Source organism: Ailuropoda melanoleuca, chromosome 9 (assembly GCF_002007445.2).
Source record: "Ailuropoda melanoleuca isolate Jingjing chromosome 9, ASM200744v2, whole genome shotgun sequence".
Taxonomy (NCBI): Eukaryota; Metazoa; Chordata; class Mammalia; order Carnivora; family Ursidae; genus Ailuropoda; species Ailuropoda melanoleuca.
In genome coordinates, this window is record NC_048226.1 from 5,967,615 (window position 1) to 6,028,562 (window position 60,948).

General features: G+C 49.1%; 1 protein-coding gene and 1 non-coding gene across 4 annotated transcripts; both read left to right on the forward strand.

Annotated features, from left to right (window-relative positions):
* Nucleotides 1–95: 95 nt before the first annotated feature.
* Nucleotides 96–201, forward strand: LOC117803944. The gene has a single exon (XR_004628057.1). It is a non-coding gene; the product is annotated as a U6 spliceosomal RNA (small nuclear RNA).
* A 37,203-nt stretch (nucleotides 202–37,404) lies between these two features.
* RHCG (Rh family C glycoprotein) lies at nucleotides 37,405–59,871 on the forward strand. 3 transcript variants are annotated; one of them, XR_002142755.2, is made up of 12 exons: nucleotides 37,405–37,655; nucleotides 46,114–46,300; nucleotides 48,526–48,676; nucleotides 52,096–52,243; nucleotides 53,107–53,273; nucleotides 54,723–54,860; nucleotides 55,059–55,195; nucleotides 55,499–55,623; nucleotides 55,844–55,917; nucleotides 58,432–58,524; nucleotides 58,873–58,952; nucleotides 59,296–59,871. XR_002142755.2 is itself a non-coding variant. In XM_011225409.3 (11 exons), exons 1-10 carry the CDS (start codon nucleotides 37,469–37,471, stop codon nucleotides 58,498–58,500), a joined length of 1,383 nt encoding a protein of 460 aa, XP_011223711.2. In that variant the 5' UTR covers nucleotides 37,405–37,468; the 3' UTR covers nucleotides 58,501–58,524; nucleotides 59,296–59,870. The 3 variants fall into 3 exon arrangements, 2 of the variants coding, with proteins under 2 accessions (XP_011223711.2, XP_019655567.2); XM_011225409.3 differs by lacking the exon at nucleotides 58,873–58,952 and having other exon boundaries at nucleotides 59,296–59,870; XM_019800008.2 differs by lacking the exon at nucleotides 58,873–58,952 and having other exon boundaries at nucleotides 58,432–58,513; nucleotides 59,296–59,870.
* The last annotated feature ends 1,077 nt before the right edge of the window (nucleotides 59,872–60,948 follow it).

The following is a 60,948-nucleotide window of genomic DNA, read 5'->3' on the forward strand; positions in this document are numbered from 1 at the left end:
GTGGCCCTATACGAGGAGAACAAGGAGCCCCAGGAAAGAAGGTATTTCCTTGCCTGGAGTGTATCTTAAAAACTCACAAGAGAGGATCATATTATGTTTTTATACTTTGGCAACCCATATACTGAAACGAGAATAATAAAGAAGATTAACTTGGTCCCTGCACAAGGATGAAATCAAATTTGTGAAGCATTCCATATTTTTTAGTAGTAGATAGTTGAAAAGTAAAATTTAAAAAACAATCCAATCTGGGGGTGCCTGGGTAGTTCAGTCAGTTAAGCGTTCAATTCTTGATTTCAGCCCAGGTCATGATTTCAGGGTTGTGAGATCAAGCTCCGCCTCAAGCTCCACACTGGGCGTGGAGCCTGCTTAAGATTCTCTCTCTCCCTCTACACCTGCCCTTCCTTGAAAAATATATAATTCAATTTATAATAAAAACAAAAAACAGAAAATACTTAAGAATAAATTTAACAAAAGATGTGCAAAATTTACACACTGAAAACTAGAAAACATTCCTGAGGGAAATTTTTAAAGGATCTAAACACATGGACAGACATACCATGTTCATGGATTAGAAGACTCAGTACTGTTAATTCTCATTTGATTTACAGATTCAATTAATAAATCGTAATTTCCATAGGCCTATAGAATTGTAGAAATTGACATGCTGATTCTAAAACTTATGCAGAATTGCAAAGGACCTAGAATATCCAAAGCAATCTTGAAAAGAAGTTAGAAGACTTACACTACCTTCCTTCAAGACTAAATATAAAACTATACTAATCAACATAACCTGGTACCATTATAAGGATCAACCAATAAATCAGGGGGCAGAACAGAGAGCTGAAAAGAGACTCACACTTGTTTAGTCATTTGGTATTTGACAATGGTGTCAAAGCAATCCAAGGGGAAGAGAAAACTCTTCAATAAATGGGGCTGGAATAACTGGATATCCAAATAGGAAAAAAAAAAAATGAGCCTTAACTCCTACTTCACACCATACAAAAAAAGTAACTCAAGACAAATCATAGATGCAAACATAAAAACTAAAACCATAAAGCTCTTAAAAGAAAACAGAGAATAGCTTTGTGGCTTGAGAGTAACAAATGTTTCTCAGGAAAGCAAGCCTGGTCTGCAGGGAGGCTTCTTCTCCCGCCCGCTCTGCCTGCTCCTCCCTGTTTGTGTGCTCGCACTCTCTCTCTCTCTGTCAAAATAAACAAACTCTTTAAAAAAAAAAAAAGATTCTAACAGATCCTGCACAAAATATGATATATGAATGGATAATAGGCACACGAAAAAGACAGTATTATTAATAATCAGGGCAATGCAAATTAAAATGGTAAGATACTACTACATGCGCAACAGAACGGCTAAAATTTAAACGACTGACCCCCACCAAAGGCTAATGAGGATAAGAAGCAACCAGAACTCTCATATGTTGTTAGTGGGAGTGTAAAATAATACAACCACATTGGAAAGAGCCAGTTCTTTTAAAACTGATTATACACCAACGCTATGACCCAGCAATTCCACTTCTAGCTATTGACCTGAAAGAACTGAAATTATGTCCACAAAAAGACTTGTATAGGAATGTTCATAGCAACTTCTTCATAATAGCCAAAAAGCTGGAAACAACCCAGATATCCATCAATAGGAAAATGGGTAACAGTTCTATATTCACAAAATGGAATATTACTCCAAATAAAAAAAAGAGTGAACTACTGGTACATGCAACAACATAGGTGACTCAAAACCATTATGTTGAGTGAAATAAGCCTTACACAAAAGAGTATATTCTGATGGTTCAATATATATAAAGTTCTAGAACAGGTAAAACTAACCTATGGTGGAAACAATCCAAACAGGGGTGTCCTCTGAGAGGTTGGGGGCAGCTATTGACTGGAAGGGGTGTGAGGAAATGTTCTGGGGTGATGGTAGGGTTCTAGATCTTGACAGAGGTTGGGGTGTATAGGTTTATGTATTTGTGAAAATCGGGCAAATGCACACTTAAGATTCTATGTTTCATTGCTTATAGATTTCATTTCAAAAAACTATAAACTGGGGCACCTGGTTGGCTCTGTTGGTAGAGCATGCAACTTTTGATCTCAGGGTCATGAGTTCAAGCCCTACACTGGGTATAGAACCTACTTAAAAATTTTTTTTTTAAACTATGAACAAATAATACTGAGCTCTAGTTAAAGGTAAACATATTGAAGTAACGAGGGGGAAGTTACTGATGTCTGCAATTTACTTTGAGGTGCTTAAAAAAATAAAATGTATTGATGGATGGGGGCACCTGGGTGGCTCAGTCCATTAAGCACCTGCCTTCAGCTCAGGTGATGATTCTGGAGTCCCATGATCGAGGCCCACATCGGGCTCCTTGCTCAGCGGGGAGTCTGTTTCTCCCTCTGCCCCTCACCCTGCTTGTGCTCTCTCTCGCTCGCTCTCTCTCTCAAATAAATAAATAAAATTTTTAAAAATAAAATAAAATAGAATGTATTGGTGGATGGAGAGGTGGAGAGATATATGATAAAGCAGATAGAATAAAATACTGATAGTAGAAATTGGGTGATGGGTACAGGGATATTTTCACGGTGAAAATCATTATGTTGGAATATTTTCATTAAAAATGTTGAAAAAAGACATAACTAGATCCTGGAGAACATATAAAAATTATGTGAACTTTATATGATAGAACAAGAGTGTTCCAGACAATTCTTGAATATATTCCCTTTATTGGCTTGAAGTGTCCTTTCCTCCCAACACTTAACCATAGTGATTTTTTCCCCCTTCTTTTCTCTTGGGAAACAAAAATTCTAGCAAATTGTGCCTGATGGCTCTTGTTCTCTCTGTAATTAGAGAGTCAGCTTCTGGCAGTTTCAATTTGCTACTAGAAACTCAAGAGGACTGCCCACTGTGCTTGTCTAAAAGAGGTAATCAAGTTATAGTTGACTATTTAGATGATATCAAGGCCTCTAGAGGACAAATCATTCAGCATTCGCCAAGTGGAGACACAGAGGTGACCCAAAGCAGAAGCCGCAGCACCCCGCAAGAGGCACTGTGCAGGGACTGACTTTGGTTTGGAGCTGGAGGTCATTGGAAGGAGGAAGCCTTTTATCCCAGCCCCTCGGGGAGTAAAAGGAAGAGTTGGTGGGGGGAGTCCACTGAGCCAGTGCTGGGGAGCTGAGCGTCAGGGCCTCAGGCCAATGGGACCCTCCCAGGTCACTATGGCCCCTCCCTGCCTCCTGGCCTGCTGGCTTTTACTCCTAGGTTGGTGATTGCTCAGTTAACCTGAGAGCCCAGGGACCAGGCTGAGCTGCTCTTTCCAGATCTGGAAGGGCCTGGAGTGGGGATAGGGCTGGCTGGGAAAAAGTGGTCTTCACAGGCAGGGCCAGAGGAGAGAAAAGACAAGGACGACTTGACTTCTTTCAGCTGAGGGCCAGTGGCGGCCTGCCTGGTCAGCCCGTCCTGCCCACCCCACCCCTGCGATGAGTGTGGTAACTGTGAGTCATGAAAATGACAGGGAAGGAGAGTGGATGAATAGGGGTGCAATGTCCCTACAGGCGCCTACAGACCTGGAATCCTTGCATCCGAGCATCTCCGACCTTGTGGGCATGGTCGTGGGTCATCCCCATTTTTGTGTCCTTACTTGTTATATGTCTATTCTTTGAGTGTCTTTGTGTGTTTATCCTGATTTCTTTTCTTAAAAAAAAATATATATATATATCTTATTAAAAAGTAATATGTACTTATCATAGAAAATTCAGAGAAACAAATTAAATAAATTGATATAATCACCCAAAGGTTATCTCTATTAAGCCTGCGATGTGTTTCCTGACAATGTTTATTTCCCAATGGGTATATACCCAATTTTAAAAATGAGATTATAATATGTGTGCTGCTTTTTAGCCTGCCTTTTCCACTTAACAGCGCATCATGGAAGTCTTTCCTGGTCACGAAATATAAGGAAATGGTGATCGTTTTCACCAGTCGCTTAGCATCCCAATAACACGGATGTGCACTAAGTTGTTTAATCTCCTCTTAGTGGACATTTAGATTCTTAAAGTATTTTGCTATTATAAACAGTACTGTGATTATAAACATCCTTGGACTCAAATCTGCCCTTGTCTGTGATTTTTTTTTTCAAGAATTCTTTGGTGTGGAATTATCCTCTTAGATGGAAGGTAGGCTGCTTTAAAGTCTTTGTTGACTCTTTTTTGCCAAATGTAAGGGACATCTGCTTCCCTGCTCAGAATTCTTTTTTTCCCCCTTCTTCTAATAACAGCCTTTTGTTTTTCCTTTAAAGAGCCACACCGCCCCCACTCTCTCTGGCCCTTGTAGGCTGTCAGTCACTGTGAGCCTCTCCTCCACAGGGCGGAACATGTCACTTGAGGCAGCCAGAGTACTCTCTTCCCCTGGCTGCATGTTCAGTTCAGAGATGGGCATAAGATCCAGAGAGAGTTAATCAGAGTATTCCCTGAGACTTTATAGGAAGCTTCTGTGACAGGGGGGTCTTTCTCTCCCTTTTCGAACAGAAGCCACAAAGATATAGGCTTGAGGCTCTAGGAGGCCGTCTTCCCTGCCATGTAGATCAAGTCTCATGAGAATAAAGCCAACACAGCCAGGGAAACAGTCCAGAAATAGGGAGTCATATGACCTTGCCAAGCGCCTGGATCCAGCTATGCCTGAAGCCATCCCTCCCTAGGTCTTCCCAGTTAACTGAATCAATGAATATCCTTTGTTTGACTCTATGCTGTCCTCCTGAAAAGTGATACAAATGTCTACTCCCAATAGCATTGGGATGAGAATGCCAATTGCCAAGGCCCGGCTGCTTGCCACCCACTTAACAGTATATCATGGAGATCTCACCTTGTCACAATCAGGGGCTTGAGGCAGCCAGCTATTCCAAAATGCTGTGGGTCATTAAGGTGTGAGAGGGGCACAGCATAATCCTAAGTAAGTGGGACCAAACTTGGGAGCTGACAAGGGAAACCTGGATTATTAGAAAATTATTCCGTAGAATTCTGCATGAAATGAGAATATTCGCAGGCTACAGTACGTGTAGTAATTAACGGATAGGCAGGTCCTATCCATGATGTTTAAGAACAGTAACCAAAAAATAAGAACAACAAAATCACAACAAAAAAATGCAAAGACATTCGATTGCCTGTGTCTTGTAGCATAAAACCACAGAAACTTAAACGCCAAGGTGGCAAAGTAGCACGCTATAGGCTGTATCCAGCCGAGGAACATGATTTATTTAACTTGTCCACTACCTTTAAAATATTTGAAAAAGGAACCTGAAACTCTTGCAGACATGGCTAATGTCAGGGCTGGAGCAGGAACCGTTCCCTTGGGAAAGTGAGCCCTCCAATTGCACCTGAAAGGGGAAAAGTGACCAAAGGCAGCAGAGAGATGTCAAAAAAAAAACCCCACAAAACCCATCTTGAAGGGCTCTGCTGGCCAAAGACAGTACAATTTGAGCATCAGAAAGGAATAAAGGCTGTAATTAATTATACAACATTGAATACATAAAAATCCAGCAGTCCATAATGACACTTAAAAAGGAGAACACTTTGTCATTACAGTCATCCCCCTTATCTGTGGTTTCAGTTAACTGCAGTCTAGAAGCAGATGATCCTCCTTCTGATGGGCCAATAGTAGCCAATCGCTAAGTCACTGAGCCTACGTCACCCACTTCACTTCATCTCATCACGCAGGCGTTTATCATCTCACATCATCACAAGAAGAATGAGTACAGAACAACAAGATACTTTGAGACAGAGAGACTGCATTCACTTAAGTCTTAGTATAGTATATTACTTAGATACAGTATATTAAATACGTATATTACTATTACATTTGTTCTATTTAATTGTCATTAATCTCTTACTGTGCCTAACTTACAAATTAAACTTTATTGTAGGTATGTACGTATAGGAAAAAACATAACATATATGGGGTTCAGCACTATCCACGGTCTTAGAACATACCCCCCCAGGGAGAAGGGGGACTACGGTATTGGCCAACGTTGTTACACCAACTCTTAACTCTGAAAATTTTAAAGCCAAAATATGATGCATTCTTTTTCTGCCTTCCAGGAAGAACCAGTAGTTCCAGTTTCAGGATAACCACGTAGCCCCAGCTGATGACACAAGAAGCTCTTCCGTACTGAACGATGACAGCTAATAAATCTCGAAGGCATAGTATTTGAAAACACCCTCTTGCAATCCCTAATGAAGTAATTGATTCAGGAAAGGAGTATCAATGGATGCTAAACCCATCAGGTAAAATGTTTCTGGGAGCAATGATGGAACTAAGGAAGAAAATACAAAGTTCCAAGGTAAGGAATGATCTCAACCCAGTCTTTCATCTGACATCTGTACTAATAGGACGGTGTCCTGTGCCTTCTGAGGTCATGGATTAGGCAGTCAGCATCACCCACGATACCTTCTTGCCAAAATGTTAACGTAAATTTAATCAACCCTTTAGATCTAACTTCCAGTTTGCAGGAAATATAGAGGATAAAGGCACAAAGTAAGTGAAATCACAAGGAAACAATCAGACCTATCTAGATAAACAGGACAGTCAACAAGACACTGGTCTGAGTTCTTCAAATCAGTGTCAGTAAAAACACAAACAAAAATAATAGCAAAACAAAACAGTGGGGTCTCTTCTAGATTAAAAATACTTAAGACACATGACAATCAAATCCAATTCTTGGTCCTTGATTTGATTCTGGTTTGAACAATCCATCTAAGGCATTATCTTTGGGGTAGCGAAAGAAATCTGAGTAAAGACAAGGTATTTGTTAATTTTAAGTATTATTAAGTAGATACTACTTAGGAAAATATCTACATTTTAAAGAGATACCTATTGAAGTATTTAAGGATAAAATATTTTATTAGGTTCTCTGATTTTGTTACGTTAAAATACTTCAGCAGAATGGCCCCCCTGGCTGGCTCAGTTGGTAGAGCATATGGCTCTTGATCCCGGGGTTGTGAGTTCAAGCCCCATATCACATATAGAGATTACTCAAAATAAGAAAAAAACTTATAAAATCCTTAAGCAGGAAAAAAGTAGATGAAACTTGGCAAAATGTTCAAAGTGTTAAATCTGAGTGATCAGTATATTTGGGTGTGGGTGTTCATTATACTATCACTCTATTTTTCTGTACATTTGGAGTTTTTATAATAAATTTTTTAACAGATCAAGACTGACCAATTATTGTTAAATCTGGATATTTCTTTTTTTTTTTAAAAGATTTTATTTATTTATTCGACAGAGACAGGGACAGCCAGCGAGAGAGGGAACACAAGCAGGGGGAGTGGGAGAGGAAGAAGCAGGCTCATAGCGGAGGAGCCATGTGGGGCTCGATCCCACAACGCTGGGATCATGCCCTGAGCCGAAGGCAGACGCTTAACCGCTGTGCCACCCAGGCACCCCTAAATCTGGATATTTCATGTAGAGAAGTCCACAGAGTATCTGGTCACTGGATCCATATTTCCAAATGGAAACATCTGGGGCATGGCCTCCCCTTCAGTCCCTCTAACCCCAGCATATCCTTCTTCTGTCCGCATCCTTCACTCATCTACCTGCCTGACCCTTGAAAGTATTAGCATTTGCTTACAAAGACCCAATCAAACATACAAGCAATAATTAAACCATTACTTCTGGGACACACGGAGGATGAAGGCTCCTGGTAAGGAGGCAGGACCAGCTTTAGCAGCAGCAGAGTGAGAACCTCAGGACCCAGGCAGCGGGGTCAGGGCCCAGGGGCCTTTCTCAAGGCAGTGTCGTTGGCTCCGGGGAGTCTGAGTCATGGGATTTTAGGTCACTGATTATGGGCGAATATTTATCCTTCCTCTTGGCTGCCCACAGACACTTTTCTGAAGTTTAGGATGGCCTCCACCTTTGGAGTCTGTGTCTCCCTAAAGTAGAAACCAGAAACGTACCTTCCCATCTTCCTTTGCAGTTAGGGCATAGATGTGAGACCTCAGTCCACTGATCAGACAAAACCTCAGAGGCTACCAGTTGGAAAGTGAGTGCCAGTTGGGGGTGGGGGGGTGGCAGAAGCACCCAGCTGCCCGAGGGAGTAGTGGCAGAGCTGTGCGCCCAGCATCAACCCTGGGAGGGACCACATTCCAGCCACACTCCACTGGGGCGGCCATGATACTTCCTGACAGCAGCTCTGCCTAGTCCCAGCTCTCAAACACAGCCTCATGTCCTCACAGTGCTTCTTAGAGGCACCCGACTCGAAAGCCTTTTCTGCTTACACTCGCCCCAGTGGGTTCTGTCTGCAGCCAAGAACTCTGAATATTTGCCACCTAATCTCTCCAGGCCTGCGACTGAAGAGTGAAGGAGAAAACATTGGTGGGATGCCACCAGAGCCCTTTTTACCCACATCCTCCACTTCCCCAAACTTCAGTTGTTTGGGGAGCGAGCCCTCACTGAGATATGAAGCCCCAGGATGCAGGGGCGGCCTCAGCAAGACAGGTGCTAAGTGAGGGAATCACTGTTCCACTGGTGAAGTCTGCCAAAAGAGCAGTCTTGTCTACCTTGGCAATTAACTGCATGTTTCTTGGCAAGGAAGTGTTAGTCTCCTGAATCAGATCATGCAAAGGAGAGCTGAACACCTTCCAAGCCGCCCGGCAGATTTTCCCTGGGGCCTGCTTGAAACTTAAGAATCTCCTGTGATGAATACTTCCTTCCAGATGTTCCCAGAGCTCAATGGGTAGTATTGCCTTGGTCCTAGGACCCCATGAGCCTTTGATCCCCAAGATTCCCAGAGATCAAGTACAGTAGATATGGTGGGGTGGGGGGTGGAGAAGAAAAAGAAAACCACGCCCATAAATTCAGAATATTGAGAGCTATCCAAGTCAATTAGCCAAATGATATATAGCAGCCATGTCTAAACGCTGTGCTCTGACTCAACTCTATTGATGCCATTGTAGGGGTGAAATCCATGCATGTCCTGGGCCCCAGCCATTCACCCACAGGCCCCTCACAGCACACGGTGGGCGGGAGGGGAAGACTTTCACTGCCTGTGAACCACGGCATTATCCGCTCACCCAGCCCAAGCTCCTCCCTAACCACCTGGGTCTGCCCACCTTCCTGGCTTTCTCTGGGACTTGAACCAGGAACGTAACTCTGCAGGCACACGGGGAGACAATCCAGCAGCCAGCCATACTCAAACTCAGGAGTCGTCCCTGGGTGACTTGGACCGCAGATAATAATAAATAACAGCCAGCATTTTGATAGTGCTTCCCATGTGCCACGCACGGTTCTAAGAACCACAAATCAAGCCTCGGTTTAATGTTTTATTGATTGTCTAGACTTAAGAAAGTGATGGGGAAATGTTAATAACTCAGATTAAACTTAAAAGGGTGTTATGTCTGTGGCCATTACACTGTGAATAACACACACGCGCGCGTGTGCACACACACACACACACACACACGCCTGGAGAAATATTCTCCCACCATTGGAAAATAGTTCCAACGTGTCTTGGCTGTTTATTTCCTCTTCCTCGTTCATATCAACCAGAAAATTGTTTGCCAACATTCACATTAGGACCACAGCAAACAGCAATCGTGGGTTGGCTAGGGATGCAAGAGTTTGGCAAAAATCAACAAAAGCATTTGTGTGAATCAATTGTGTAGAATTGCTCTTATCACTTAGAGGTCTACAGGGTTTTCAGGACCCCCAGGTTGGGGACTGGGGACAGAGACATATATATATTTCATTACGTCACATCTTTACCTTGCTTTCACTCCCAGGAGTAGACGACTGAAGGGTTCACTGCCCAGACCCATGGATCAGGTGCTGGCTGACCTCTTCCTTAGATGCTGACTTCTGCTGCTGCTGCTTTTTTTTTTTTTTTTTTAAGAGAGAGAGCATGCAGGGGAAGTGGGGGGTGAAACAGAGGGAAAGGGAGAGAGAAAATCTTAAGCAGGCTCCACGCTCTGCATGGGGCTCCATCTCAAGACCCTGAGATCACAACCCGAGCTGAAATCACGTGGGACACTCCTGGACTCTGGCTTCTAATCTCAAGCCAAACAAGGCCCCAAGTCAGATCCAGCCCAGAGGACTGGCCCAGAGGCCCCTTGGCATCTTCCCTAGAGGCATGAAGGCTTTCTCCAGATTTTTTTTTTTTAAAGATTTATTTATTTATTTGACAGAGATAGAGACAGCCAGCGAGAGAGGGAACACAAGCTGGGGGGAGTGGGAGAGGAAGAAGCAGGCTCATAGCGGAGGAGCCTGATGTGGGGCTCGATCCCATAACGCCGGGATCACGCCCTGAGCCGAAGGCAGACGCTTAACCGCTGTGCCACCCAGGCGCCAAGATTTTTTTTTTTTTTAAGTAGCACAGGGCTTAAGTTCACGACCCTGAGATCAAGACCTGAGCTGAGATCAAGAGTCCGACGCTCAACCAACTGAGCCCTCCAGGCACCCCCCAGATTCTTATTTAGGACCTTTCCCCTTTCTGGGGAACCCCAATGAGCCAGGGCCCTGAGTGGGGCCCAGTGATGGTCTGGGGAGTCCGGCATCCTCATACTGCCAGTAATAAACAAGCCCCTTTCTCCCTGTCTTTCATCTCTGAGACTCTTCCCCACCCCCCCCCAACAACACACTGTTCCCCTCTCTGCCTCCCAGCCCAGCAAGGCCCCCCCTTGAAACGTCATGGCTCACTCTTACCCATGTGCCTTATCAGCATCCCTTTATAACTGGCAGGACTCAGGCAGCCACTGTGGTCCCCAGAGGTGAAGGAGGCACCTTCAGGCCCTTAAGCTGAGCTAGCACCTCGTCACACACAGCGGGACCTCCTCTAGCCCTGGTTTGGGGATGACTGCCAAGTCTGCTCAGACCTCCAGTTCTACTCCACTCCTACTTTTCCAGAACTGTCTAGCTTTCTCACAGCTCCACGTACCTACACCACGTAGCTACACCTCCTACTTAGGACATAGGGAGAGACAGACATATCCACTCTGGGACAGACGCGTGCTTCATAAAAAAACAAACACCCACAGGGTTCCAAGGTCCATGGTGAGCAGCCGACCCTGCAACCCAGGTAAGGGGTCTGGGGCCTGGAGGAGCCCTGGCAGGGTCAGGGCCTTGCCCACTTGTACTTTTGGAAGCCCTGCCTTACATTATATAAAACATTTTAAAGGACCCCCCTGCCCCCACATTTCACGTTAAATACACACTTGCCGTAAAATTGTTTGAAATGATGTGGGGACATTTCTTTCTTTTTTTGCTACCGAAACATTTTTTAAACTTTAATTGCATTTTTCATATGTAAAAAAAGGAGATAAAGAATAATCTTTATTATTATAGTGATACTCACCCCACTTAGAAATAAAAAGTTACCAAGATAGTTGAAACATTCTGTATACCCCTCACCCCTCCCTGCAGAGGAAACTGCCATCCTGAATTTGGAGTGTACTATCTCCATTTGTTTCTTTAAACTTTTTCTATATACATATCTATATATTTTTAACAGATTTAAATTTTTTGCATTTTTAACTCTATCCCAGTGATCTACTAAAACGATTTTTTACAATTTTTGCCTTTCAGGTATTTGGCTACAAATTACTTAGATTATGATTGGTTCTGATTTCTTACCATCCCTGCAATTCTTGCAAGATGAGAAAACCTAGCCTATAAACGAATTTCAAATGTTATTAAATGTTTAGGAACACAGTTCATAATGTTAAGATAATAGTGCATTTAACAAAGCATTCACTAATTTTGACTATACAGTTTTCCTTTCATATATTGAAGCCAATCATTTTTTTCTAGGTCTTACGAAAGTTTCTGTCCATAGGAAAACCTCTCAGGCCCTGCCCTGCGTCTAGAGTTTCTGGGGCACCACAGAGAAGGAGCAACAAAATAAGGCTACCACTTTGGGGCACCCACTGAGCCTGGCCCCATCAGAAGCCTTCTGCATCTATGAGCTCACTTACTCCAAACAGGGGGGTGCTACTGCTCCCCGCTCCCCACCCCCACCCCCACTTAGGCACACCTGTGTGAGGTAGAACAGAGCCGGGATTCGAACCTAGGCAGTCTGAACCCTTCTTCAAGCGGCCTTCCATATTCTGAGCCACCCATGTACATACATGGATGTGAATTTTCTCAAAATTCTCACAGGGGCCAGGGATCCCCAGACCCATTTCGCAGGAAAGCAAACTGGCTCAGAGAGACCCAGGTCACCCGGCTGAAAGGGCTGGCAGATGTGGGATTTGAATCGGCATCAGTGTGATTCCAAACACCGCCTGTGCTTTTAAAGACACCAAGCCACCTCTGCCCCTCCTGAACCTGCCACTTTGCAGCCTGGCTGAGTCCCCTCCCTGCCCTTTGTAGGGGGAACGTCCTGCAGGTGTTGAAAGGAGAGTTAAAGGGGCACCGGAGGCCAAACCTACTGACCCTCACCGTGATGCCCTGCCCCGTTAGCCAAGGCCACGGGCTGGAGAGGTGGGGTGGGGGGTGCTATTTATTTGCTGGTCCTTGCCCCACGCTCCCTCCTCCCCTCTGCCCTCTCCTCTTCCCCCATCCCCCCAACCCAGGGCCCCGTGTAGGTGGCTGGGAACAGGCTAGCCTTTCCGCTGGCAGGCGATAGTCTCAGCTGGCTGCCTCTCCTCCCCTGCAACTCTCGCTTATCTTGGGCCATCAGAATCTCTCCTGCCTTGCCACCCCCCAACCCAAGGTCACCTCCAGAGGGTTTGGCGCTTGCTCACTGCACAGGCCCCCTTCTGCCTGGACATGGGGGATGGTTTTAAAGAGCCAGCTCCCTTCTCAGAGCCCTCTGCTTTCCATGCCAGGGAACCCGGTCAGAGTGACCTGTGGAGGGGAAAGGACAGTGGGCTACAAACTAGGATTTTTTCCCAGGCTCTGAGCCTAGCTCGTTGTATAACCTTGGACTAGTCACGTCCTCTCTCTGGGCCCCCATTTTCTCAACTGGGAAGAATGTGGCTGGACCAGACGCTTCTCCAAGATCTTTTCCTTCTAGGAGTACCTGTGACTAAATCTATACTCGCCACTGCTTGCTCAGTTTGTGACAGGTATAGGTATATATATATCTATACACACACACTTTTTTTTCTTTGCTTAGGAATACTGGCAAGCCCTGTCCCCTACCACCCCAGGATGAAGTCTCACTGACTATTCAGCCCAGAGCGGGGAAGAGAAGACCAAGAGGAAACCCATACCCAGGGAAGAGGGGAGAACAGAGGCTGAAGCAGGAAGGGGAAGAGAATCCCAGGGTTCAACTTTGGCAGGGCACCAGAATCAGAGATGGAGCTTTTGAAAGGGGGGGGTGCCTGAGCCCGCCTCCAGACCGATTAATTCAGACCTTAGGGGGTAGGGGGCTTGGGTGTTCATGTTTTTTAGAAACTCCCCCTCTGAGTCTGCTGCACAGTGCAAGTCAAGCACACTGCTGGGGAGCACTGGTTCTCAAAGTTGAGCTCACCTCTGCATCCCTGGAAGGGCTTGGAACACACAGGGAAGGTGCCAGCCCCATCGCCCCACGGGGTTTCTGACTCAGCAGGTCTGGGATGGAGCGGTGTTAGTTTCCTACTGCTGCATTTTTTTTAATTGAAGTATAGTTGACGCACAGTGTTACATTAGTTTCAGGTGTACAACAGAGCGATTCACTCTATACGTGATGTTGTGCTCACGGCAAGAACAGCTACCGTCTGTCACCACGAAACGCTATTACAGCCTCATTGACTATATTCCCTACACTGTGCCTTTTATTTCCGTGGCTTATTCATCCCATTACTGGAAGCCTCCATCTCCCACTCCCCTTCACCCATCCCTCCTCCCCACCCTCCCCTCTGGCAACCATCAGTTCCGTTCTCTGTATTTATGGGTCTGTTTCTGATTTTTTGTTTGTTTTGCTCTGTTTTTTAGATTCCACCTATAAGCAAAATCATAGGGTATTTGTCATTCTCTGTGTGACCTCTTTCTCTCAGCATAATACCCTCCAGGTCTGTCCTATGGCTGCTTTAGCAAATCACCACATACTTGATGGCTTAAACAACACAAATCTATTATCTTACAGTACAAATCTATTATCTTACAGGGCTGGAGGTCAGAAGTCTGAAGTGAGTCTCAGTGGGCTGAAATCAAGGAGCTGCAGGGTCTGTGTTCCCTCTGGAGGCTCTGAAGGAAGCCGGTTCCTGAGCCTGTCCCAGCTTCTGGAGCCCCTCTGCCTTGCTGGGTTTGTGGCCCCTCCCTCCATTTGCAAAGCCAACAATGGCATCCTCCTGCCTCTCCTTGTCCACATCTCTTTCTCTGCCCCAACACACCTGCCTCCCTCTTTCACTTACAAGGAACCTCTTGATTACACTGGGCCCACTCAGATAATCTGGGATAATCTCCCCAAGTCAAGATCTTTAATCAATCTGAGAGTCCTTTTGCCAAGTAAATAACATTTTCACAGGTTTTGGGAATTAAAACTGGGGGCCAGTATTCCGCATACCACAGGTCCCAAGAATTTACATTTCTTTTTTTTTTTTAAGATTTTATTTATTTATTTATTTGACAGAGAGAAAGCCAGCGAGAAAGGGAACACAAGCAGGCAGAGTGGGGGAACACAAGCAGGCGGAGTGGGGGAGGAAGAAGCAGGCAGAGTGTGGGGGGAAGAAGCAGGCGGAGTGGGGGAGGAAGAAGCAGGCTCATGGCAGAGGAGCCTGATGTGGGGCTCGATCCCACAACGCTGGGATCACGCCCTGAGCCGAAGGCAGACGCTTAACCGCTTAAGGCTGTGCCACCCAGGCGCCCCACCAAGAATTTACATTTCTAACAAGCTTCTAGGTGAGGCTGCTGCGGCTGGTCTGGGGACCATGCTTTGAGAATCACTACTTTAGAGTTTACAGAGAATGGGATCCAAATGAGTCAAAACCGTGCTGAGAAGTGGGTGTCTCGGGGTGGAGATGGGTAAAGAGGATTTGGGCTGACATTGGGGGAGATGATTTCTTTTTTCTGCCCTGACCCCAAGTCCAGGAAAGCCTCCAGGAAATGCATAAACAAGACATTCGAAGTAAAATTGGTGTTTCCTTAGGATGTGACCACAGGGAGACCCACCCCAGAATGGGAGCAAGTAGGCTCAGCCAATTTAAGACCCAGGCGGGAGAGAGGATTATGAAATCTTCCTATGCCTGGGAGCTGCAGATGGGCCCCAACAGGACGGAGCCACGTAAGATGAAATTCCAGACGTCCAAGTGGCACTGAGAAGGTTCATCTCCCTGTGGACTGATACCTTTTGGACCTACTGCCTGGAGCGTTCCCATCCCCTCTCCTGACTTTATGGCACTGTAACCTCCTCCTCCCTAAAGCTCTTCCTCTTTCTCTCCCGTCCCCTTCCTACCAGGTCCTGTCCAACCTCCAGGACAGGCTTCCTTCTGGAGCCCTTCACAGATTTCCCTTCAGTGTCTCACTGTGTCCCCCAGTTGCTCAACGTTTTCCCTGACAACCGAGAAGAGTGCTCATTTCATTATTGTCTGTTTCGTACTTATTTGTATTAGGTCTGTGTTCAGAAAGGTCTTAAAACAGAAGCCCCCATGACTCACATCTCACATTAACTCCCCAGCTAGAAGGGCCTGTCTAATCCAACCTCTTTGATTCAGCCAGAGAAAATGTGCCAAGGTCCCCTGTTTGTCAGCAGCGGAGCAAGACAAGCATTTGTACTCCTCACTCCTGGACCAGTGCTCCTTTAGAATTATCTTCTTGGGACACCCAGCTGGCTCAGTTGGTTAAGTGTCTGACTCTTGATTTTGGCTCAGGTCATGATCTCAGGGTGGTGAGATCGAGGCCCACGTTGGTCTCCACGCTAGGCATGGAGCCTGCTTAAGATTCTCCCTCTCTCTTCTTCTCCTACTGCCTGTCCCCCAGCTCCCTCTCTTAAAAAAGAATCCTCTTCCTTTGGTTCTGGAGATCAACCTGGACCATAACTAGGGTGACCCTAGTTATCACCAAAACCAGAGTGAGAGGGGGCATTATTAATAATTACACCAGGACAGCAGGTGTAAACAGGCCTGCCCTGGGCAAATGGGACACATGATCACTCTAGCATGATAGCTCAATGCCACACACTTGCCCACCAGGAAAGCTTCTTCATAGTCTTATGACTAAAGGGACCTGAGAACTTGTTATCACTCTCTGCACCCAGTGAGGGGCTGGAGGACCAAGCAGCCTTGAGGGTCTGGCCTTCCCAGAGATTTTCAGGGTGCCCCCGAACTGGCTGCTCTGTAGGTGGCCTCCCTACCCACCAGAACTGTGTACGCATAAACAGAGGCCCCATTTTACTGCCCCTGCCTAGGAGAGGGCAAGTGCCCTGCCATGCAGAGCAGAGCTCCGGTTTCGGGTGCTTCCCTCTGGGTGATACCCACTGAACCAAAGGTCTATGTTGTGGAGTTTGAATCTGCTAGAGCCGCCCCCCACCCTTTATTTTTACTTGCACAGCTAGTGCGGTTTGGAAATACAGAGGTCTGAGATTTTTCTAACAGAAGGACCTCTAGGCAGGCTAGCCTGGGCTTCTTCACTTGACAGCAGTGTCCAAGAGGACAAGCCCCGTGCACACGTGCATTTCATGTCCATGCCTGCATCATCTTGCTAGCATGCCATTGGCACATGCCGATTACATGGTCGGACCCCGGTCACTACGAGGAGAGGTTTCACAAGAGTGCGTGTCTGGAGAGACACAATGAATTGGGGGCAGACTGTAACAATCTCCCACAATCAGTAACAAACACAAAGACCAATGCCAAGTTATGACGACGGCTCTGAAGGAAGTGAGCAGGTGCTGAGAGAGGGTCAGGGGAGGGATTTCCATAGGTCCATGGGGACATTGCCCCTTCTTTAGTGTTGTTGACTCCATGGCCTGCTAGGGACCCCACATTCTGCTAGTACTTCTTCCAGGTCCTGCTCTCTGTGCCCACAGCTCATGTGGGCCCAAGGCTCATGTCTCTGCCCAGGGCCTCCCTGGCCATCAGCTGCCTTCTACGTCCCTACACTCCACCCCAGTGGGACCCTTCTCTGGCCTGCACTTCCCCATTATGTGATGCTGGGGACAAATTATTTAATCAGTTGTAACTGTGTCTCCCTCCACAGGGAATAATGATGTCAATATGGAGGCATTAGGGATGGGATAATTTTCACGAGGTGCCCTCCTCATGGTAGGAACTCACCCAGGGATTACCAAGCCTCCTATTTCCCATCTTAATGTTAATACATTCTATTTCTTCATCTTCAAGTTAACTACCTGCTGGGGGGCTCAGCCCAGGTCTTAATGGAGTTGCCTGAGAACTAACGGAGGTAATTTACAAGCATGAAAGCACCAGAAGTTTCTGCAGAAGTTCTTACCACCCCCCACCAGGCTCACCCCATGGACAACATGTTCTGCCACTCATTTGACTAATGCGTGGGGCCAAGCAACACAGGCATGCTAATCCCTTTACAACGATTACATAGCTGTAGTTATCTTTATTCTTGCAACATCAGTGGTTAAATTAAACTTTCTTCTCTGACTTGCTACTTTACTCTTGCTTTTGGGTGCTTTGTTCCAGCAGGAAGAACACCAGCTCTGCCTCTGATACTTAACGAGCTGCAGCCTTGTCTCTTCCTCATTTCAACCAGGGAAGAATTATCTTCAGCTCACAGATTCGTGAGAGTTATATCAGGTAGTGTGTAGAAAGGATCTGCTCTGTGGCAGGACTCAGTAAATGTAGCTTTTATTGCTTTTATCCCATTATGTTTCTTTTCGCTGAGAATATACAATTTTTTGTGGGCCAAAGTAAGTAACCAAGTAAGCCAGAGTTTCTAGTTTCTATTGCTGCATAACAAATCATCCCCAAACACAGCATCTTTTTTTTTTTTTAAAGATTTTATTTATTTATTTGACAGAGATAGAGACAGCCAGCGAGAGAGAGAACACAAGCAGGGGGAGTGGGAGAGGAAGAAGCAGGCTCATATCGGAGGAGCCTGATGTGGGGCTCGATCCCATGATGCCGGGATCACGCCCTGAGCCGAAGGCAAACGCTTAACCGCTGTGCCACCCAGGCGCCCCCAAACACAGCATCTTAAAAAAGGTTTTTGGGGGGGGCACCTGAGTGGCTCAGTGGATTAGGTGTCTGACTCTTGATCTCAGCTTAGGTCTTGATCTCAGGGTCGTGAGTTCAAAAACCCTGTGCTGGGCCCCATGCTGGGGGTGGAGCCTACTTTTTAAAAAATCTTTTTTTTTTTTTGCTTGTAATTTTATAGGTCAGAAATTTGGAAGACTCAGCTGGAAAGTTCTTGCTGAGGTTCCCCCAGGCAGTTGTTGAATGGGGCTGTCATCATCTGAAGGCTCAACTGGGCTGGATGTCCAAGATGACGCACTCCCTCGGCTGGCAGTTGATGATGGCTGTTGGTTGGGAGCTCCATCTGGGACTGTCCAGTATCTTGGTAGATGGATTTCTTTCTTTCTTTCTTTCTTTCTTTCTTTCTTTCTTTCTTTCTTTCTTTCTTTCAGATTTTATTTATTCATTTGAGAGAGGAAAGAGGGAGAGAGAGAGCACAAGCAGGGGGAGAGGGAGAAGCAGAATCCCCACTGAGCCAGGAGCTGATGTGGGACTCAATCCCAGGACTCTGGGTTCATGACCTGAGCTGAAGGCAGATGCTTAACTGACTGAGCCACCCAGGCATCCCTTGGTAGTTGGATTTCTTGTAGGGGGCTGACTTCCCCACTGAGCAAGGATCTCAAAGGGACCAGGAGAAGAAAGACATGTGTACAGTCTTCTTATGACCTAGTTTTAGAAGTCACAGAGCTTCTTATGACCTAGTTTTAGAAGTCACAGAGCATTCACTTCTGTCATACTTTACCTGTGGAAGCCTGCTCAGACTCGAGAGGTGGGGACATAGACTCCACCTCTCCGCGGAAGGAGTGGCAAGGTTATATTGTCAATCAGCATGTGGGATGGGAGAAATTGTTGAGGTCATCCTGGGAAAATGCAATCTGTCACATTCTCCAAATTCATATGTCAATCAGGGCTTTTTATCAGACAGGATTCTTGCTCATAAACCACAGAAGTTGGCTCTGGTTAACTTAAGCAAAAAATTTTTGTAAGGCCTTTAGGGCTCACAGCTGATGGAGGCTAGATGGCCAGGGTTGGCAAGTGGGCCAGAACCAAGGGGGTCTGGAGGCCTGGGCAGCAGGTACCCCCACAAAGGGGGAGCATAAGGACTGTCCAATCCAAAGAGTCTAGCACATCTCTACTAGAATACATACGACCTCTAGGTGCCCAGCTTCCTTGCAGCACTCTGAAGAGCAAAGCCCAGGAAAAGCGAGTTGATGGATTGAGTCACATCCTTTCCTTCTAATTGGGCCAGTGCAGACAGAGGGAGGGCCTACTGCAACATTTTGCTTTCATATTGGAAAATTGGGACATCCTCTTCAGAGACTGTACACAGTGGGAGATTCTCCAAAGGAGAGGCAGGGTGCTATCGGGCAGGGGAAGATGCTAGATATTCCCAAACCACAGGTGTCCACCAGAGAGTCCAAAGACTCAGACACCCCTCTGCAGTGATTGGTCCCCTGGTTCTGAGAAGGAGGAACAGAATGCTGAAGAAGATGCTCAGCTGACTATTGTCACAAGGACTTAAAGGGCTGTCACTTAGAGGAGGGATTTGTCTTGTTCAATGTGGTTGTAGGACAGATCTTTGGCTCAATATCAAAAAGAACTTTCTTTTTTAAAAAACAATTTACTATATGTTTAATGTTTGAACAGGCAGTACGTTCATGGGAAAAATATTAGAGGCACACAGTGAAAGTCTACCTCCCCTCTCCGCCTGCTTCTCACTCCAGTCCCCACTCCACTCCAGACACTAATCTTAGTACTGACTTGTATATATTCCCATGGGGCTTTGTTTCCTTTTGAGTTTTTATTTTTCATTTTTTCTAAAGTTTTTTTTTTATTTAAGTAATCTCTACATCCAGATCTTCATGGGTCATCCACGTTGTAGCATGTGTCAGAATTTTCTTCCTTTTAAAGGTTGATTAATATTCCATGATATGCATATACCACATTTTGTTTGTCTCTTCATCCTTCAATGAATACTTGGGTTGCTTCTACCTTTTGGCTATTGTGCACAAGGCTGCTATGAACACAGATATACAAATATCTTTGTATACCCTGCTGTCAATTCTTTTGGATGTATAGCCCAAAGTGGAATTACTGACTAATTTGGTCATTTTATTTTTAATTTTTTGAGGCATTGTATTGTTTTGAGGCTTCTTTGTATATTCTCAATGCAAGCCCATTATCGGCTTTGTAACTTGAAAATATTTTCTTCTAGTCTGTCATTTGTCTTTTCATTTTCCTAACAGCATTGTTCAAAGATGCTTAACTTTGATGAAGTACAATTTATTAAAAAAATTATGGATCACGCTTTTGGTGTCATATCTAAGAAATCCTTGTCTAGCCCAAGGCCACAAAGATTTTCTCCATATTTTTTGAGATGTTTTATAGTCTTAGGTTTTACATGTAACTCTAGTACCCATTTTGATTTAAATGTTGTTAAGTAGTATGAGGCATGGATTAAGGGTTTTTGTTTTTGTTTGTTTCTTTTTTTAAGTAGGCCAGCATGGAGCCCAATGTAGGGCTTGAACTCTTGAACTCACAGCCCCGAGATCAAAACCTGGGCCAAGATCTAGAGTTGGACACTTAACAGACTGAGCCACTCAGGCACCATTTTTAAAATATTTCTATATTGATAGCCAATTGTTCTGTTCAAAGTTTACCCTTTCCTCATTGAAATGCCTTTGCAGATTTGTCAAAATTCAATTGACCCTATATGTGTGGGTTTATTTATGGACTCCATTTTGTTCCATTGATCTACACTATCTTTTTGCCTATACTGTCTTGATTATTATAGCTTTAGAGTAAGTCATGAAATTAGTGTGAATTCTGCAATTTTGTTGTTCTTATTTGTAATTCTTTTGCTATTGAGGTTCCACTGCCTTTCCAAATAAACTTTAAAATCAGCTTGTCAGTTTCTACCAAAAAAAAAATCTGATGGAATTGTTGATACAACCGCATTGAATTTATAGATTGAAGTTGGGAGAACTTTATTAAGCCTGGAATCCAATTCATGAACATGGTATATCACTTCATGTTTTCCACTGTCTTTGATTTCTTTCACCAATGTGTTGCAGTTTTCAGCATACAGATCTTGCACACAAGTTGTTAGATTTCTACCTAAGTATTCCATGTTTTCGGGTGCTATTGTAAATGATGTTTTAAATTTTTTTTCAATTTCCACTTGTTTATTGCTAATACATAGAAATAAGTGTGATTTTTGTATATTGACCTTGTATCTCATGACCTTGCTAAACTTACTTATTAGTTAACACTTACTAGTTAGTATTAGTTAATACATAATAACACTAATATTTTTATAGTAAAATTGCAATCCAATTCTTCCATTCCTGATCCAGTCTATTCTCCTCCTCTTGTTTGCTATAGCATTTATTACTGCCTAGCATTTTATAATTTACCTATTTTGTTTAATGTTTGTTCTCCCCAACCCATGCCATTAGAAGCTAAGATTTGCAAGAGCCAAGATTTTTGTCTGTTTTATTCACTGATTTATTTCTAAGTGTAGACTAAGCACTCAGTACATAGCACTGAATACATACCATTTGATTGAATGGATCAATAAATAGTGGTGTCCAATAGAATAATTGGGCCTCGTTGAGAGATAAAATGCTTCTTGCCACCTAAGTTGTCCCCTGAAGGGGGACGGGGGATCAGAGAGAAGATTCAATCCCCAGCAGACCAGGTCAGTTAGACAAGGTGACTTTAAGCTCTTTCCCAGCCTCATGGAAACAAATGCGAAAGCGGCATGAGCTCCAGAACGGTAGTACAAACACCATGTGCCTGCATGATCTGTGTGGCAGGTAGGGACTGTGCAGTGTAGGACAGCGAGGGGCAGGTTACTTTGGAGGGGCTGCAAGGAGGAGGCAGGGGATTCCAACATCTTCGTCTGTTTGGAAGAAACATCTTCCCATTACCCGGGAATAGGCATCCCAGAGCCAGTGCCAGGTCCCAGCAGCTGCTCAGACCACAGAAGGGGGAAGCAGACTGGCTCTTAAAGACCCAGCATGCCCATCTTTACTGAAGCCGGGAACACCTCCTTCGCTTCTCCACTAAGCCTGTCTGAAGGTAAAAAGTGGGTGGGTCTTGTTCACCGCTCTATCTCCAGAGCCTAGCACAGTGCCTGGAGCAGAAAGGATCCCTAGTGAACACTTGCGCCCGGGGTACCCTGAGAGGGCACAATAAAAAAAAATAAATTAAAAAAAAAAAGATTGGTAGACAGAATGATTACAGACAATGGTTTGTTCAAAACAAAGATATGTGGAGAGGTCTATTTTTGAGAGAGAGAGAGAGAGAGAGAGAAAGAAAGAAAGAAAGAAAGAAGAAAGAAAGAAAGAAAGAAAGAAAGAAAGAAAGAAAGAAAGAAAGAAAAAGAAAAGAAAGAAGGAAAGAGAGAGGGAGGGAGGGAGGAAGGAAAGGAAGGAAGGAAGAAGGAAGGAGGGAGGGAGGGAGGAAAGGGAAGGGAAGGGAAGGGAAGGGAAGGGAAGGGAAGGGAAGGAAAGGAAGGAAAAAGGAGGGAAGAAGGGAGGGAGGGAGGAAAGGAAGGAAGGAGATAGAGGATCAATAGATAGATGGATCAATCTCCCCAGTGTCTCTTTCAGGATGAAAGCTCTCCCTTTCTCATCTCATTCTCAGTCATCTCAATTTCAGACATCTCCCAGTTCTTGATTTTTACCACAATTTTTGACTTTCTAAAACTTGATTTAAAATCTACCGTCTTCTGTTGTGTGTCTTAAAAATGACGCTGTGGGGGCTGCATCTTCCCCAAAGTTGTTCTGAACAGTAAAAACTGGGGGGAAACCCTAAATGCTCAAAGAGGTTAAATAAATAAATAAATGATGGGACCTTCATTCATTCAAAATGTTGGCAGCCGTTATCATGATGCGGAATTGTATTTGCTGATAGGGAAGAGTGTCCACAGGGCATTACTGATCGGAAACAAGCAGGTGCCAGAACATTATGTACATGATTCCAGTTGTATTTGTTTTCAAGAATCCTTTCTATATTTAAATATGTTCATGTACATACATGGATGTATAAATTCTAGAATGGTATGCAACAAAATGTTGACAACAGTCACCTCTGGGATTTCAGGTCATTCTTGTATTCTTTGTTTCTATTTACTATAATGTGCTTTTTTCCCCTTTATATTCAGGAAGAACAAGAATGCTATCGTCATTTTGTGAAAAACATTAAATTAAATGAAAGCACATTTCCCTGTAAGAACGCAACTCGGAAATTATGTGAACCAAGTAGAAATGAACAAGAACCAGATCTAATGGCAATCTTCCACAGAGCTCTCCCTTGGCCCCCAGAGCTGTCTGCCCTCACCCGCCAGCCTGTGCCCATCACCACCCCTGCAGCCCCCAGCTTGGATGCTCAGCAACCACCAGCCTGGGCTGACCCTCTCCCTGGGCTGGGCCCAAAGAGGGGGCCATGGGGGTGGGATGTGGAGCAGCCCGAGTCCCAGCTGCCAGGAAGCCTGCGGTAGTGTTGCTATGGACGAGTCACAGTCTAAGGAGCAGGGGTGAGCTTTGGGCACCTATGTCAGCTCTGGGCAAGGAGTCCCTGCCTCCTACCCTCCTCCCTCCCTTCCTCCTTTTCCCCCTACCCCTTCCATCCTTCTGTCTCACTTCTTCACTACTTCTCTCTTCCTTCCTCTCTTCCTCCTCCCTTTGTCTTTCCCTCCATTCCTTCCTCTTTCCTTCCTTCATTCCTTTCTCATCTCCAAGCACCTGTCAAGCACAAGGGACACAATGATGACTCCCCACTGTCCCCCCCAACAAGGGATCTGCAATCTGGAGAGGGACGCAATTGAGTCCAGAGCATGCTGCTATGTGCTCAGAGCCTGAGGGAGAGCTTCCTGGAGGAGGCAATACCTGTGCTGAATCCTGACAGATACGGAGAAAGAAAATGGTCTGGAAAGAAAATGGACAAGAGCCAACCCTCATGGGCAAATCTGTTGTTGCTTCAGGTTCCTGATGGGCCTCTACAGAACAAGCCCTGTCCAGAAGCCCTCCTTGGCTGGGAAAGACTCCCTGGCCATCTCATGCCCCTGCCTCCCCGGCGACCTAGGTAGCCTAGCCCTGCAACGGTGGTAGGCCGTGACTACAGGGCTTGGCTCTGGCTCAGCCCATAAACTCAGCTGAATCAGGAATCGTCTCTGTCTCAGGGCCTCCCAGTAGGGGCCTGCCCCACTGCTCATGACAGGTCATGCCCAGGTTCCGTGTTCATACCATCAATTTGGCAATTCTTCCTGATTCGGAGCCCCAATCCTTCCTGATGCTTTTAATCCAGTGTTCTTTGCTTTATCCCTGAAGATTTAAAAACTGAAAACAAAAAACTGGTCTCCTTGCTCTGTTGGAGAACAGCTGTCCAGTTCTAGACAGGTGTGAGCAGGTATGTCTCTGTCACTGCTCAGCTCTTGGAGCCACTTTAAGCAAAGATGTGAGGGACCAGGAATGTATTCGGGGATCTTTCTCAGTACTGTCACTTCTGCCAAGGGCCTCTCCTGGGCGTCCTGATCCACCTGCCACATTTGGATTATAATTTGACAAAAGACCTAATCGGGGATTATTAGCCCTTGTGGTTAAAGCCACTGCCCTCTCCAAATTTCTCTTGGTTTTAAAAGGCGTTCCATGTGAACATAGGCTCTGGGGAGGTCAGGTTGAGGATGAGTCACCCTGGGAGGTCAGATGTGGGAGCTGGAGACCAGGGTGAGAGGTTTGGAGCAAGGGAGAAGAGAGAGACCCACTGAACTCTTTTAAAGAAAGGAGAACAAATACACATGCATGGTTGCGCAATAAGAAATGACATGTTAATGAATTCTATTCAAAAAAAAGAGAGAGAAAGAAAAGGATTGGCAGGAAAGCTGCTGCAGGCAATCAAAAGGGGGCATCCACTGTGGAGAGGGATGGGAGAGAATCTGGAAGAGCTGTGGGGGCAGACCTCCCACCTGAGCCAGCAGCGACAGAGGGACCCTGGGCTGAGGGAGTAGAGCCTACAGTATGGTCTAAGGTTGGGGAATGCGAAGGGCTTTGGGGTCAGCGTGGCCACAGGGCCTTTATTTCTCTCCTTCCTTCATTCTATTAACACTGATGGTCCATCTCAAAGCCCTTGGAGCGCATCCTGAATGCTCTGTGGTTCCAGAGACCAGCCCATTGTAATTTCCCATAAAGGCAGTTGGGGGACAGAAATGTACTGAGGTCTTCAGACTGTCCTGATCCTGGGCACAGGTCAGCCTCACTGTTCACTTCCCCTCTACCAGGTCCCTGACCCCCAAGGCCAGAAATCGACGGGGGAGACAGATCCATAAATGTAACTTTGCAAGACTTACATGATAAGAGCAATGCTCTCACACTGCTAAGAGGAATCTTAAGTTCATTCGTTCATTCAGTACTTCCTGTGTGCTAACATGTGCAGGCCCTGCTCTAGCCTCTGAAGATAGAGTTGAGCCAAACAGACAAAAATCTCTGCCTTTTGGAGCTTGAGGGTTTTTTTCTTCTATATTGGGGAATAATTTATATATAGTGAAATATATTAATCCGAAGTATAAAGCTTAATAAATTTTTATAAATGTATACATCTGAGTATCCACCACCCCCAGTCAATAACAGCCTCCCCCAGGGTAACCACTCTCCCAACTTCTATCACCATCAGTTAAATTTGCCTGTCTTTGCACAGCAAAGGAAACAATCGACAAAACGAAACAAAAGGCAACCTAAGGAATGGGAGAAGATATTTGCAGATGACATGCCCGATAAAGGGTTAGTATCCAAAATATATAAAGAGCTTATGAAACTCAACACCCCAAAAATGAATAATCTGATTAGAAAATGGGCAGAAGACATGAATAGACATTTTTCCAAAGAAGACATCCAGATGGCCAACAGACACATGAAAATATGCTCAACATCACTCATCACCAGGGAAATGCAAATCAAAACTACAATGAGGTATCACCTCACACCTGTCAGAATGGCTAAAATCAACAACACAAGAAACAACAGGTGTTGGCGAGGATGTGGACAAAGGGGGAACGCAAACTGGAGCAGGCACTGTGGAAAACAGTGTGGAGGTTCCTCAAAACTTTAAGAACTGCCCTACAATCCAGTAATCACACTACTGGGTATTTACCAAAAAAACACAAAAACACTAATTCAAAGGGATACACGCACCCCCACGCTTATAGCACATGGCTAGAGCTTCCCTTTGGGAAGATAAGAAAGTCTGGACATGGGTGGTGGTAATGGTTGCACAATGTGAATGTAATTAATGTTGCTGAGTTGTACATTCAAACATGGGTAAAATGGCAAATTGTAGATTACATACATCTTACCACAATTAAAAACAACCCCTCACTAAATAGATAAATAAATGCACAGAACCCATGTGTGTTGGGGGCCAAGTGTATACCTGGACATCCTCCAAATTAACTTCCATGTAGAATGCAAGGCTTATGAAAGTCACGTACTATAAATATGCTCTTTTGAAGCTTATAAATGCATTTTTAAAACTCAATGGTAATTGCAGCAATTGTTTAGAGCTTAGACCAAAAGAGATGTTCTGGGGTAGAGGATATTTTATCCTTGTTTGGAATGGCTGATCCTGATGCACAGTGACAATAAAAAGCAGATTGACATCTTTTTTTTAAAGTAAACTCTGTCCTCAGCATGGGACTCAAACTCACAACCCCTGGAGATCAAGAGTCAAACACTCTACTGACTGAGCCAGCCAGGAGCCCCCCCCAAAGCAGATTGACTTTTAGTTGTTTTTATTACTGTCCTAAATTCTCTACAAGCACCCCCTTATTGCCTGCACACTAATTTAACTGCAGCTACTACTGAACTTTGGATGTATGCCTAGGAGTGGAATTTCTGAGACTAGAGTAGGGGTGTGTCTGGTTTTTACCAATTTATTCGATTTATTTTCCCACTGGAAATATAGGAGTGCTCCAGCAGCTCCACATCCTTGACAACTTTTCTTACTGCTGATTGCTTCAATTTTAGTCATTCTGATGAGTATCATAGAATCTCATTGAGGTTTTGTTTTGCATTTCCCTGGTGACTAATAGTGTTGAGAGCCTTTTCATATGCTTACTACCCCCCTCTTTTTCAAGTCTTTTGCCCAAATGTTTGTTGGGTTGGTTGTCCTTTTCTTATTGATTTGAAAGAGATCTTTATATATTCAGGGCACGAGTCCTTTGTCTGATATATGTATCGTGAAAGTCTTCTCCTGCCCTTTCACTCTCTTAATGGCATCTTTTGATAAACAGAGGTCTTTACTTTAATGAAGTCCAATTTACCAATTAAAAAAATTACAACCAATATTGCACTGTATGCTAACTAAAACTTAAATTAAAAACAATTATAGTGCCTGTTTGATCTTAGCCTGTTTGTGAAGATTCCCTCCCGTGTTTTCTTCCAGAAGGTTTATTGGTTTAGTTTTCACATTTAGGTCTATGACCTAACTTGAATTAATGTGCATGGTGTGAGGAAGGGATCAGAGCTCATTTTCCCCCCCTCATGAGTATGCATAGAAAAAAACACTGTGGCCACCCCCCACAGAATTGCATAGGCGTCTTCATTGTAAATCAAGTTACCATATATGCATCGATCTACCTTGAACAATTTTAAAGATACCAATTTCCAGGTCCTCAACTTCTCTAGGTCCTTCTTTCTAAAATGAATCTGTTTGCCTCTGCAGTCAAACATCAAGCCAGTTTTCCCTTCCCATCTCCCTTAGCTTTCCAAGTAAGGTTTTCTTTTCACTCAACCTCCCTCTGACTATGGTGCATCATCTAGATGTCTGCCAACCACTGGGGACCCAAACAAAGGGCCAATTAAAGCATGTACTCTCCTTAGGGAGAGACCCCTTCAAAAAAAGCACACTGAGCATCAGCTATAAATATTGATGAGGCAGGATCTTACTAAATCGAAGGGACCAATTCTAGGTGACAAGGCTCTGTGCACTATTTAGCTTAGAAGTAGAATATGGAAGTGAGATGGTTGTCACAAGGCTATGTATTAACATATTTATTTGAATTGAAATATGTATCCAGATATTCTTTTGACAGAGTCTAATTGGGCTGACTGGTTTGGCAATGAATTCTGGCGTTGCTAATTAGCTTCTGTGGCAGATCTTTTCCATAAATTAAATAAACCAAATTTGCCACTCTGAGGTTCTGGAGAAAATATATATAACATGCAGGAAATGACATATTTGCAGCCATTAAAATTATGATTAGGGGGCCCTGGGTAGTGAAGTCGTTTGAGCATCAGGCTCTTGGTTTTGGCTCAAGTTGTGATCTCAGGGTCGTGAGATCGAGACCCGAGCTGGGCTCTGCGCTCAGAACAGAGTCTGCTTGAGATTCTCTCTCCCTCTCCCTGCCCCTCTGCTTGTGCACTCCGTCTCTCTCCCTCTCTCTCTCTAATAAATAAACATTAAAAAAAACCAAAATAAAATTATGATAAAAAATGTAGACATCAACTTAAAAACATGAAAGGGGGTATGTTGTTTTCCAAAATCTTTTAGGCGGCACACAAGCACGAAAGTCTGAAGAAACCTGATCTAGGGCAGTGTTTCTCAATTCTGGTTACAATTGGAATTACTTGGGGAGTTTAAAAGAAGATGATATCTGGGCTTCACTCCAGGCCAATTAAATCAAAGGAGCTGGGAGTGAGTACTTTTTAAAACCTCCTTAGGTGATTCAAAGGGCAGCCAGGCTGAGAACCACTTGCTTCATCTGCTTCCTCCTACACCCTGCTCTGTTCCACTTGACCTAAACCCTTCTTCCTTCCTCCCCGCCCAGCACCCAGGGCTGTCTCCCTGACCCACGCCCATGTCTAGCTCCAAGCCTAGACATCGCCTCTTTGGCATTTACATGCCCTTCAAATACACACGTCCTAAACCAGACTCGGCAACAATTTGGATTATGCATCAGTAAAAATGTGGGGGTGTGCACCTCAAAATACGTATATAAAAATAAACCATATGGGGGCACCTGGGTAGCACAGTCATTAAGCGTCTGCCTTTGGCTCAGGGCGTGATCCTGGCGTTCCGGGATCGAGTCCCACATCGGTCTCCTCCACTGGGAGCCTGCTTCTTCCTCTCCCACTCCCCTGCTATGTTCCCTGTCTCGCTGGCTGTCTGTCACATAAATAAATAAAATTTTTAAAAAATACGTTTTAAAAAATAATAAACCATATGTATATGTAAATGTTATATATTTATGTATACATATAAATTCATATAAATTATATTTATATATTTATAATTACATATACATATTATTTATATTTCTATATAAATGTACAGGTATATTTTATATACATATATGTGTATCATACATATATACATATTATATGTATATACATATATATTTATATATACACTCATATATGTATAATATATACACATACATCAATGTTATATATGTATATATAAATGCTATATATATAACTATGTTAACATGTCATGTGTATCATTGTCTATAAAATAGAAAATATAGAAGTCTGAGACTAAAAATGAGTATCAATACAAGCTCTAATATTTTCTCTCTGCATCCTATGGATGACCTCTGTGTTTTTTGCACATGCTGGTCTCTTTTCCTGGAATTCCCTTCCCTTGTCTTTTGTTATGAACTTGCACTTAGTCTTCAAGACCCAGTCTGCACACCTGAGATTCCACCGCAGAAGCTTCCTACCCCTGTGGGGCCCCCGGGGGACTGTCTTTACACTTCCTGTGCTATGTTGAGGCATTTGGAGGTCTCTCTCCACTGGGGGCTCAGGAACATGTTGAGGACAGCACCTAGCATAGGACCTGGCTCCTGGCAGGTTTGCAATAAATGTTTGTTAGAGGATAAAGAGGTGGTCAAACTATCTAACAAACAGTAGGACACAGGGTGGGGGTGGGAGGGGGGTAGTGGTGGGGAGGAGGTTCAGGAGGGTACCCATTAGATGAGTGTTGAGCCTCCAGTGGCTGGTCTGGGGGAAGCCAGGGGTCCAGGTCAGCTGGGGTGGAGAAGGACGCTGGCTTGGCCGTTCCACACTGCATACGGGCTGCGCTTCTGTGTCAATGGCAAATGCCCAGAGACCCAGCTGTCTGAGGGCTCGGAGACTTTTTAAAATTGTCTGGAGAGCTCCACTTCCATTTGGGCTGCAGAGAAAACTCCAGCCGCCCTGCGTGGGGATATAGGGGTTGGTCCCCATGCAAGATCCCTCCCTTTGTTTCTGACTGTCTGGAATGCCAGGCCTGGCCAGGAACCATGAGGCCACTGGGACTCCTCGAAGCACACTGCAGATTGGGACACTGGGGTGCTAGCAGGGGAGACCTTCCCTGGGCCTGAGGGTGATAAACAGGGCTTGGCCTGTCTCTGGTCGCTCTCACCTATCTCGGTGGAGCTGTCACTCAAGGGACTCCCCAGGGAGAGCTGCCATGGCAGCAGTGGAAGCAAGAGCAGTGTGGGAGGTAAGCCAGGTCTAGCCTCCCCTTCCCTGCTCTGTGGGAGGAACCTGCAGAGGTAGCCCAGAACTCCCACTGGGGCTTGTGCACCTGCACACCTCGGGGGCAGAGGCACAGCCCTCCAGCCAGGAGCAGGGCCATGCCAAGAGCTGCCTTTCGACTTCGGGCAGAACGCAGCTCTGCCCCACTGTCTGGCGATGTCTGCAGACATCTGTAGTCGTTGCAGCTACGAGTGGAGGGTGCTACTGGCTATTGGCATCCAGGAAGCTTGGATGCCGCTAAACATCCTGCAAGGCATGGGACGGCACCGCAAAAGAGATTTTTCGGGCTCACAATGTCACCAGGGCCCAGGCTGAGAAACCCCACCCCACGCCCTCATCCCTCCACATGTTCCCTTGGGTTATCCCACTGCCCGCCTGGCATGCCCTGCTCTGCCAAGTCAGCCTGTTAAACTCCCTCATGGCTGAGAACATGTCACCCCTTTTCCACAGCTGCCATCCTCTAGCTGTGTGACGTTAGGCAAGTGGTTTGAACTCTCTGAGTCAGAGTTTCTGCCTTGCTATAAATAAATAAATAAACAAACAAACAAAGTCCCTCCAGCACGGTCAGCCAGGGTGAGGAGGAGACACAGGGATGCCCAGGGAAGGCCTAGCTCTGTGCTTGGCTCCTGGGAGCTCCCAGTTGGCAGAGCTGCTGCCGTTATATTTTCTGCTTCCGCCGTCCCCTGGACCCCTGCGAGTTGTCTGTGACTCCTCGGACTCCTGTACCCACAACATACTCTGCAGTGATGCAGGCTGACCCCCGCGAACCGTGTGTCCTGACAAAGCAGGGCCACATCTTCATGGCTCACTGGCTTGTCCAGGGCCTGGTGTGGAGGGGGTGGGAGCTCACTCGGCATGTGCTGGCCCCTGGGCAGTAAGGAACACAGAGAGCCCCGTGGGTTATGCAGAGTTCGGACTGTAATCAGGCCGAGGGTTTGCGTGGGATTTCCCTGAGCCTATGACTCTGTGGCTTCTGCCCCAGGCCATGGGGAGGCAAATTTTTCCTACCAACTCGTAGGCTTCCTACGATGGCCCCACAGGCCTTTTCTCCGCTCTTCTTATTTACAAATTTTCAAACCTATAGAAAAATTACAAGAATAGTACAATGTGGGTGCCTGGGCGGCTCAGTCAGTTAAGTGTCTGCTTTTGGCTCAGGTCATGATCCCAGGGTCCTGGGATGGGGTCCCACACGTTGGGCTCCCTGCTCAGTGGGGAGCCTGCTTCTCCCTCTCCCTCTGCCCCTCCTCCCACTTGTGTTCTCTCTCCCTCTCACAAAAATAAATAAAATCTTGAAAAAAAAAAAAGATAGTACGATCCACATGCATATACCCTTCACTTGGATTCACCACCTTTGCTTTTTCTCTTTCTGTGCACACACACACACACACACACACACACACACACACACACACACTTGAGCATTTAGACAGGACATTCCACCTCTAAAGTCTTCCCCAGGCAGCCTCTAAGAACAAGAACATTCTCCTAGACAACCACCATACAATGACCAGACTCACAAACCTTCACATTGATAAATCCCTTAGCTTGTGTATGGTCCTTTTTTAGGTTTCCCCAGTTGTTCCAAGAGTGGTTTGTTATGTGTGTGTGTGTGTTTTTTTTTTAATATAGCTTTTTGTTCTGATCCAGGAGCCAATCATAGATCAGGTGAAGCATTGCGTGTACTTGTCATGTCTTTCTAACCCACTCCCCTTCTTTGACATCTGAGATACCTACATTTTTTTAAAAAGACTCCAGGCCAGTTGTCTTGCAGATGGTCCCTCAGTTTGGGTGTGTCCGCTGCTTCCACCTGACTGAATTCACGGCAAGTGTTTTTGGCAGGAAGAGCGCAGGTGGGATGCTCTGACCTTTTCAGAGCAGCCCACCAGGGGGAGTAAACAAGATGGCTGGTTTCCTACCATGGGTGACCTTATTTTTGACCCCACAAGTTATCACAGGGGAGAGGACTTTGTGGAGAGGCCTGCATCCTCTCCCTGACCCACAGGCTGGCCTCACTGGAGAGCTCCCCATGGGTGTGGGGAGACGGTACTGTCTGTGGCTCTAAGGGAATGAAGGGGATGGTGCGTGGCTGGAACTGCTTCCCAGGGTCCCAAATCCTGCCCCCAGCCCTGTGGTTCTGGGGAGGGCAGGGGGCTCCCTCTCCAGGGCCCAACCTTCTGCAGACTTTTCAAGAGCACCAGGAGAGAATGTCATCACCCAGCATCATAGAAGTCACCCCTAATTACATTCATGACTCCACAATTTACAAGGGACTTTCCCATTCACTTGCAGTTGAAAATGAGAGCCACCGTTTCCTCCAGCAATTGCCATCCAGCCCTCCTAATCATCCTGAGAAGTGGGTACTACTCTGTTGCGCCATGGTGTGGATGGGAGGATGGAGTCACAAAGCGGTTAAGCGGCTTGCCCAAGTTCACCCAGCTAGGAGGTGGCCACACTGGCACTCAAGCCCTGGCCCCTTTGAACCTCTGGGCCAAGGCGCTAAGCATCATGCTGCTGTTCTCCTTTGAGCATCACAGCAGACTGGAGTGGTAAGCAGGGCATGTACCCATTTGCAAATGGAGGAAATAAGGCCCAGAGAGGTAGTGCGTACCAGCAACGTGACGGCAGTAGGACCAACCTCAAGAACTTGTGAGTCCTGGCCTAGCGCCCTTGCCACAGCCCTTCCCACACCTGGTTGTGGGAGCCAGGCCAAAGATGCCAAGGGTGCAGATGGTGACCTGCCCTGAGGGATGGGCCCAGGGAAAGGCAATGGCAGTGACTCCCCGCACAGCTCCCTCTGCACGGCCACCATGCCTGGAGCAGGGAGAAGACCCTGCTGCAAAGCAGGATGATCTGAATCACCCCTGGCCCAAACCACACCACCGCCGCTGCCCCCACCTCCAGCCTTGCCAGCCCCTGTCCCTGCCACACCCCGCCTTTCCAGCTGGGAAGGGAACCATCCCACCTCATCATCCCTACCTGTCATTCCTACTTGTCAAGTAACCCACATTTTAGGAGGAAATGGCTAGCTCCTCTGGCAAACCCCTGCCTGGCCCGATAGACCTGAGCAGCCAGTTTCTTCAACCCTGGTGTCAAAGGACAAGCCCAGAATTCCAGCCTGCCGGTGGACAGAGGAAGTACCACGTCAGGATGGGGAGGTGGCCTGGAATCATCTGGTTGGGGGGGGGCGGTGCAGGTTAGACAAGAAAAGCCAGATGACAGAGAAGGAAAGGTCTACCTCCCACCTGCTCTGCAAATCCTAGACCAGTTCTCCTACTCCACAAAGCCCACCCTGATCACAGCAGTGCTCACCAAGCTCTCCCCAGCTACGTGGGAGAGTCCTTGATTCTGCTTTAAACACCAGAGCAAGTCACTTGTGCCCCCTCCTGTATAGTACAAACTAGGGGGACAATCTTTGTGAGGCTACTTGGGCCGAACGCTGAGCTGCGTATGCAATAGGTGCTCTGGACACACTTTAATTACTGAATAAACTGGAAGAGTTCATTCATTCATTCAAAAAGTCATTAATGGGGGCGCCTGGGTGGCACAGCGGTTAAGCGTCTGCCTTCAGCTCAGGGCATGATCCCGGCGTTATGGGATCGAGCTCCACATCAGGCTCCTCTGCTATGAGCCTGCTTCTTCCTCTCCCACTCTCCCTGCTTGTGTTCCCTCTCTCGCTGGCTGTCTCTGTCAAATAAATAAATAAAATCTTTTTTTAAAAAGTCATTAATGAGCAACTACCTTGAGTTAGGCTCTTTTCTAGGGGCCCTTGCCCTGGGGGCTGACATTCTGGTATAAGGAGATAGACCACAAAGGAGCAGATCACATGAGGCCAGAGCTGGGAAGAAAGATGGATGGATGAATGCTTGAAGTGGAGACTGGGAATAGGAAAAGTGGACAAAGGGTCCAGGGGAGAGAGCTCCCATTTTCCCGCCCCAGCTCCAGCCCTGCATCACACATCACGATGGGAGGATGGGAGGATAGACACTCTGCAGGGGGCCAGTCTCTTCTGAGGTGGGGCAGTCTGCTGGCCAGACCTTACTTTGGTAGCTGCAGAGAAAATATTCTGGGAGGAGACATTTTTTCTAGGTTTCTGGGAGCAGTGGCCCTTTTTCCCCCAGAGGCACCAGAAATAAAACTATTGACCATCGGGGGATGGGGAGGACTGGGAGCTCAGTCCACCATGAAGACCAACAGCAGCCAATGAAGGGAACAGCTGCCCTGGGGCATTCAGGAAAGTGCAGCAGCATCAAAATGCTGCTGAGGGGGCCATGCCCCCAGGTCAGGGGCGAGGTGGGACTGGAGCCAGCAGAAGAATCTTCTCTTATTTTATTTATTTACTTGAGAGAGAGAGAACATGAGCAGGGGGAGGGGCAGAGGCAGAGGAAGAAGCAGGCTCCTCACTAAGCAGGGAGCGTGACGTGGGGCTCCATCCCAGGACCCCAGGATCATGACCTGAGCTGAAGACAGATGCTTAACCAACTGAGCCACCCAGGTGCCCCCAAATTTTCTTTCTTTCTCTATCTTCCTGACTCCCTTTCTCCCTGCCTCCCTCCCTGCCTCCTTCCCTCTCTCCAAACCCCCAGCCCCCCCTTGCCCAATGTGACCTTCCCACTCCCAGCCCCCTCTCATCCACTTTCCATGTCCTTTTCCTGCATGGCACTTGTCAGCCTCACACATATCATATACTTCCCTATCGTGCTTGCTTTTGTCACCCCTCCCCAACAATTTCCATGGAGACAAGGATTTACCTCCCAGCACCTAGAACAGCACCTGGGACACAGTTGCTCAAAGAATATTATTCTCCATTTCCTTCATCCTTCTTGCTCTGCATGCACGTGGTGCTGTGGGCAGGGGAGAGAGTTAGACATAAGACACATTCCTCTCTTAAAGGAGCTCGCAGCCCCCTGGGGAACAGATGACTCCAGAGGCCTTTGTGCTCCCACCAACTTCATCTTCAGACTTCAATCCCAGCCCTTGCCTCCTGCCCTCCACTATCCCTTGGCTGTGCACTTAGATGTCTCTCTCTGCAACAGTGGGTACAGGTACCTGAAACCAAACCTTCCTTCTGCCATGCTCAGAGGGGGCAAGCAGCAAGGTGTAGTGAGATAGGACAGCCCTGAGTTTGAATCTCAACTCAGTTTCATCTGTAGGATGGAGCTCCATCATCCACTTTGCAAGGATTCCATTGAGAATTAGGACATGTCTAAAAGGTTTGGCCACGGCAAGCACCTAATAAACGGCCCCTCTTGCTGGTATCACTCCTGCGTGTCTGGCTGTGTCTTGAAGCCGACTGCTTCTCCTGCTAAGGGAATGGTGCCCATGTGGGTGCCGTGGGGCCACATGTGAGTTCCTAGTACCCTGATCAGGAGCTCAGCCTCAGGTGTTCTGCATGGCATTCCTGCCTTTTACAAATCTGGGATTCAAACTGGCAGTGGTTTTCTATAATCCAGTATTAGCAGGGGTGCACAGGTGCCACACAGCTCATGAGACACACGCTTTGTTTGGGGGAACTCTGGCAATGTGTACCAAGGCAATTCAGCCTCTGGGAACTTGCTGAAACCCACACAAAGACCTATATACCTGGATGTTCATGACAGTGTTATTTATTACACCAAACAAACCCAAAGCAATCTCATTGCCTAACACTAGGGGGCTAGCTAGCTAAAGCAGGGTATATCCTGCCGTTAAACACAGTGTAGAAGGACAAGAATATGGGAAGATATTTACAAGGTACGTGGATAAAGCAGCTGTCAATCAGTATTACAGTATGAATCTCTCCTCCCCTCTTTCTCTTTCTCATCTTAGTGTTGCCTCCAGGTGGAGGATTACAGGGGGTTTTCTGGTTTCCTCTTTGTGCATTCTGTATTTTCCAAAATCTCTACAATATACTTGTGCTACATTTTTCAAAGAAAAATGAGAAATTCAAATTTATTTTGATAAAATATAGACTAAGCAATAGATTTAACTTAAATTCCATGGTTTCCTCACGTCAAGATCATGCATATTGACCAACAGATAATTCCTGATCAAGCTCAATGAACTGTGAAAAACTTAACTGTTCTGATAATCATATATATATATATAATTTTTCTTAGTACCCTATTTTCAGGAATCATTTCGGATTTACAGAGAGTTTGCAAAGGTAGTACAGAGTTCCCCGGCACCCAGTGTCCCCTGCTAACATCTCACATAAGCCCTGTACATTTGTCACAACCACGAAAAGCCCATGGGTACAACGCTATTAACTAAACTTCTGACTTTATGTGGATTTCACCAGTTTTTCTACTAACACCCTCTCTCTGTTCCAGGATACGGATTGTATGAGCGGTCACCTCTCCAGGCTTTTTTGGTCTGTGACCGTTCTTAGACTTTCCCTGGTTTTTCAGTACCCTATCTGAATTTTGTGATCAGAAAAAGGAAAGGATGGTGATGGTGGTGATGCTGTTGATGAAAAGCGCCGTCTAGGAATTCCTCCGTTCCTCTCTCGGTAGGAGGCAGACAATCCGGCTGTTTGTGTCTCGGTCGGTCTGGAACAAAAGGGGACAGACATGCTCCCCGGTACCGAGGGGATCCTCAGAGGTTGGGGAGCCTCGATCCCCGCCCAGTTGCCTGCTCGGCCCCTGCTCCCGGCGCTGGGGCCCCCGAGCCCCGAGCCCGCGGGTCCCGTCGCCTCGCCGGTTGGATGAGCGCGCGGGCGGCACCCGTGTCAGCTGTTCCGCCACCCAACGCGGCCGCCCCGCCCCTGCCCAGGTCTTATAAGCCTCTCCCGTCTGTGAGCGTCGGTCCGAACTGCCCGCTGCCCTCCTCGGCCAGGCGCCCCCGCACACACACAGCATGGTCTGGAACACCAATCTCCGCTGGCGGCTGCCGGTCACCTGCCTGCTCCTGCAGGTGGCCCTGGTGGTCCTCTTTGGCGTGTTTGTGCGCTATGACTCCGATGCTGACCCCCACTGGTTGGACACTAAGGAGCAAGAGAACTCCACCAGCGACATGGAGAACGAATTCTACTACCGCTACCCGAGTAAGTCCGGCCACCCCGCAGGCCCGCCAGAGGCGTTCCCCGCAGGTCCCCGCCGCCCGGCAGAGAGCCCAGCCTCGCTGCACCTGCGCAGCCGGCTGCTGGGGAACGGGGCGGGATGGGGGCGGAGGCTGGAGGAGGAGAAGCGGCTCACAGCCCCCTGGCTCTCCCTATCCGGGCACCCGCCAGTCGCTGGAAAGCACGCTTGAAAAAGGGCCACAAGCGCACCTTTTCCCTGCGTTAAAGAAATAGGGAAAACTCACCAGGGGGAGCTCACTCCAGGTGCCATCAGAAGCCTCCAACCTTCCTGTCAGAGAGCCCTACTTGTCCTCCAAAGACCGACCCGAGTCCCATCTCAGTCACCGACCAGGGGGTGACTCTGGCTCCCTTGTCCAGCTGTGCCCACACTCTCCACATAAGGGGGTAGGTCCCATGTCAAGGGGTGCTGGATAGATGGCTCCTTGCCCTGCCAGTCCTGCTGTGGGGAGAGATGTGTGGGACCATAGCACCTACCCTGTTCTGGCTTGGAAAAGAAGAACATACATCCTGAATTCTCTGGTATTTGTGGTGCTGTCCTTAAGAGCACGGCCTTGGAGTCGCCAGACCTCACTTTTCTCATGCTTCTGCCATTGACCAGGTAGGTGGCCTTAGGCTCGTGTCAACCTCGCTGAGAGTCTATGTCCACATCTGCCTTATGGGTCTGGGGTGAGGCTGGTGTGACACAGTGCCTGTTAAGCTCTGGCATGGGGCTGGCCATGGAGCCCTCACTTCCTAAGGAAGCAATTACTGGAAGAGCACTGAGCACAGATGCCCTAGGACTCAGGAGTTGGAAAAACTGGCCCAAGGTCACTGAGGTCGGCCCAACCTCCAGATACTCAGCCCAGGGCTCTTTCCATACGCGTGTGCTTTCTGACTGCCCACACGATCCACCAGCCAATGACAATCATTCCAACTTGGTGATGCTCACATGGTCATGGACTGTTTGTCTCGGCAGGGACCCTAAAGCTCATTGGCAATAGCCGCCTACGTGGCTGGCGTTGCCTCCATGGCTTGAATACCCTCAGTAGTAACATTTCACTTAGCTCCAAATAAATAACTGCAAACATACAGGATGATGGCCTGAATGAACAAACACAAGAGTGAGGGGCTTGTCAACTCAGTGGGAGCCAGCCATATTAAATGGCTGCCAAAAAGCTAACGTAATCACATTAATGGGTTACATTAATAGAAATATGGTGTCTCGAAGAAAGGAGGTGATGGAAGGGCGTGTGTACCCTGGGCTGTTTGAGACCACAGCCTCTACTGGGCTCCACTCAGGGTTGTGTTTTAAGAGATCCTGGCGGCGTGGCCTTAGAATTTAGACTCCAAATCTGTCCTTCACTGCCCACCTTTACTCTCCTTGGACTGACCCGGCAAATGGAGAGGCAGGCCAGCTTGAGATCCTCCTTTGCCTGTTCTTACTCCTTCACTGGCCTTTTGCTCATCTCTTGGCCATAAAGCCAGTGTCTCAGCAAAGCACAGGAGGCAAGGTCTCCCATGGGCATTCATAGGTCCTTGATGAGTCCAGGCAGTGCAAAGTCTCAAAGCCCTAAAATAGGAGCTAAAAAACCTTCCCAATGGAGAGTGAGGTCCTCGCATCTCCCCAGCTCCTATCCCCACTCTATCTACATCCACCTTCCATACTCCACCTTTGTTTATCCACACAACAATCACTTACCTATGGGGTGGCCATATAATTTATCAACTGGTAGCACTTCTTTTTTTTTTTTTTAAAGATTTTATTTATTTATTTGACAGAGATAGAGACAGCCAGCAAAAGAAGGAACACAAGCAGGGGGAGGGGGAGAGGAAGAAGCAGGCTCATAGCAGAGTAGCCTGATGTGGGGCTCGATCCCACAATGACGGGATCACACCCTGAGCCGAAGGCAGACGCTTAACCGCTGTGCCACCCAGGTGCCCCAACTAGTAGCACTTCTGACAGTGAGGAAGAGGGGGAGTTGTGCTAGTAGTAATTTGCCAGGATGCACACGTAAACCACGACTCCTCCAAGAGACCAAGACTTATGGCCACTCTGTATAAACAATCCTGGGTCTCTGACCCCAAAGGGCTCCCAGACTCATTGAGAGCACCCCAATACCCTGTCCTCAACGGTGTCAGGTTCTCTGGGCAGAAGAGATGAGACAGCTTCCTGGATGGCAGTGGGACAGTGAGGAGGGGGAAAGCCAGGCAGACATGCTGGGAGCACGTGAGTGGTACAGAGTGGCCCAAGAGTAGGGTTTGTGAAAGGGATAGGAGGGAGGTTGCTAAGGGAGATAAGAAAGCCCCAGCCATCAAGGAGGGCTTGAGTTTCTCCTGCCATTTCCCCCATGGGTGCTGGGAAGCTCTTGGTCATCATGCAGGAAGTGACAGAGAGGAGAGGAGTATAGGGAGAGACTCTTGGCCTCGGGATTCCTTAGCAAGTAGTGGCAACAATGCAAGCTAACAGATGTGCGTTCTCTCCTTTGACACCCCCACCACCCCAGGAGGAAGGCAGTATTGGGGATCCCATTTTACAGAAAAGGAGACTAAGGCCAGAGAGGGGGAATGACCAGGAAACCAGAGAGCCAGCCTAGGAGCCCTACGCTCCTCTCCTTCACTCTCCTTCCTCCAGGCTCACCTTTCCCCTTCCCCCTGCCAGACCCTCTTTTGGTCTACCTGGTCATGGTGGTTACGGTTAGGACTTAGAGGGCATGTGGCCTCCTGGCACAGATGGGACTCCAGTGTGGCAATTCCCAGGGGCCTGGGATGAGGGCATGCCCTTGTGGTACCTTCTGGGGTTCTTGGCTCTAGGCTGTCAACACAACACCTGTGTGGGCCTCATTCCCTCCCCGGGGGATTAGTGGAGCCTGCTGGGCATCTCTGGTTTCCAGAAGAGTCTGGCTCCAGCTGGTGCAGGCTGGGCCTCAGGGAGGAGGGCCTCAGGACTGCTTCCCAGGCATGGGCCCCTTGGCAGGCAGCAGGCACAGAGCCAGCTGGGGACCTGCCCTGTCAGTGCCCTCAGAAGCCCATGCTCCAAAGCTTCCTCATGGGCTGGCGCTCTGGGGCCTAAGTGGCTGTTGGCAGTGGCGGAGGGAGGCTGGCTTGAGGAGGAGCCATCAGAGTCTGGGCTCCTGAAACTTCCTGCAAAGACTGAAGGAGGAGCAGGACACATTTCTAGGAGATGACCCAGGGCAGAGGATGCCATAGTTTCAACACCAGAAAGACTGTTTCATGAAGCCACAGCAGCCAGGCTTGCTCTGAAGTCCTGGGACCTGCACCTCAGACTCAGCTCCATTTAATAAAAGACAAGCTTTCCCACAAGTCTCAGAGGGCAGCTTAAGCTGGACTCTGGAATTAAACAGATCCGGGTCCCTCACTAAATGGAGTGAGCCTTGGTACGCTCATCTGTGGAGTGGGAATGTGATTTAAGGCCCTGGAGCTCTCAGGAGAACTGAAGATGGCAGGTGACTGCTGTGGCCCATCTGGGGGCATGAAGTGAGGGGACAGTGAAGGCTGGTAACAAGCATCCTCAGGGGGGAGCGAGTGCTCTGGCACTGAAGGTACATGAATGGAGGCACAGCATCTCTCTAGAGATATGGCCAAGGAGTGTCTTCCTGAATGTTAGTTTCAACTATGTTAGCATTTAAATTCCTTTGCGCTCTCCCCACTTACAAGTGTTTTTTGCAGGCTCTGTCAGCCAGGGCATTTCTTTCCATCTTGTGGTGCCAGAAGTGGGCCTTAGAGATGTGCCCAACACTCATCATAGTCAGTGACACAGGCAGGGACCCCAACACAGCCCACCTGCTTTCCCTGGGCCTCTGCGCCGTTGCCAGGACATTGATGAGGGGGTGGTTCTGTGGTCGGCTCTGAGGTGTGGGAGAGGTGGGCACAGAGCCTTGGGGAAGTGAGGGCCTAGTCAGGAGGCCTTAAGGGAAAATTTGGGCTGGGCTGGGCTGGCCTGCAGAGAATAGGAAGGGAACAGCACTAGCCTGCACCAGGCAGGGCTCAACGCTTTCTGTGCTGGTGCAGCAGAGGGGAGGAGGCTGCCGTGGTCCAGCGGCAGGGGCAACTCTGTCCTCAGATTTGAGATTTCAGAGCCAAGGCCAGCTTCACTGGAGACCCATCCTGGAGGCGAGGGAGAGTGGGAGCTAGGAAGAGGGTGGAGAATGGGAGAGTGGAACCGCTGTGTACTGGTGCCCCCTTGTGGCAGCTCTTGTGGCTGCAAGACAGCATGCCAGTTGTGCCCCATGGGGGTGGGGGGTGGTCTCCGGGTAGAGGACTGCTGTGTCACCCCAAGCTGGCCAAAGAGGGGGGAAGGGGAGGTGTCTCACCAACTTCCACTGATCTACAGCAAGTCGCCAACTCAGTGCAAAACAAGGACAGCCTTGAAAGAGGAAAAAAAGAGAAATAGTAGCTAATATGATTGATCAATTTGCTAAAGAGCCAGGCCTCTACCCAGGGCTGGATGAAGTCATTAAGTGTGCACCACAGAGCTCTGGGGTGAGCACTACCCAAGCACGTGCACTCACCCCATTTTACAGAAAAATAAACTGCAGCTCTGAGAGATGATGTCCTTCCCAAAGGTCACACAATTGGGAACTTCAAACCATTACTTGCAGAAGCATTTTTGGTAGCACCAAACTGTATAAAATATAAATTAATCAGCTGGTAGATTGGAGTTCTAAATTAGGACCAGTTTGGGAGATAAACAGGAAGGGAACAAGAGAATGAACAGGGAGGTGCCCAAGGAGAGGGAAGCTGGCATCTGTGTGCCTGAGGTGGGGGCAGAAGAAAAAGACACCCCCCAGAGAGGGGCAAAGAGAGAGGTAAGGACAGCTGGGGAGTTAGGGGAGTCAAAGAGAACAGAGAGCTGGCGAGAAGGGGCAGGCAGGGACAGTGCGCTGAGAAGGGGAGGGCCTCAGGCAGCCCGAAATTGCACCTATCCCGAAGGAAGACCCCCCCACTGTACCCACCCTCCGCCCCTGCCCACATGGGTCCTCTCTGCCACCAAGCAGCCGAAAAGCCCCCACCCTCTGTGACGCTGCCTCTTCCCGGGGGTTCCTCCCACCCCCTGCCAGCGCCTTCCCTGTCCAGCCTGCTAGCTTCAAAGGCAAGCCAGTTCTCAGCTGCTGTCTCCCCCTCACTGTGCCCACATTCTGACTCACAGCTCCATCATCCGGGCTGCCCCCCATCTCAGATCCCCGCTTCACCCCTCATAGCCAGGCTCCGTTCCTCCCATCTGCCCTGCCCACCTCATGACTCCCCCACCCCATCTGTGGTCCTATCAACTCCAAGGCCAGCACCAGACCCAGCCCCTCCCTCCCACTCCACCAGCTCCCAATTCCCAGTGTCTATCAGCAGCCCTGCCCTCCTGCCAGCTCCCCTCCCTGCTGCTGGAACTGTAATCTGAAAGTGTCACCTCCCTCTTTCACACCTCTCCTCCAGTCTGCCACCCATCCGTTCTTCCCAAGAATAACCATGATGCCACGTATGGTGCCTCACACGCATTAGCTCGGATCCCCCCACAACAGTTGGAAACGTGATAAACCATGAAACACGATAATACACGAAATCAGCTGCACACATCGTGAAACCTACACCAAGCGGCTGTTTGTTCGTGCAAATTTGCACAGGTCTCCAGACAGCAGCTCAGAGCACCACGCTGGGGGGAGACCCACGGCTCTCTTGCATCAGCTGGCATGCCCCCAGCCCTCACCCTGCACTGTGCCAGCGCCTCCTCCAGGTGGCCGCTAGCCAAGGGGGCTGTGGCCTGGGCCCCAGGGAGACGGGGGGGGNGGGGGGGCGGGCGGCAGATGCGGCAGCTGGGGACAGGCAAGGTTAGGGCCACTGCAGCATCGGCACTGCTGCCCCACCTTGGGAGCTGGGGAACAACGGAGGGAAGGAAAAAGGCCCAGCCTCGCCTTCTGGGGGGTTTCCAGTCTAGCGGGCTGGGCAACACACCTAACTGCAGACTGTAATAAGAACTAGAAAGGAAGGAAGAGGGGGCCAGGAGGGAGAGAACCGCCTTTAAACCGGAGGGTCAGGAAGGCCTCTGTGATGAGGTGACATTTTGTTGAGATCTGCAGGAAAAGAGGTTGTTGGCCTCCATTCTGCGGGAAGAGCACCCCAGGCAGGGGGAGGCCACAGGCAGAGACCCCGAATAGGGCTGAGGAACACACCACGCCAGTGCGGCTGGTGCTTGGGGGTGGGAGGCGGCAGGAATGAGGAAAGAACAATGGGACAGGTAGATGGGCCCTGCAGGTTACCCCCCCTTTTTTTTTTTTACTTTTTACTTGGGAAGAATTGCAAATTTACAAAAAGTTGCTAAAACAGAAATAGCATAAAGAGCACTATATACTCTGTAACTCCAATTAGCGACCTGCTCCTTCTCTCTTTCTCCACGCGTAGACACAGAAACGTGCACACACTTGTTTCCTCTGAACCATCTGAGGGTCCATTACACATGCCATGGCCCTGATGTCACCTTCATGACTCTAGGATGTGTCCTGAGAACAGTATTCTCTTCCATAACCAGACTAATCAAGTTCATCAATCTACATTGTCTGATACCTTAATATATGGTTCATGTCTGATTTCTTCAACCCAATTTTCTGATTATTTTCTACTTTTGTCAGTAACAACCTTTACAGCTCTCCTTGCACTCCCCCTGCCAAATCCAGGATCCAGTGCAGAGTTAGGGAGTGAATGTAGGCGGCATGTCTCCTTAGTCTCTCTTAACCTGGAGCATCTCTGCAGCCTTTGTCTTTTTTGAAACTGACCTTTTTCAAGACAACAGCCTCAGCGCCCTCCTCCTTTCTAAGGGCACGGTTACTCATTTTCTGTTTGTCTGACGCTTCATTGTGGGTAGATTGGGATCATGCTTGCTGGGCTAAAATACCATCCAGGTGGATAAGTCTCCTTCGGATGACCACATCTGAAGGCCCATGATGATCTATGTGTCCCTCAGGGTGAGGTTAATTTTGATCACCCAGTTGAGAAGTCGTCCTGTTTCTCCACTTCATAATTACCAGGTTGTTTTTTTCAATCCCTTGCAACTCACAGTCTATAGGGAGACTCTTGAAGGCAATGCAAATGTTCTGCTCTTCATCAAAATTTCCCCCCGGATTTAGCATCCACTGATGGAATCTTTACTGTGAAAATCACGATTTTCCAACCTCGGTGCTCATTCCACATTTAACTGTCTGGCTCTCAGTGTTCTGTTACAAGCACGTTCTCATTTACTTATTTCCTAATTCGGAGTTCTTATTTCACAATGGTTTTAATTCATTACAGTACGTAATTATTTTGGTGCTCAAACCATCCCAGACTTGGCCAGTGCGAACCCTTCAATCTGGCTCCTGTGTCCTGTGACACCTGTAGACCCTCTTAGAGCCTTATATTTTGGTAACTCTCTTTGCTTCCCAAACCTCGTGTCTTCTTTTATTTCCTGGGACTCTACAATCAGGCAACGTTAGCACTGGGAGGACAGTTATGATCATTCTCATCCATCCTTTGGTTTTATGGAGTAAACTGGCTCCGAGAGGGTAAGTGGCTTGTCAAGGTCACACCCCAAGAGTTGGTAGAAGAGTTTATTCCAAATGCAGAGTTAGCCTAAGTAACAATAAATAATAATAAAGCAACAATACTGATACTTGTCCATTTTGAGCACCTACTATGGGACAGACACTGCTAGATGGTTTACCTACACACCCTCATTTAATCTCTGCAGGCTTTGTGAATAAGCATTATAGAAGGCGCTGAGACCAAGGATGTTACCTGGCTTTCCAGAGTCATCTGCCCAGCAGATGGAGGAACTGGGGTCCAAATTCGGGTCTCGAATTTTGGGTGATACAAGAAAGTGTACTTGCTGGGGGTGGAGGTGGGATGTGATGTTCCTGGGTTGGGCGGTGATTCACTCATGTGCTTGGCCCGTGGAGGGACTCAGGCCCAGATGAGACTAACTTCTCTGTACTAAAGAAATGGAGGTGAGGGAGCAAGGGTGCAGAAAGTATGGGTTCTAGACCCTAGATTCTAGGTATGAGCCACAGCCTGGCTCCAATTTCAAATGCCCAACCTGCCCACCCCTGCCTGGGAGGGGGTGGAGAGCAGAAGCTGTCATCTCCCAAGGGGGCGCTCAGGCATGTCTTGGCATTAGAACGAGGCCTAAAGTGGAGGCTCACCTCGGTCCCTCCAGCCCAGCCCCCTCCAGAGGTTCTTAAGACAAGATGGGGGTAGTGGCTGTTCTACCGTCAGCAAAACCATTCATTACTGCGCCTAGCCCCAGGATCCAGCGGCAGAGATGGGAGGAGGGGGCTCAGGAGGCTACCTGGGGGCCCAGCGGCCCAGAAGACACCAGGCCCTGTGCGGGGCAGGAGGCGCTGGCCCAGGCACAGGGCTAGAGCGGGCCAGGCCACCGAGACCCCGGGCTGCGCTCTCCCCACAGGCTTCCAGGACGTGCACGTGATGATCTTCGTGGGCTTCGGCTTCCTCATGACTTTCCTGCAGCGCTACGGTTACAGCTCTGTGGGCTTCAACTTCCTGCTGGCGGCCTTTGGCATCCAGTGGGCGCTGCTCATGCAAGGCTGGTTCCACTCGTACTACCAAGGCTACATTCACGTGGGCGTGGAAAAGTGAGCGCGGGGCGGGCCCAGCGGCGAGTGGGGGCGGGTCCTGGGTAGGTCCTGGAGGGCGGGGGCGGGGCTCCGAGGGCGAGGGGCGGGTATGCAAGCGAACACTCATTAGCCTGCTTGGAAGACCAAGTCCACAGAGAGAGTTTAGAGGCAAATTGCCATCAAACCACGTCACATAGAGGGCACCAACCGGGTCATAGGCCAGGTGTCTGAAATTTAAAACATATGCCAAATAACTGCAAGATATTAATTCACTCAAGCCAGTCAGTGAAGTCATGACTTAAGAGAAACTGGAAAAATAGTTGACTAGACAGAAAATGCGTTGGAATCAATAAGTCAGTCTTTTCCATATAAAATCGTTGTCACACATATCACCATGCAGTTCAAAATACACAAGAAAGTCTCACTCCCATAGCTGTAGACCCAAAGTATGAAAACACCTGTAATATATTTAATTGGCCACCCCAGCAAAAGAGCTATGGCTAGATGAAAAAACTAAAGTGTACAACTTTTTAAAATCTTCAAGGGTAATTATCATAAACTTTGTGAGTTGGCAGGGTTTTGGTGAACCAGTTCTTTGGCAAGTTGGTCACTTGACGAATTAGTTTTTGGCAAATTGGCTTTCAGGGAATTGATGTTCAGCACCTAAGCTGGAGCCGATTCTGGCACTCAGGGCTGGATGATCGTGTTGTCCCCAGACCCTCCTCCTGGCTTCTGTCCTGTCCCTGCTGACGAGTCCTCCAGGTCCCAGCTATCGCTGCAGGGCGATGCCCTGTACAGGCTGTGCCTGAGCCTCCTTGGGCCCCCCGGAGATGCGATATGCAAACCTCCATCTCCCGGGAGCTGATGGCCCAAGGTGTGGGCTTTTCTGCTCTCCCTCTCACTCCTTCCCCATGGTGACCTCTGTCAGATGGGTCATCTAGCTACGGTTATGGGAACATGAGCAAATAACCTGGCCTCTCTAAGCCTCCCTGTTCCATCCCTATGATGTGGCTAGTAGTAGTACTTGTCCCCTCAGGTTTGGGTGTGGTACAGGAGGGAATTCGCAGTACCTAGCAGGTATTTCAGTGCCTGGCACTTAGTGACTGCCATGATTCCTTCAGCAAGGCCCTGTGTGAGGCCCTGGGGACATATCAGTGAACAAGGCTCATAGGGAAGCAGAGGTTCCAATGAACATCCTCATCATGAGAGGGACCCTGACAGAACAGCCCCCATTCCACACCCTGGTCCTACAGTCAGCTGGCTTCTTACTCCCCTCCTGATTCTCACACACACACCTGACCATGGCACAGGGGCACTTCCTCTAGATGTGAATGGCTTGAGGAAGTAGTCTCTACTGTCCCTATATCCACACCCCGCCCCCATTAACAACTCTCATGACTCTGCCTTGGAATCCAGGACAGCTTTGCTGCCGGACGAGCACAGGAAGGCCTGGGTTAGGCAGGCATGTGTCTGGAACCAGGGTCTCCTTTGGCCCCACGACATCCACCTGGCTGTCTGCCTCTCCATCAGCCCTCTACTGGCTGGCCGGGCTTTCAGGGTCCCTATTTAAGAAGAGCTTAGGTGTTCCTCAGCGTCTCTTCTCTCTTTTGGCCTTCCTGCCGTCTTCTACCAGCCCCCAGCTCCCTACCTCCTGCAGGAAGGCCTCTCTTTCTTCCCTGGACACAAATCCTCTCTCCTGGGTAAGGTGAAGAGGAAGTCATGAGAGCTCAAACCCAAGCTGGGCCCTGGTAGCCAGCAAGAGAGGCATGTGTAGAGTGAGAGATAAGTGTCTGGAGGTGGAGACCACATCTGCATGGAGGAATCCAGGAAGGCTTCCTGAAAGAGGAGGCAGTCAGAGGAGGTTCTGGAAGGGCAGGTAGAGGATGGAGGGCAGAGCAAGTCCCCAAATATGGGGCATGTTCCACAACAGCAGCCAGACGACTTGGGTGCCTTGAACACAAGCTGTCTGCAAGGAGGGGGTGCTGGGATGGGGGCCACAGAGGAAGGGTCTAGCATCTGGTACATGCCATTGCTGTGCTGGCCCTTTCACGTGTTATTTCTTTTCATTCCTAGAGTAGCTTTAAGATGTTACGTACTCATGTCCACACCATGAAACTGAGGCTCAGAAAGGTTAAGCCGTAAGGCCAAACTCACAGATGACCAACATCCAGATTCAAACCTGGGGCTTGGAGTGCCACTTTTCGCTGTTGCCTCAGCCCCTCCCCTGACCTGTCTCCCCACAGCCTCATCAATGCGGACTTCTGCGTGGGCTCTGTCTGTGTGGCCTTCGGGGCAGTTCTGGGCAAAGTCAGCCCTGTCCAGCTACTCATCATGACTCTCTTCCAAGTGACCCTCTTTTCAGTGAATGAGTACATCCTCCTCAGCCTGCTAGAGGTGAGCAGGGCTTGGGGTGGGGGCAGAGGTAGAGGAGAACACTTCGGGTGACAGCAGGGAAGGAGAGAAAGGAGGGCTGGGGAGGCATGCCAGCTGGATGCAATGCAACCTTGGCCAGTCACTTAACCTTCTGAACCTCAGTTTCCTCATCTCTAAAGGGAGAGTAATGACATTTATTGGGCAGGGATGGCAGTCTACCTAGCAAATCAGTCCAGCACATGGCCAGAGCAGGGGTGCCTCATATGGTGGTTTTCTCCTTCCTTTCTCTTTCTTGCATATCGAATGGAAAGAGTGGGTGTTCCTGCACACACTCTTGCACACGCACACCTCATTCCCAGGTTGCTCTGCCAAGAAAAGGACCCAGTGTATTGAGGGGGCACATCTGTAAGGAAGGATCCTAGGGGAATGGCTATGGTAGACATGTACAGCTGCATAGGTTGTGCCCTGCACAACTCCAGAGATGACATTCACATGGACTATGGCAGGAATGACACTCCTTGCAGTTGGCCGATTCAGTGGCCCAAGAAAGGGGCACCTTAGACCTCTGACTCTAGCTCAGATACCTCTTTGGTGCCTTCGCAGGGGTGAAGGTCATTCAGGGACTTCATCCACTTTTTAGCCCCCAACTCCTCTACATTTGGACTCTGCCTGGAGCACTCCCGCCTCCCACAAGGGGTAGAGGCGTTTTTTGTTTTTGTTTTGTTTTTTCTTTTAGGTCACACTACATTTGGTCATTCATTTTGTCATTTTCTTCAGCCACCAGATTAGCCCAAGCCACCATTTCTCTTCCTCCTAACTCATCTCCTTATCTTCATCCTTGCCCCACTCACTGCCTCAGGACAATCTCCACCAGCAGCCATGGAAACCTGTTAATAATGCATGTAAAACCATCCCCCTGATTAAAACCCTCCAGTGCTTTTTAAATTTTCACTTCAAGTAAAATCCAAATTTGCTATAAAATCCCACATGTTCTGCTCCAGCCTTTCTCTCCAAGCTTATAACCTACTCTCTCCCCATCTTTCCATGCTTTGGCCACACCCAGCTGTCTACTCCTCAACACATCAAGCTTGGTCCCACCTCAGGGCCTTTGCACTTGCTAGTCCCTTTGTCTGGAATGCTTATCCCTCAGTCATTTTCATTACTGAGGTCTCAGCTGGAATACCACCTCTTCAGAGAGGCCCTCCCAGATTCTCCCCAACCCCACAGTATTGCCCTCTATCTTACTGCTGCCCCCACCCCTAGTCATTATCTCTCACATTGACTTGGTTTATGGTCTCCTTACATTTCTCCTTCTCTGATAAATCTGATGTGTCCGCACCCATCTCTATCCCCAGTACCCAGTTCAATGCCTAATCAGTGCTCAACAAATATTTGTTGGGTAAATGCATTTTGGAGTCTGACTGCACATTGGGCAATGCTCCAGGCACTGCCATACAGAGGTGGGCAGGCCTCTTGCTTAGACCCCAAGGAGCTCACAATCTAGAGAGGGAGCCAGGAAGTAAACAGACAGTAACCACGCAGTATGATGAGGAGTGGGGTCAAGAGCTCGGTGGCCTAAAGGGACCAGCCTCAGGGAGGCTTCCTGGAGGAAAAGATGTTAAAGCTAGAAGTCAAGTAGGAAATAACCAGGAGAAAGAGTGAGGCAGAGGGAACAGTGAGTGCATAGGCCTTGAGGGAGGCCTACAATGAGAGGTCTCCGATGACTCCACCTAGCTGGAAGAGGGTGTGCTGGGGGCGGGGGTTGAAAGGGTAATGGAGGGGAGCATGGATCATCAAGACTCCTGGAGAGGGAGGGCATTAAGTAGTCTCAACTTTTGTCATGAGGGCAGTGGGGAGCCTTGGAGGATTTTAGACAGGGGAGTGGCACAGTCAGACACATGGAATGGAAACGCGGCTTTGGCTGTGATGAGGAGAACAGCTGGAAGCAAGGAGCCCAGTTAGGAGGCTGTCCTTGTCACCCTGGTGAGAGATAATGGGACTGGGACTGATCTAGTACAAGGAGAAGGTGATATAAAGGAGGTGAGTACAATGGGCTTGGGAATTGGCTGGGGTGGGAAGTGTGGAGAAGAAAGAAGGTAGTGGGGCCAATGGCGTGATTTGAAATAGCCTGAGAATGTAGTATCTTGGGTGGGAGTTAAGAGGCCCTCAAAAATACTCCCAACCTGCTACATAAATTCTTGAATTTCATGACAGCCTTTGGGCCTGTCTCTGTGCCAAGTCAAAATACAACAATCACTGCTGACATGCAAAGAGCACTTACCCTTGGCCGGGGCCTGCTCTGAATGCTTCACATGGCTTATCTCATTAATCCTCATCTTTGAGATAGGCGCAATTATTAACGCCACTTTACAGAAGAGAAAGTTGAGGCTCAGAGGTTAAGGGGCTCAGCCCAGTTCCCAAAGCTCATAGAGGCACCGGCCAGGCTGGGAACCAGGAAACCCAGCTCTGTCAACAATGAACTAGCCCTGTGACCTTGGACAGCACACCTCTCTGGCTGGAATTCCCCATCTACAGTGAAGGAGCAAGTCTGTGATTCTGACTGGAATTTCCCCCGAGATTGGTTCTGAGTGGGGAGGAAGAGGAAGCTGAAGAGAGGGGAGGTGGGGGCACGGGGAGGAAGGCTAAGTCAACCAAGCCCCTGTGGGGTGCCAGGTGCTTGCCAGGCGCTGTACACGAGTTATCTAGTGTCACCCTCGAGACAGCCCTGTTAAGTAAGGCACCCTGGTCTCCCCCACTTTGTGAAGGAGGAACTTGAGGCACAGAGTGGGGTAGGGAAGAAAGGGACAGAAGAAGGAAGAAACCAATCTGCCTGTTCTGACTGTGGGAGACAGGGGAGAGGAGGGTGGGGGTGGGGTGGGAGGTCAGCTGGGAGATTGTCAGGCAAGGAGTGTGGCAGGATGCCGGGGAGATGAGGAGTGGCAGTTTAGACGGAATGGTGTTGGGCCAGGAGTGGCTGTGGAGGGAGAAATGTGGAGACGGGAGGCCCAGAGGGAAGGGAAGGGCTCCCAAGAATTAAGATACGGTAGAAGCTAGTGGGTTATAAACTAGGTAGAGGGTGGCCCTGGGTTCTAGCTCTGCTTCACCTCTTCCCTTTTGTGTGACTGAGCAAGGTCCTCTCCAAGCCCGGGTTTCCCTATCTGGGCACAACCCCATCTGCTGGGTGAGGATGCCCTGGTGTTTTGCTGACAGGCTTACAGCTTGGGCTCTGGGATCCCCTCTTTCTCACCTTCCCAACTGATTGGTCTGTGGGGGCCCTGGGTTCCATCCTGCAGCTTGTGGAGTCAGCGACAGATGGAGCTCTGTGTGTGTGTGTGTGTGTGTGTGTGTGTGTGTGTGTGTTTCACAGGGGTGGGGAAAGAAAGTGCTAATAGATGGGAGGGAGAGAAGGTATCAGAGCCTGACGGATCCCTATACCCCAGGTGAAGGATGCAGGGGGCTCTATGACCATCCACACATTTGGCGCCTACTTTGGGCTCACAGTGACCTGGATCCTTTACCGACCCAGCCTACATCAGAGCAAGGAGAGGCAGAGCGCTGTCTACCACTCGGACCTCTTTGCCATGATTGGTGAGACCTGCTATAATGACTGAGGGCCACTGTGATGGGTGAAGATGGCCATGATGGATACGGGCCATCATGATGACTCAGGGCTGCCATGATGGGTGAGGACCTCTATGATGGGTGAGGACCACCATGAGGAGTGAGAACCACCATAATGGGTGAAGGTCTCCAAGAGGAATTTAGGCCGCCATAATTACATCTGATCCCCACGTGGTCTGGTGGGTGGCAGGCAGTTTCCTTCGGGTAAAAGGCAGAGAGGGGTTGCCTGTGGACACCTCCAGGATCCCACATGTTTGTCCCTTTTTCCCATGGGGCTGGAAGAAGTTGGTCACTCATCCTGTATTCCCTAGGAAGCCCCAAGGCAAATGAAGTGTAACCAGAAACTGGTCAGTCCATCCCCTGGGCTCGGCAAGGTGTGAATTCCTACTTCCTGTGTCCATTCATTTCAGAGAATACACATCAACCACCCACTTTGGTATCCTAAAACCCAGCCCTGCCTTCAAGGAGCTCCTCACAGTGTGGCGGGAGAGATGACAATGTTACCAGATAATCTAACCAGAGTAGGGGAAAAGATTCTCCCTCGTGGTGCTATGGGAGCAAGGTGGGAGGCATTTAGCCCAGTTATGGGGCTGGGGTAGACTTCCTGGAGCAGAGTGGAAGGCTAAGTGGAAGTTAGGTAGTAAGTAAGGCAGGAAGGATGTTCTGGGAAGAGCCCCTGGCATGAGTACAGCTGCAGGGGTGGGAAACTGCTGGGGCGTATGAGTCATATGATATCTCTGGAACTAAAGGACAGGATGTCTGCCTAAGCTCTGTTGGGCCCATCTAACACCTCTTCTTCCGGGCCCACCGGTCCTGTCTGATCTGGCCAGGCACCCTCTTCCTGTGGATGTACTGGCCCAGCTTCAACTCAGCTGTGTCCAACCATGGAGATGCCCAGCACCGAGCTGCCATCAACACCTACTGCTCCTTGGCAGCCTGCGTGCTCACCTCGGTGGCACTATCCAGCGCCTTGCACAAGAAGGGCAAGCTGGACATGGTGAGCAGCTGGAGGCGGGGGGAAGGGGGGGGTTGGGGAACCCTAGGGCGAGGTGTGATTATGACTGCCTGTGCCCGGTGGGCAATGATCACCATGCCCTGCCAACGACTCTGTGAGGCAGGCAGCATCAGGATTATCGCATCCATCCTACAGATGAAAAAACTGAGTCTTGAGGAGAAATGATTTGTTCAGATTCCATAGCTGGTTTTCATCAGAGCCCAGAAGCAGATTCCCAGATTCTGTTACACTGGCTGCTCTGCATGAGTGGCTCATCTTCCTCATTCTCCTCCTCCCAGCCTGGGGTGCTGACAGCTTTTCTGGGCTCTGCACCCCATCAGAACCCTGCCCCAGTAAGGCTGCCAGGGGCACTTCCCCTCTGCCAGGCTTCTGATCCTCCAGACACTGGCCCTCAGCTTTCCAAAAGCTGCCTCCACCTGCCCGGTCCCACACACTCAAGACAGGAAGCCCCTTTGGTGCCTGTCCACTCCCCTGGGGAGGTTTGTGGGGGGTTACGGTTTCACAGCGTCCTTCCTCTCACACCATTGGGACGCACTGTTCTGTCGTTAGTGAAAAGGGGCCAAACCCCTAGGTGTTGGTAGATTTTTCTATAAAAAAAAGACCGCCTCTCTATTTCCTACTCTGACACTAGCTTCTTGACACGGGCATATGTGTGCTAGGACACTGCCAGGAGCCCCTGGATTCACTGGACACTCACCACACGGAGAGGTAGGGACGCACGCATCAGGGGGAAGAGAGTCAGACACACTGACGCGGCCACGCCTGTGTGCGCCCAACACCCCCAGGCAGACCAGGACACAGAACAGGATCAAGGTCAGGGGCTCTGGCTCCACACAGACCCGGATCAAGATACCTTCCTGCCTCGTGCTCACTGTGTGGTCTCCCTGCACCTCAATTTCCTCCTCTGCAAACATCCAAAAATAACTGTCCTTACCTCCTGGGTTTGCTGTAGAGATGGACTGAAGTCCTCCCCGCAGCGGGCAGCACCGTACCGGGCGCAGGTCGGCCCTCAGAGCCGGTGTGCTCGTGCTGTCGCGGGCCCACAGACGCCGGCATGGGTGTTTGCGCATGCGTCGGGCCGCACAGGTGCCTGACGTCAGCAGACGTGCGTGTAGCGCCCGTGAGACATGCGCACCGGCGCACACAGAGCTATAGGGAACGTGCAGACGTGCCAAGAGGGCTCGCCCGGCCCGACACAAGTATGCCGATTTGTGCTGGTGGACAGTGGCCAGCCTGTGGCCCGGGTATGGGTGCCCATGTGCAGAGAGAGCGGGAGTGGAGCCCGGGTTGGGGTCCTCTGCGGTCTGCGGGCTTACGAGATGCCCTGGGAGTCATCTCTGCCTCCCAGCGCCAGCAGCCCCCACACACGGCGTCCTGATGCGGGCTCTGGGAGAGGACTGAGCTCCGGCCCGCCCCGCCCACCCTACCCAGGTACACATCCAGAACGCCACGCTCGCAGGAGGGGTGGCCGTGGGAACGGCCGCTGAAATGATGCTCATGCCTTACGGCTCCCTCATCGTTGGCTTCATCTGCGGCATTGTCTCCACCCTGGGTTTTGTGTACCTGACGGTGAGGACCCCAGGCCAGGGACTGAGGGCTGGAGAATCCGCGGGGTCTCTGTGTTCCTGACAGGAGGGGGGTCCCTAGGGAAGGGGCCGGGGGCTGGAGGATCCTGGGTTTCCGTGTATTTGGGGCCTCCAAAATTCTGGCCTCCCCACGCCCCTGCCACAGCTCAGGGCCTGAGTAACACCTGTGTCCCCTACCCAGCCATTCCTGGAGGCCCGGCTGCGGATCCAGGACACATGTGGCATTCACAACCTGCATGGCATGCCCGGCATCATCGGCGCCATCGTGGGTGCTGTGACGGCGTCCTGCGCCAACGCTGATGTGTATGGAGTAAAAGGGTAAGTATGGAGGAGGAGTTGGGGAGCCTGAAATCCCTCCTTCCTTCTCCATTCCTTCTTCCTACTATTCCTCTGGGGTCCAGCATACCGTCTCTATCCCTAGCCTTCCCCAATCTGAACCACTGTCCATGGGCCTCTCTCCCCAACCTCTGTCCTTCCTCAAGAGCCTTAGAGACGATCTGATCTGTCCACTGCACAGGGGAAGGCTCAGAGCCTCGGTGCCCACTCACGTTTGTGGGGCAATGGCATGTGGTTTCTTGGCCTCTCTGCAGAGCCCTCACCTTCCCCTGATCTCCACCCCAGGCTTGCCCTTGCCTTTGGCTTTGATGGTTTCAAGACTAACTGGAATGCAAGCATGCAGGGCAAGTTTCAGGCTGCTGGTCTTTTTGTGTCCCTGGCCATGGCCCTGGTGGGCGGCATCATCGTGGGTGAGTGGAAGTGGCTGTGCCAGAGAAGGTGGGGCCACTGTGGGTGGGGGACCCAAAAGCACATACCAGAGGTCAGCCTGGAGCCCCCAGGAATCCTGTGCACTTGTGGTTGTGGGACTGGATTGTGTGTGGGGGGTGTGTGCTTCCCAGCTAAGGGGGAGGGCTGGGTAGGCTGAGAAGAAGTGGTTCCTGACCTCGTGTGAGCCCCAATTTTCTTTAGGGATTATTTTGAAATTGCCATTCTGGGGACAACCCGCTGACGAGAACTGCTTTGAAGATGCAGTCTACTGGGAGGTAAGTTCCAGGGACTTGTTTCCCTGCACAAAGGGAGTTGCATCCCTTCTCCAGAGACCCTGCCCACATCAGCCAAGCTGGGGCCTGCGGGACTGGAAGCTGAGGGTTGGGGACAGAGGCTGCAGCAGCCTGCTTCTCCATCCAGAGGCCTTGTGTCTCCTGGGGGCTTGAAGGCTTTATTCTAGAGCAGTCATTCCCAAAGTGTGGTCCCCTGCACGCCCCAGTCACAGCACCCGGGAACGTGTTAGGAATACAAATTCTTGAGTCCCACCCAGGTCTCCTGGATCCAAAATTCAGGGGCGGGCCCTAGCACTGTGTTTGAACAAGTCCTCCACACAATTCTGATGAAAAACACACCCGCCTCTGAGAACTACGGCCCTTCCATGTGCACTGAAATCACCTTAAAGACGCTCCAAGCCTAGGCCTCAGCCCCAAGATTAGGGCCTGGACATTATGAGTTTTGGGGTGGTTGTTTTTTTTCTCCTTCCTCCCTCCCTTCCTTCTTTCCTTCTTTCCTTCCTTCCCTCCCTCCTCCCCAGGTAAATCCAATATGTAGCCCATATTAAGAGCCACAGTGTGGTGTTCAGCTTCAGACTCCATAAGAGCCACCTGGAGACCTTGTAAAAATGCAGCTTCCCAGGTACCAGCCCAGAACTGTAGTTGAGTAGGGCCTCCTCATGGGAACAAGTTCGCAGCTGATTCTGGTCCAGAAAACTGCGTGACATTCCATTGCTTTCAGCAACCAGAGAAGTAGCAGTACAGAAACCAGACTTGAGAAACGTTGTTCAAGAAGCTGAAAGTAGTAGGATGTCCCAGAACTCCGTTTCTTTAAAAACATGCCACAATTTGGGCTTTCTGTGACTTCAGGCAGGCCTCCCTCCCGACGAGTCCTTGTTGCAGGTGTTTACCTGCATTAGATGGTGGGGATGACAACTACCTGCATTTCCCCTCATGACAGAGGGCAGGACCTAACCTCTGTGTGTGGCCCCTGTGACACGGATCTGCCCATCACTGCCTTTCATGTGGCTCTGTACTTTTAAAACCACACCAGAAAGTTTTCTGGGGGATGCCTGGGTGGCTCAGCCGTTAAGCATCTGCCTTCGGCTCAGGTCATGATCCCAGGGTCCTGGGATCGAGCCCTGCATCGGGCCCCTTGCTCGGCGGGAAGCCTGCTTCTCCCTCTCACACTCCCCTTGCTTGTGTTCCCTCTCTTGCTGTCTCTCTCTGTCAAATTAAAAAAAAAAAAAAGTTAAAAAAAGAAAGTTTCCTGGGTAATTTTCATGGATATCCACTATAAGCCAATTTCATGTACATAACTAACAACACTTTTGAATTCATTCTCTTTAAAATGTCTTTTTATTGTAAAACGAATAGAAGCCCATTGAGAGAAATCTGGAAATAGAGAAAAAATAGAAAGAAACCCCATCATCCTAATTCAAGCACTGCTAATATTTTGGGTATATGTTCCTCCAGTCTTTTTTTTTTTTAATCTGCCTAGATTTTTCTTAGCAGAGATTATATGCCCAGTTTGGGATCCTGCTCTTCCTCTCTCTCTCTCTCTCAAAGTAATCTGTGTTATAACATTCTTAATAAACTTTTTTTTTAGCAGCATTATTTTCATTCCATATTTACAGTCAGAACTTAAACTATCTTAGACACTACAATTAGAAATCACATGGATTTACCACTAATGAGATAAACTAAAAAATCTTATCGATTCCCATACATAGAAGTTCATTCTTGGTTCTGTTTTGATCTTTATAATTTATTCTAAGTTCACACCTTCTGTCTGCTGAATACCCTTCAGCAGTGCTTGGTTTTGAGATCTAATTCTGTGTCAGTGGAAGTGAGCCACCATCAGGCCGTCCCCTCAGCCCCTGGCCTCGGGGTGATTTACCTGGGAGATGAGGTGACTTTCCAGGGGATGGGGTGAGACAGATGTTCCCCAGGACCCCAGATGAGGCTGTCTTTAAGATCAAATGAAAGCTTTGAAGCCAAGGCAAGGCTGATCCACCCCGCCCCCACTCCAGCTATCTGCTTCCGGCCTCCCCTATATCTCACCCCACCTTACCTTTGGACCTGCCTGCTGTTCAGGGAGCTTGCCATGCTGCCTCTCCCTAGCACACGGCTACTCACCCTTCAAAAGTGGGTTCATTCATCTTAACGGGAATTCCACCCCTCCAGGCGGTTTATCAGCCTCTTGTGTGCATTTGCAGCTCATATTGTCAGAGTGCCTGTCACCTGAACGCTTTCCCATTGCTTTAAGTGGGGCAAGGACGCTGCGTCGTCCTTGCAGTGCCCCAGCACCCTGGACAGTGGCTAACCTGATGTAGAGGGCGTGATACCTGTGAAGGACGGCCCTGCTTCTTGGAGTGCGCTCTGCACAGTGATCACAAGGTGGCGCCCGCCACACGCCATACGCTGCTCCAGATTTGCCCAGGCTGTTCTAGTCCTACCAGGGACACCAGCCTGGCCTGGGACAAGGCCCTTGGAGCTGCCCTCCTCTTTCTGCAGATGCCTGAGGAGCCAAAGAGCACGGTCTTGCATCCTGAGGACTCTACCCTCAAGCCCTCAGAACCTTAAACTCCCAGGGCAGGTGAGAAGCAGGTGAGCACGGGCAGATTCTCCCCATGGGGGCCCAGCTCTGGGAACTGGATGCCACCAGCAAAGGGGCAAAAAAAAAGCATCAAGAAATGAGGATGTAAGCTTCCACCGCTCCTGCCTGGATTGGAGTGGGCACGCAGGGGTTGATGGCCTCAGAGTCAGAGTGCTAGCAAGCCGGACTATACACTTGGCTTTGCTGCTTACTGGTTGTGACTTTGAGAATCCCTTCACCCAGAGACGGAGCCTCAATTTCCTCATTCATAAAAGTGGAAATGACAGGTCTGGCTCTATTCAGTCGATCAGCTCAGGCTAGTTCTTCCTTTCTTCTCTCTGTCTCCTTCTTCCCATCAGCTCACCTTTGCTTGCTCCTCTGTGGAATGCACCAAGCCCTGCCTTTTGCATCTCACCCTCCAGAGAGCTCGACACGACAGGTGCAACAACTCTCTTTCTAATAGATGAGAAAATTAAGCTCAGAGAAGTTCAGGCTCTTTGAGGCCACATAGTGCAAGTGGTGGGCTTGGGATCCTTGCAGGTCATTACCATTGCACTCAGTAGTGCTGTTTGATCCCCTTAGAGGCCAGAGCTTGGAAAGAGCTGTGTCTGGGGCAAAGATTGAGTGATGTGGCAGGAGAGGATTTGGGGTTTAAGGATAGAGAAGAGCGGGGCTATAACCACTTGTCTCTGATGCCTACCCTTTCTGGAAAAGGTAAAGGTGCCTGCAGGGCTATAGCAGGACCCCACAGTGGCCTGCTGCTCTTGGCTTTCTCCCTGCAGGCTCCACAGACTGCCCCAGCGCTCCCAAAGGAGTGGTGCTGATCAAGCTGGGAACACAAGAGCAAGGCAAGCAGCACCCCACCTGCTGGCCTGGCCCAGGGTGCCTCACTTCCCTTCCCCTTTATCCCAGGGGGCCTGCCTGAGAATGGAGAAGGAAGAGCTATAGACAAAGTGGGCATCCAAGCCAGGCTCTGGCTGCAGGAGGCCTGCCTCCAGGGGTCTTGGTGGCCACATCCTGGGAAAAGCAGGCAGGAGTGGGGCTGGGAGCTGGCAGTGGACCTGAGCCCTCCTAGGAGACAACTCAGCTGCCAGCCACCAACTGCTGGGCTTCTCCACTCCCTGCCTGCCCCTCGGCCAGCACCTCCCTTGCTCCCTGTGTCCCCCAGACCACTCTGTGCCATGGTGGCCTCCATGAATAAACATTCTTGGTGTTCTTTGTAGAATGGGTGTGAGTGCTCCAATAGGGCCAATCTGAGCGAGAAAAGGACCTGAGAGACCTGGCCTCCTGCCCCAGTCCTGAACTCCCACACCAACCTGCCACCCACAATGCAAGGGAAATCATCCCAGGCTGAAGAGGAAGAATCTGTGCTGGAGGCTGCCCCAGCGTGGGGCCCCCTGCCAGGCTCAGCTTATGGGCTGGGGCCTCTCTCCAAGGCCCTTCCTGACTTCACATCAACCATCCCAGAAACACACCCACAGTGAAAACTGCCATGTTTACCGTGCCCTTCATGTGACCCTGCTCCCATTCAAGGGCATTCGGGCAGGGTGGGAGAATAGGGGGGAAGGCTCCTTTGAGCCAATCCCCCAACCCCAACCCTTCCCTCCTTCCTCCCTGCCAAGCCAGCCATCCCTCCCTCCACAGTGGGGGAAGGTTTCAGCAGTTTAGCTCTCCCCACTTCCTGTGGCCAGCCACCACCCTGGGCAGGCTAACACACACTTCCTACCCTTAGGGGGCTCACAGTCTAGCTGAGGACTGGCCTGACACCAGGGATCCACCCTGAACTCTGACAGCCATCCAATGCCCAGGAGGCTTCCCAGAGCAGGTCACTGGAGCAGGGTTTTGGAGGCTGAATAGGAGTTTACCAGAACGATGGCATAGAGACAGAAAGTGCAGACACCCAGAGATGGGAATCAACATGACGAGATTTGGCATGGCTAAAAGAGACGTGAGGCAAAAGTCTGCCAGCTGGCGAATAAGAAGAAAAATCCAGATCCTTTGTGGAGCGAAGACTCCAGGGAAGAAGGGGTGAGGGGAGAGGGAGGAGAAGGTCTCTCCTGCCTCCAAATCCGCCCTCCCCGCCCCCCTCACAATTCACACATACATACACACTCAGGCCTTCATTCTCCGTGCGGGGCGGGGGGGAGGAGAAGGAGGGGAGGAGGGAGCTGAAATGCAACCTATTCATGTTCCCGCGATGTAACACCCCTCATTTTCCATGCTGGGTAAAGACAAAAACCCTTTACAACCTGTTTCTGGAACTTGTCAGCAGCTGCCAAGAGGAGCATGTTAATTAAACGTCGGCAAAGATGGAAGCTGGAGGCCCCGGCTCTAATTGGACAGTTTGCTTCACCGGATTGAAAAACATTGTGACAAAGGAGGAGGTGCGCGGCGGCGCGGCAGGGGTGCGGCGGGGCGAGGAGGGGAGCGGCGGC

Bases quoted from the DNA above. Each gene is read 5' to 3' on its own strand.
- RHCG (XM_011225409.3), top strand. From the start codon at position 37,469: ATGGTCTGGAACACCAATCTCCGCTGGCGGCTGCCGGTCACCTGCCTG. The intron at 37,656-46,113 runs GTAAGTCCGGCC...CTCTCCCCACAG, and splicing joins ATTCTACTACCGCTACCCGA to GCTTCCAGGACGTGCACGTG. The intron at 54,861-55,058 runs GTGAGGACCCCA...TCCCCTACCCAG, and splicing joins TGGGTTTTGTGTACCTGACG to CCATTCCTGGAGGCCCGGCT.